Source organism: Micropterus salmoides, unplaced genomic scaffold, assembly GCF_014851395.1.
Source record: "Micropterus salmoides isolate LMB-PRFRI ecotype aquatic unplaced genomic scaffold, ASM1485139v1 Ms_hic_scaffold_17, whole genome shotgun sequence".
Lineage (NCBI taxonomy): Eukaryota > Metazoa > Chordata > Actinopteri > Centrarchiformes > Centrarchidae > Micropterus > Micropterus salmoides.
In genome coordinates, this window is record NW_024040817.1 from 20,853,015 (window position 1) to 20,924,369 (window position 71,355).

The 71,355-nt window shown below is 41.7% G+C and overlaps 3 protein-coding genes across 5 annotated transcripts in view; 1 reads left to right on the plus strand and 2 right to left on the minus strand.

Moving 5' to 3' along the window:
• Positions 1–3,196, minus strand: part of sp4 (sp4 transcription factor) — an 8,065-nt gene extending 4,869 nt beyond the window's left edge. Inside the window, exons 1-4 of one of the 2 annotated variants that reach the window (XM_038725182.1) lie at positions 2,409–3,196; positions 2,029–2,099; positions 795–1,145; positions 1–685 (exon numbers count right to left, since the gene is read on the minus strand). The exon at positions 1–685 is cut by the window's left edge and continues 522 nt beyond it. In XM_038725182.1, the coding sequence (XP_038581110.1) occupies positions 1–685; positions 795–1,145; positions 2,029–2,099; positions 2,409–2,415 (1,114 nt within the window). In that variant the 5' untranslated portion in view covers positions 2,416–3,196. Of the gene's footprint in view, positions 686–794; positions 1,146–1,735; positions 1,946–2,028; positions 2,100–2,408 lie in introns of those variants that run through there. The other variant, XM_038725183.1, reaches the window with a different exon arrangement.
• Positions 3,197–22,135: 18,939 nt separating this feature from the next.
• On the plus strand, positions 22,136–25,349 carry sp8a (sp8 transcription factor a). Its single transcript, XM_038725909.1, has 2 exons — positions 22,136–23,038; positions 23,742–25,349. Exons 1-2 carry the CDS (start codon positions 23,018–23,020, stop codon positions 24,954–24,956), a joined length of 1,236 nt encoding a protein of 411 aa, XP_038581837.1. The 5' UTR covers positions 22,136–23,017; the 3' UTR covers positions 24,957–25,349.
• Positions 25,350–26,247: 898 nt separating this feature from the next.
• On the minus strand, positions 26,248–47,375 carry itgb8 (integrin, beta 8). Of its 2 annotated transcripts, XM_038725011.1 has the most exons (16): positions 46,755–47,375; positions 45,687–45,772; positions 43,523–43,694; positions 43,265–43,371; positions 42,676–42,815; positions 42,202–42,367; positions 41,155–41,313; positions 39,405–39,500; positions 39,052–39,144; positions 37,339–37,479; positions 34,658–35,078; positions 34,279–34,501; positions 34,066–34,169; positions 31,144–31,260; positions 29,603–29,766; positions 26,248–27,987 (listed from the first exon to the last, which is right to left on the minus strand). In XM_038725011.1, exons 1-16 carry the CDS (start codon positions 46,846–46,848, stop codon positions 27,859–27,861), a joined length of 2,412 nt encoding a protein of 803 aa, XP_038580939.1. In that variant the 5' UTR covers positions 46,849–47,375; the 3' UTR covers positions 26,248–27,858. The 2 variants fall into 2 exon arrangements, with proteins under 2 accessions (XP_038580939.1, XP_038580940.1); XM_038725012.1 differs by lacking the exon at positions 45,687–45,772 and having other exon boundaries at positions 46,755–46,858.
• Between the last annotated feature and the right edge of the window lie 23,980 nt (positions 47,376–71,355).

The window sequence follows — 71,355 nt, forward strand, 5'->3', positions numbered from 1 at the left end:
TGGCCTGGTTCTGGATTTGAGAGTCTGCCTCACTGCTCTGCACTTGGGTGTCAGCTTGTCCACCCTCTGATCCAACAGAAACCATTTGTGTCCCATCAGACACGCTGTCACCTTCGGCTACAGCTACTGTCGAGCCAGTTGATGATGTAGCAGGAGCTGCCCCAGACATTGCTGTTGTCATCAGCTGGTTGCCATTGGCAACAGAGAATGTACCATCTGCTGATTGGATAAGCTGCACAGCCCCGCCCCCACCAACATTATTTATCACAGGCAGAGCCAGGGTCATGCCACTGAGGTTTATGGGTACAGTGGTCATAACAGGAGTCTGGGAGCCCTGCAGAGTCTGCAGCTGCAGTGGGAAAGACTGTGCAGGGCGGATCTGCAGCGGGACCGTCTGATTGGCTGTACTTGTGAGAATGGCCTGCTGGTTGGCTGGCTGGAGGATAGCCTGGGTCTGGCTTGGACTCTGGGTCTGGATGAGCTGGACCTGCTCCGGAAGAGCCCCGATAGAGGCTGTCTGAGCTGGGCTGATATGGATCTGCTGTCCATCTGCAGTCTGCAGGTGAGGGATGACCTGATACTGGACCCCACCCCCGGCACTGGGCAGGTTCTGAACCTGGATGATCTGGAACTGTTGCTGTTGCTGATTGGCTGCAACGCTGTTGGTCCCACCTACTGACTTCACCTGCCCAACAAAAAGAAGCAGTGATATAGTTATAGATATAAGAGGATAAACACAGAGACAACAAAAAAAAAAGTTTGCTCAAACCCACTGCGTCCCCAACCTCCTTCACCTTGCGTCCACCAGGTGAGCTGTCATGAGCCAAGGTGGTTGCCACTGTCACGGCAACAGGCTGATTGGTGTTCTCTTTGGCCATAGTAGGCGCTGTTGTAATGATCTGCCAGCCGTTCCCTGTGAACTGAGCAGGGACCAGTTCCAGCTGCTGGGGCACCAGGGTTTGACCTCCAGCTGTGTCCACCACTATCTGACCCTGGAGCTGACCTGCCTGCAGCTGGATCTGACCAGCCTGGACCTGGATCTGCTGGGCCCCCACGTGGGCCTGGACCCCCTCCGCTCCCCCCTGCCCGCCGATCTTACTGCAGGTGGCCGCTAGCAGAGCTAACGGAGAGGGCTGAGAGGAATCCTGGAGGAGACAGAATGGATGGGAGGGCCAGAGAGAGAAACGGTTAGACAGGAGTGATGAGGGAAGGAGGAGCAGCCAGTCAGGGTTAGAGACAGGCGGAAATCCATGTAGAGTGCTGACACTCACACAATATCAAACAAAGACGAGAAAGAGTAAACAAGCGAGGGCTGGGAGAGTTAACATGGTGCAGAAAAAAAGAATCACAAAAAAGCTGAGAGGAAGAGAGAGAGAGCTGTCAGTGGAAGTGGGCGGTATTACAGGAAGCGAGTGGGTGGGCGTGTGAGAACCACATTTCTCTTTTCTCAGAACACTGGAAGAAAATGCCGCCTTCTCTCTCTCTCCTCCCTTTCAAAGGAACTAGGTCGCAGGCACATTTTTAATGCCATACACCTCTCAACACTGCACAGAAACAGCCAAGATTCTGCAACAAATAGCATGGAATAACACAGCAACAACGCTTGTCATACACATTTAACAACAAAATATGCGCTCAAGAATAAACTGCCTAGCTGAAATCAAATCTCCAAGATATACACAACCTAATGAAAAGCGGCTAAAGACAGAAGTTCCACAGTTGTAGAGCCACATACCAACACTGCAGGTCTTTAAAATAAATCCATATGCAGAATTAGATAATTTTGACCCTAAATCAAAAAGACAATTCAAAAGAAGAGTGGCTGAATGTGTGACAGCCATATAAGCATATTCAAGAAGGACCGGGCTGGCTCTCAGCAAGGCTGCACAGAATCAGGAAGTGGAATTCACCAGAGAAACGCCCCCAGAGGTGTCTGACTGGCTGGGAGGTAGGGAGGGAGTACATTTTTGGCCTACAGGCAAAGCAAAAGTAATGAACTATAATAAACTCTTATTTCTCTCCTTTTACCTGTGATCCAGAACTTTTCCCCTTTTTAGACGCTTTCCCTCCTTCAGTTCCAGATGATTCCTTCTTGGAGTCTGTAAAAACAAAACAAACAACAAAAAAAAAAAAGAGTCAAGCGTGAGAATAATCCCCAGCTAGAATATCATCATCACATGAGGATTTCTGAATAGTGCAAGGTCCCAGGATAAGGCACAGCCATGTAGACACCAAGTGACCTGCCTAAAACCAGATCATAATGCAGATATAGCAAAACAAAGGTGATCAATAAAGGTAGAAGAGGAACCAGTAACCTCATCATCAATATCAAAGGGGGCTTGGAGCCTCCTATCTATCAGACAGAGGGAGAGAGAGGGGTGGAGACGGAGAGGGGGGAGGGTACCTACCACTCATAACGCATTAATATACCGAGAGGGAGAGGGTGTAGTTCACGTTAGAAGGCCGGCCGGGTACAGAGGCGGAGGACGGCCTATATGTTCGGCGCTGGGCCGTGGCGGATATGCCCGTTTGACGAAACCACCCACCGGCCAGGAAGGGCGGTGCCAAGCGCAGGCACAAAAAAGCAGCCACAAATAACGGAAATAAAGGACAACACGGTGACCGTCCCAGGCCCGTCGCCCCCCTCGCAGCCCCGTCGTATGTCTCTTTTACCGGGAAGCCAGTCCATAAACGAGCAAATTAGCGCTTGTCAGAAAGATATCCACAGAGAAGTTGGCAGTGTGTGACAGTAGAGGCCCACCCACTTCCATTTAAGCATCAGGACAACACCCTCTTCGCTGCTACTGCCTGTTCGCCGCCGTTTCCCTCGCCGCACGACGCGGGGACGCCTCGTCGCCGTCCGTCGTGCACCGAAAGCAAACCGTCACCAGTGTTTGTATTTAACGCGTATTCCCTTTTTTTCGTGCACAATTGATTTTTTAAGGGGGAGATACGGGGAGATAGCTGTGGCTTTTGTGGGCGGATGCGCTCCTCCCACATATTCAGATTGGACGACGGGGCTCGGCGTGCGAGGGTCGAGATGGGAGTTGTATTTTGGTGAGGCCTCGCCTTCTCGGACTGGATTGGGCATCCGGAACTACAACTCCCGTGATGATCCGTCAGGCGGGTTGGAGCGGCAGTAGTCAGTAGTCATGTTGGTGTGAGAGCAAGAGGGAAGGGCGGTGACTTCTGTTTTGTGGGGGGTTGGGCGAACGGGAAAGGGAGGTGTGTGCGTGTTTGTTAGTATGTGGATGTGTGCGTTTGGTTTCCACCCCCAGTGCACTCTGGTGTCACAGGGTGACAGTCCGGGGGGGGGGGGGGGGGGGGGCTTTCTGAAGAGAAAGCAGGGGAACTGAAGTGGCATTTACTTTGAATTACTATGGAAAGCAGTTTACATAAAGAATGTAACAATGGGGCCTCTATGCTAAAATACCTTTATTTATATGCCTCTAATATCTTTTCTCTCAGTCTCTGTTCCACTTTGAAGCTTAGAAGAAAACAGTTCTTTACTCAAATTGTCCATAAGTAGACTGAAAATGTTCTGCCAACTATTTTGATAATATATGCACAATTGAAGTTATGTATCAAGCAAAATTCCAAATGTTTGCTGTTTCATTCAGTATTATTTAATTGTAAATTATATTGACAATACTTCACAGATGAGTATTCTGCTCAGATTAGGTTTATATGAATAATCCAGCCTTTTTATCTACAGTACATTCAAGTTGATGTGTATAAAATATAAAAAGAAGTCTTCCCACAATAATATTTGGCTATTTACTGTAAGCTTTGCTGTTCAATAAGTGCGATGGAGAGGATTAAGGCCAAGTGTTGCATAATGGGTATTTAGCAGGAGAAGAGCAGCAGAGATCATATCTGATAAGTCATTTGTTGCAGGAGCAGCAATCACACAGAGAAGTTTCTTGTTTCTGTACCAGTCTAGAACAGAAGTCAGCCCGCCACCCACGCGCCAAAACCTCCTTCAATCTCCCAAAGGGAAATTATGTGTTCGATTCATCCCAGCCAACGGAGCTTCATGTTGACGTAGTAGCCTAGGCCGGTACCAGGCCTTTCTCCTGCCCGGTTTGTCCTCTCCTTCAGCAAACCCCTCCCTGTGCGAGGAGTGACTTTAGACAAGTCACAGCACTGGTTCACCGAGCAGAAAACATCATTAGCAGCCAGCCAACTGAGGATATGCCCCTGGCACACAAGGGAAATATTTAGGCTGTTGGTCAAAGCAATACTCTGTCTCACTAAGAAGCACCCAGCCACATAAACACTAAGTCAGGATGATACTGTTCAGTACTTATATTTAAGTTCCAAAGTCATGGTTTCAGAATCAGAAGGACCTTTTATATTCAAGTAGTATTTTACACGTAGAAATAGGGTAGAGTGGGGTAAGACGCCCCCCCAACCCCAAGCTCAATGTCTATTGACACATAAAATAATATTTTATAGTTTTTTTTGTATCTTGGAAATGGCCATGCTTAGGGTAACATAATATAAAGTAAAATAAATACATACAGTTGACAAATTAATTTGAATTTAATGAAATGTAAATTTTAGGAGAAAGGCATTTTTCCCAGCTAGTGGGGTAAGATTGCTGGAACTTCATTAAGAGAAAGTCTGAGGTAAAATATGTGCATGCCAGCTAGCTAATTAGAATAAATAATTTAGAAAATTGTGATGAAACGAAGGAAATTTTTAGTTCAGTGAAACTAGGGGCAGCCAGAAGAAATGTTGAGGAAATAAAAGTGTGAGATTTTGTGTTTTTTGTTAGAATTACCGGGGGGGGGCGTCTTACCCCAACATTACCCTACTACCTACATAGCACAGGGTGAGAGGATTTGCATGTATATAAATTGACAAAATATATTAAAAAAAAAATTTCAGCAATTTGAGGCTTTTTAATATCCACCATGGAAGTTAATACAAAAATGATAGGATATCAACACCTATGGATCCTTTTATGTGTAATCATGCTGAGACATTTCTTATTAAGATTTAAAAGTCATGAAGTGAGTTTAAAATCTGACGTTTCCTCACCAGAGGCCTAAAGACAAATAACTGTATGGAACATGGCTGCCACTCTGCTCTTGTGGTGTCTTTTTGGTTATGAAACTGCTAGTCCTCTAAGCATGTTTTCACAGTTAAACAACCCACCTGGGGTGGCCCAGAAACATACAAACATACATACATACACGCACACGCACACGCGCGTACACACACACACACACACACACACACACGCACGCATTGTTATTACGGCGGAAGCCAAGTGCCTTGTTCCCGCCCCATGGGCCACTCTGCAGGGCGTTGCTAGGCAACGGGGTCTGGTCTGAAGCAGGGTTGTTGTCTGTGTAAGAGAGCATGTATGGTGGTGGTGATGGGAGGGTATCATCAGTTATAGAGGACTATACTGCACATGAGAAAGCAGATTTTCAATATTCAGTGCTGTAAGAGTGTATGTTTGTAATGACAACAGCATTAATCCTCTAGAAAGTTACATTGAACCATTAGAGTATACTGATAACAAAAGTCCTTGAGGTGCTCTATAAATTTAAGATCAATTTAGCATCAGTTAAAGCTGAAATATCAACAGCCGATAAATGTATGGCTTCACAATGTGAAGAAAGTGGAAGTGGTTGTAATACTTCCAGCTGCTGCCACTAGAGAGCGCCATATACCAGATGGGGCTTGTACACTCATACCTGCACCTTTCACAGTGGAATTGTTCAAATATGCACGAGACACGAAATGTAAAGTTTTAAAGGGAAATTACTCGTTATGCAAATTGGACCTTTTATTATTTATTATTGGATTATTAACTAATGCCTTTAGCCTATGTAAGTAGAATTTTAATGTAGCTCATCAAGGTGGAGCTGATTTTAACTACTTGCATACAGTTTGTTAATTACATCTATAACAATGCATCATATTTACAAGATGGTTTTAGGTTTCATATGTATGGCTTTGTTTAAAGTTGTAAAGTAAATATGAAGTAGCTTTAAATGAAAGTTCTTAAGTAATGTACAAGTACCTAAAACTTGTACATAAGTACTTGAGTTAATATAGAATATATCTTTATTTATCTTCTTGTCCACCAGGTGTGGAAATTGCCTTTTCCCTACTGGCCTTTCTGCGTCTTTCAAAATAAAACAATATTTAAATAACTCTATTTAAGCAGCTTCTCTATGGATAACTGATCAAGGGCACAGCTACCCTCTTCCTTCTTTCATTCAAAATCTATATGCTACCTCTATGGTATGTGTGGTTTTTAATTATCCTGACGTTAGAATAGCTCCTACATGTTTATAAAGAAATAAACTTACAGTATAAATTTATTTGGATTTCAATTCACCCGTTTAGTTTTGGAAATACATTGATGACAAAACTATTATGAAAGCACAAAACAACAACTTCAACTTAGTGTAACAAGTGCAAACACATCTGCAGGCCAAGCTTGGAGACTGTGCGAGAACAAATGAAGCCAGAAATTGTGAGCATTTTAGTAGTTTTAAGCCCACAAGAAAAATTGCGTGACTAGATTTTAGCAAGGAGGTAGGGTTTATTTGCTATCTTTAAAGCTTTGCACACTCATTATTGGCATCTCTTACGTGCAAACCCCAGCTGTGAGCAGAGTAAAATTCTTTGGATTTGACTATGAAAGTAAAGTGTCATCCTGATGCGCTAAGTGCCCAGAATCAGCTGAAATACTTGGAGGAAAATATGAGAGCACGTTTTTAACTTAAGCTGATGTAAGTTTTTTTGCAGGTACTACAATCTTGACATAAAGATTGAGCAAAGCTGGAATTAGTTTTTTTACCTAGCCAATGGTTATTTTTTATTAATAAACGACAGATGTGTCCAGACATTAACATTGTACTTCAGACACAACGCCGTGACAGAGCATCACTTCAACCAGCTATGATGGGTTTGAAATGTAGCTTGGAGGCAATTGCATTGTTCACCTCACTTCCAGATGTGTCATGAAAACGAAAGACTGTGTGTGTGTGTGTGTCTGTCTGTGTGTGTGTCTGTGTGTGTGTGTGTGTGTGTGTGTGTGTGTGTGTGTGTGTGTGTGCGCACGCGTGCACGCACAGGAATGTCAGGTTGAAATATGGCATCTACGCATGAGTTTGCTGGCATGTGTGAGTCAGTGCGTGATTGCGTGCTGTTATGTTTTTTTGTATGTTATCCCCAAGCTTTTGGCGCACACACACACACACACACACACACACACGCACACACGCACGTAGGTGGGCATTTGTCACACGCGGACTAGGCGTCAGGATGTCTCTCTTTCCTGAAGGTTGTAAAGACAGAGAGATTTATGACTTCTACCATGAGTTAATGTTTTGGCAGATGCCTCTGTTGTTCATACCATCTGAGTGTGTGTGTGTGTGTGTAACAGACATGTTTCACGTAACAATCTTCAAGCTGTGATGATAGATATATAGACAGACAGACAGATAGATAGATAATCACTCTGTACTACTTTCATGCCAGTAAATGTGAATGAGAACATGTGATGTCACTGTGCTTCTATGGCTCATCATCGTAACTTCCTACTGATATTACACTACAGCAGATGCACACAAATACACGCACACAAACAATTTATGGATGATTGGGAAACAGTAACTGTAGATTTGAATTATTTCTCCACTTTCTGTCTATGCAGTATGAACACGGTTACCTAAGGAGATGTATCCTGGTGTGATAAGAGAGTTATTTTATTCCTGTAAACGTGACACATCACATTACACTGACCTGAACTTACATGAGGCTCCGTGAAAGTTGGCAGAGTCTCACTTTAATGATCGTTGAGTGATTGATGCTTTCTAGTGAATGGAATAAGTGCAAAACAACCGGTGTGTCTCAGTGGGCATGGTGCCAGTTTTAGGGTGTGGGCGGGTATGTGTCTAACCCACAATGAGAGACACCTTTTGTCAAGGTGATGAGTTTTATTCTCTTAAATTAGGGAGTGCTTTGGCTCATCCAAACTGTGCAACATAATACATCGAAAAGTGTTTTGTGACATCAGATGCCGCTTGTCACACCCTCCATAATGTGATGTCTCTGTTGGAAATGTCACAAGAATCTCATAAGGCATCTGGTCCAGAGTGTGTGTGTGTGTGTGTGCGTGTTTGCTGTGTGTTTGCATGTGTGTTTGCGTGTTGTGAGGTGCATGGCAGTCTAAACTCAGAGGAGTTTGTTGTGTACATATAGGAACTTCTAGCAAGATTTTAACATTATTCAAACACAAAAAATCCACAAGATTTCAGAGCGAGAATTGTTGAGTGAGACTTCAGTTTCTGGTTACAAACAACGCAGCCACTGTAGCCAGTTCGCGGCAGCCGGCTGAAGCCATCTTATGCAAAGATTCCAAAGCCGCTGGCACCTACCCAAAGTAAGTCTATAAAGCAACAGTAAATGACATCTACTTGTATTGACCCACAAAAAAATAAACGCACAGCAACTATATCAACTGCCATTTGTCAAACTTTATACCTACCTATAAATCATTGAGCTACATTTTAATTATTAAATATCATAGTTCATATCAATACATTTATTATGATTTTTATAATTGCTATTGATAAGTTAACATTGATAATATTAATTATGGGGGGGTCTAGGGTTCCTCCCCTGAAAAATTTGGGCTTTAAACACTTCATTTCCTGCATTCTGGTGAGTTTTTCTGCACCAATTTATTGAGGAAATGTCTTTATTTAGGCTATATAAAAGGAAACACAAAATTCAGGTGACAATTAAAATATAAAACTATTGTGTATGCTATTTATATTGCAGTAAGGCATTCTGTAATGCTGTCAGATATGTTTCTCATGTAGATCAACATTTCTCATCTAATTTTGTCCCTGCTGAGTCTACATACATGCAGGCATGACTGAAGTAAAGTCTTTAAATGTGCATGTGGCATCTTTTTACCTCAATGATAAATCAATTCACTTAGAAACTCCTGGACTTTAATATTTCCTGTGTTTCAGCCGGTTTTCTGCTAATGTTCAAAACTTTCTGCACATTAATAATCTCTCCCACAAAAGCTATTTGTGTTCTCTGTCATTTGCAGAATAATATTTTGAGACCAAAGTCATAATATTATGAGAATAAAATCGCAATCTAATGAGAATGAAGTCATAATTTTTTAAACAAAATCTACCTGCCCCTCTGCTGTGCATCAGCCAGGTTATTTCTCTGCTGATACAGAAGCAGACTACCCCCTTTAGATCGTCTGACAGACACAGAGCCCGTCTGGGACTGGACTCGATGAGACGAGCGCACTGCTCTTCATCAGCGATGGAAAACCGAAACTGAAAACATTGTGATCAGGCTGAAATCTCACTACACATCCACACAAAGGTTAACTTCAGCACCTCTGATAAAGTGCAGTTCACAGCCGCTTCAGTTAAAAGCACGGAGCAGAGAGACAGTCCAAACTGAGCAAAGGTGTCTCTGAGTAAGGGGGACAGAGACAGCAACGAGAGCGACAGGTGTCTGTGTTGCGGTCAGGTGTGTCATGTTATTCTCTCTCTACTTTGCGGGGGACTGTTAACCATTTGTGTAGCAAATAAAGTGATTAGACACTGATCAAAAACATCTATATTTATTATAGACAATCCAAACACATTCTCATCTCAATGCGTCATAACTGACATACAGTATGACAAAGCCTAAGGATTTTAAGGTTAGTTGTAGGGTTAGCCGGTCGACATGCATAAAGTCAGTGACTTAGGTTTAGGTACAAACATTTCTGATGGTTGTAGTAAGGTTAGGGGCTTCGGGGGGCTGTCAACACCTTTATCACGAATGTAGCTAGTTAGCTAACTAGCACTTCCGGTCTGTACGGGACGCCCCAGAGCATCTCATTAGCTGTGTCTCAATCATTAGCTGTGTCTCAATCATTAGCTGTGTCTCAATTCAGGGTCCTCGTCCTTTGAAGGCTGCATTTGCAGACCGAATACGTCACAGTCGATGCGACTAGGCTGTCTCATTTCGAAGGCTCCTTCAAATGCAGCCTTCTTTTCCTCCGTTTGGAGGATCCAACAGCTGGATCCTTCACAGCCCCAGGTATCTCTCATTGCGCACCGGTTGAATGTCCCACCGTAAATACTGACGTTTATAATAAAATAAAATAAAATAAAATGTTTTAAAAACATATTTTAAAACAAATAAAATAATGGCGCTTCCGGAAGCGTCACACACAGACGCTAAAGGTCAAAGTATCCCTCTGGACAAAGATAATCTGAAGGCATGTGTGACTTTCGTGTGTCTTTGTGAATGTGCAATATGTATATTCATTGGGGAGTGAGATAAGTAATGAGTGAATCAGAGCTTTATGCAGAGGAGGATTTTAATTAGAAATTACCACTTATACAAATGGTGACTTCATAACTAAATCTATTTCAGTTTGTCAGTGCTTACTGAATTTTAATAACGTTATATATATGAATATAAGAAAACAAATCAAAAGAGTTCTAAGGAGTGTAGAGTTTGAGGCGGATTTAAAAAAAAAAAATGAATACAACAAAATGCTGCACTTGGACAACAAGAAATCAAAATAGGAAAACACGGGCTTGTGCTCAGTTGCTTATCATTTCTGCATTTTGCTCCGACAAACGAACAAAATTGCCAAGGATTGCATATAGTCAACTGGCTTTAATCTTGAGAAGCAGTTGCTATTCATCAGTCACTGTAACTTACACTGTACATTTCCAGCTAAACTGAAGCTTATTGTTGACCCTTTTCTTTCAACTCTGCTCATCTGCTATTCACCAGTCTCGTGCAGAGCTGTGCATGTCTGCGGACTCGCCAACAACTGCATGCACATCGCGGTTCCTCGAAAGGGCTATTCAGAGTACTGTTTAAAACAATATAAAATACTTTGTGTGGGTCATCAATGGTGATACATTTCAACATTTGCAAAGTTCATGCACAACTCTGCAGCACTGTTTCTATCCCTCTTCTACCACACATGCGCACTGACACAAAGCTTCTTTCTTTTCACATTTTTATTTACAGCATTATATGTTGATATTTATATCATAATGGGCTCTATATTAACTTATTGGGAGAAAATATGTAGTTCAATGTGAAATGAGACGTTGAGCACCTCTATATCGCCAAAATGGTATGATCCTCGTTTCATAACCTTTGCGAAGATTGGGAGTCCAATCAGGCTCCTCCTATCGAATCATCGAATCTTCGACTATTCAGGGTCACCCCTAGATCACATTTTTACAGTACACTGATGGACAAGACAACCAACTTAGAGCTACCAAGTTAACATCCTTACAGGGGATAATAATATATGGCTTTTCAATATCACATGATTTGAAATTTATCAATAAGTACTTCATAAGTGTTTGTGCCATTTGAACTGAACCCTCACTAGTAAACATGTACTTCATGCATTTACTCCATGTGTCCCTTAAAGCTGCAGACCATTAAATCTGAAATAAATAGTTGATTAATCTGTACTCAAAATATTTGAGTTTTTAAATACTGGTTGTACTAAACAAGCAACTTAAGGTAACACGTTAGCTTACGGTCCACAACCAACAGTGTAATTCTTCTCATTGTAATTGTTTTTTGTACTAACGATGTACCAGTACAATACTACCGTTACATACATGTAGATGCAAGGGAGCAAGATGTGAAGTTACTGTAGGTATTTTTTAACTACTGGGTAGCTTTTCTGTTATTACAGGGTATAGTGTGACCTACTGAGTGACAATCTGGCGTTTGCGAGGAATTTAAACTTACACTGTAAGTATTTTTAACTACCAGGTACCTATTCTAATATGAGCATGGCCATCCTTGAAAAACGTACACACAAGTCACAAGTATGTGGCAGCTGGGACCGCCTTCCATGGAGCTGTCGTTAAAGGACACCTTAAAGATGTTTTGGCATTTGGTCTGCTTGGTATGCCATAACAACAATAAACAGCACTCTATGTAACAACAGTGTCAAGCCACATAAAGTTGTACCACCTCATTCGTATAAATATATATATACATAAACAAATGTACGCCATAGTTATTTAGGAACTAGTTAGCCTGTCCTCATTTTGTTGTTTGTATGTACCCTGCAGTGTGGGTATGTAGTATATGATGATTTTTACAATAATTAAAAGCAGTGTGAAGCAGAAGTGCTACATAATTTATTACCCCATCTTTCGTCAAACTTCAGTAACGGTGTAGTAGGCCAGCCCATAATAACAGAATAGGTATTAGGTACCTGTGAGTTTAAATAAATCTTTTTGAGTTCCCACATTGTTACCCCTTTATTCCCTAACTTAAAATCTTGTTCACTTGTACCAACATGTACAATATCTATTGGAACATACTGTACTGGTAAACTGTACAAAAGATTACACTATAAATTGGAAAGAAATATGCTATGCCTTGCAGGCTGTGATCTGAAGACTTATATGGGTTTGAGAAAATTTTAGCATTTTCTGACATTTTATGGACCAAACCATGAATCAATCAAGACATTTTGGGATATTCATTAATAATAAGAAATACAACTTAGTTGTAGCCCTGCCATCCATGCTTAAAACACTTCACATTTTGCAATCAAGGTACAAATATGACACTAAGACTCTGCACTGCAACAACTCTTTGGTTGCTGACGTATACATTTAGTTATGAGTTATCCAACAGATAATGTCTTTGAATTACATTCAGGTCAATCACATGTTGAGCTGCTGCTGTTCACTAGTGTGCGTGCAAACACTTCTCAAAGGACTTAAAATACTAACAAACAGTTTTTGGCTCTGTCTACAACTCATTGTTCCAACGGTGAGGTTGAGAGCTTACTGTAACTAATTACGTCCTGTGACTCAGAAGACACCTTCAAAGAGTCTGAATGACCAGAATGTTTATGTTGGCGACAACTGCAAGTATTTACTGTATCTCTCAGACTGCTGTGGGTGTGACTCCATTCGTCTGTGCCGCTGTGTGCATGTGCATTTTGCACATCTGTGTTCATACAGCAAGTCAGATACCTTCGCTCTTCTCCACACAAGCATGGATATATATGACATTGGAGACACTGCACATCCACCAAGATAGCAGAAAAGTCAACCTGCGGTCAGCCTCCAGAGGTATGACCCCAGAGGTTCAAAGTTCACAGAGCTCCTAATGACAGGAGTTGAGATGCTCTGAGATTTAACATCAATATGGGAGAGATGGGATCAAAACTTCGAACTGAGACTGAACCCTGAGTTGAACTGTGACCCTATAAATCAAACGTTAAGCTCGAGTTTTAAATGTCGTTGAATGATGGGTTCTATATATAATACTTATTTACACTTTGAAATGATTCAGATTGGAGTTTGTAAAAACAAATTCCCATCATTTAGCTGTATTCTGCCTGAATAAAAATATTCCTATATGATTTTTTTAATGTCAGGACACTGAAACCTTCCCTCTTTGTTTACGAGTGGCAAGTGTGCAAACAAGTTATTACGACATGCATTGAAAAGGAAATGTGCTCTCTGTTATCTCAGTTGTTCAGTCCAAATGCTGCTGAACTCAAAGATGCAGACTAAAGCTGAACTGAAAGACTATTAAAGAGGACGGGACCCATACTGCGCTTTCAGAAATTGAGCAAGCATGTGTTTAAACAGTCTCTTTGAAGCTAAATGTGAAATGATTAAGTCCGCTTAGAAGTCTATGCTACTCTTCAGTGTGTGTTTGTGCGAGCATGGCCCTCTTTGAAGATGGCACTCTTGTATGAGTTCAGGAAGACCTTTATAGCAGTGCTAAGTGGAGGGTGCAGCACACCATAAAGATCCAAGATAAGTGTGTAAATGTGTATGTGTCTAGTTCAGTGCAGGACCTGACATGACTTGCGGGCCTGGTAGAGCTGACGCCAACCCCTTGTTTCTGGCTGTCTGTGTATGTCCTGAATGACAGCCCGGAGGCAGTGCATGTCTGTGTGGTTAGGTGGGAAAAGAAGCGTTTCATGTTTGACGGGAACCATCAATAAAACAGCAACCATGAAATCACCCAAAACCACCTGAATCAGGTCTGAGAAAGTGTGTAGGAATGTGTGTGAGTGTGTGTGTGAGTGTGTGTGTGTGTGTGTGTGTGTGTGTGTGTGTGTGTTTGTGTGTGTGTGAAAGAGAGAGAGCGCGAGAGCAAGGGAGAGAACGAAGGAGAGGATGTGTATTGACCTGCGTTCTTTTCTCTAATCTCTTTCGCGCCTCAATCCACCCTACCCTGATTGATGACCACGTCAAGCAGGATTTGCGTGTGTGTGTGCAGAGATGGGGAGAGTGTAGATGTGTGGTTGTCACATGCAAAGTTGATATGTTCGATTCAAGCGTGCCTTATAAAGTGCACACATTTTCAGCCAAATCTGGGGGTGTTTAGCATCTCTTTGTGGAATAAATTAACAATTTGTTGCACGGCAATTAGCATGAAAAAGCAAGCAGCTTTTTTCCAGTCAATTTAACATCAAGCCATCTCTTAGTGCTTTTCTTAACCCCCTCTCTTCTTCTGCTCCCTCAGCCCCCGAATTTTATGGCATGCATTGTGGCGAGGTGAAGCGCAATGAGTGGGAGGAGGACTAGTTAACCAGGAACATAGCATGAATAGTGTTTATGTGTGTGTGTGCTTGCGTGCGTGCATGTGTGTGTGTGTGTGTTTGTGCATCTATCTGCATCTATCTGCATGCATATGCATGTGCATGGCTAGATGTTATTGCATAGGTTTGTGCTAAAAAGTACTTTGGTTCACATAGAATAAGTCATGGTAACCCTATTCACGTAGAGCACATAAAAAAGTAAGTACGCATAGTTAAGTAGAAAAGGCTACATTTCCTGTGGGAAATGTATGTGTGCTCTTTTCCACTGAAAAAGCACTCTTAAATCCTCTAGATGTCTGAAAATTTGGATTCTTTCAAGCTTATTTCAAGCTTGAAATAATGTCAGTGGGTTAAAATCTTTTAAACTGGGATTTTTTTCTTATACATGTTGTATAATATTAGATATAATACGACAAACTTTACTGATCCCACACAGGAAATTGAAGTGTCACAGCAGCACAAGTAGAAGAACAGATGTAACGTTACAAAATAATTACATGTATACATATTATATACTGTATATATGTATATTGGAGTCACAATTTAAGTTGAAGTACTTCAATACACTTGAGTTGAAGTGGTGTCAATGAAGTGTAAACACTGAAAGGATGTGAAGTGTCGCTGAAACTTCAGCTTAAGTAAAAGTCCTAAGATGACTTGGACTGTTTGAAACGCCAGTTGACGTGTAAACCATGAAAGTAGTTCAGATTTTAGTTCAAGTGGAAGCTCTGGAAGTTATTGTGTGTCCACTTAAAACAGCTTAAGGATCGGTTTACATATAAGCACAGAGAGCAGTTGATATGTGCTTAGAAATAGTTGAACTGTCAGCTGAAGAGTTAAAACCACAGCTACAGGGATTTCCAGGGGTCTACGTTCTCTGTTTACCTTCAGGTGGACTGAAAGACAAATGTTTTGGGATCATATCTGTTGCAACAAGGGGGGGAAACTTTACAAGGCTTACATGTCATCTTCACCTCTCTTGCCAGAAGCCAAATTTCAGATGGTGTGAGTAAAATGTTACCATGACTAATTATAAACAAAAATATGAGAATAAAACCCTGGCTGACAAATAGTTGAATTCCCCCTTAAAAATCCCACTCAAACACATAAACACACACTTTAATCCACGCACAGTTGGCCGCCATGGCTGGTTGTCCTCAGGGTAGGGAAGAGAGAAGAGACCCCACCAACAGGCCCTCTGGTGGGGATGGGGGAGTCTACTCAATCACTACTTGCCTCAGACAGACAGATGGACTGATGGCCAAGAGACACACACACACACACACACACACACACACATGCACACCTCAAAGATGACCTAGACCTCCCACACTGAGGTAGCAGTGATCAGATGCTTTAAGTCCATCCATCAAGACTGAAAGTGAAAAATGACGTCTGGAAGTGTATGATTATGCTCCTGGGCTTCTACACATCAATCAACAGACATGCACACACACATTCAACCACACATTAAACACAGAGAAGAAGCAGAACTTGAAAAATGAACACGAGTAAATTAATCTCCTTGTCTGGGAAATGTGTGTGTGTGTGTGTGTGTGTGTGTGTGTGTTAGTGAAGAGCAGAAAGAGGGATGAACAGTGTTATTGGTGAAGAGAACAGGGATCACGGTCAGAGCAAGATTTAATCAAGGAGAGAATGAGAGCAAGCTTGTGTATGTGAAAGTGAGTGGGGCGAGGTTCGTCTGAGCGCTCTTCACCGGTTGATGCTGACGAACGTCACAAGCTTCAGTCAAGGAAAAAGAAATCTTACAGAAGCTTAAAGAGATTAGAGAAATCAAAACATGTGTGACGTATGGAATCACCAGCCTTTCTCTTCTTATGTCTTCATCCCCCGCTCCTCATCTTCTTCTTCTCTCCCCCACATCACCCATCCTCCTTGGATTGTGTGTAATTCAGAGATGGTGATGTGTGTGTGTTGGATGTGTCTGAATTTGTGAGTCAGAGCCAGCTGTGGCAAATAGACCCTAATAACAGACTTTAAATGCCACATCCGCTCCTATTTATCATGTTAACTCCTAAGACAGGCGCAACGTGCTACACAAAAAAGTGCTTCTGGTTCCTCTGTTCATCTGTTTAGATTAGGAGAATACTTATAGATTCAAATAAGTTATTTTTCCAAATAAACAACGTAATGAATAGTTAACTTCTTATGTTAAATCATTTTAAACCATTCAGTATCATCATCATTTAATGTAATTTTTCTCACAGATCACTACCTTCTAAAATGTACCACAACGTGTTTAAAGCAATCAGTTGACAGTTTGGAAAATTCCCTTTCTTGCCAAGAGTTAGATGAAAAGATTGATACCACTCTCATATTTGTCTGTCAAATACAAGGCTACAGCCAGCGACTGGTTAGCTTAGCTTAGCATAAAAACGCAGGGGGAATAGCTAGCCTGGCTCTTTGTTTAATCTGTAAAAATGCCATCAACAAGGCATTGTTGATACCAGGGACCTCACTAGATATTTCTCTTTTTTGGACCATTATTTGGACCACTTACTGATGGTTGTCCGTGAAAATCTAAAGTATATTAGCACCAACAACTACGCCATGTTCACAGTCTGTTAAATCACCTTTCTTCCCCATTGTTATGCTTGGTTTGAACTTCAGCAGATCATCTTGACCATGTCTACATGCATAAATGCATTGAGTGGCTGCCACATGATTGGCTGATTAGATGTTAGCATGCAGTTGAAGTGGTGTGTGGCCGGTGAGTGTACGTGATTTGTAGTAAACGACCTGAAAAAAAGAATTAAAACCCTGACATGGCCTTTAAATGTGTGTTTGTTTTCATGTGGATCTGTTGCAATGAAAATGTTGGCTGTGTCAACCAGAGCAGATATTCATGAAGGCAAAATGCCAAGAAAGCAGGTAAGATAGGAAAGGTGAGTAGAAGAAGGAGGACAGAGATGTATTAAATTATAATGATGGCAGGTGAGAAATACAGCAATGAGACAGACATTTACCACCGTACATATATTTTTGTTGTTAGATGTGGTCAAATACAGAACTTTGGAAGAGTAAGATTTAAAGCTAGAGTCATGATCCATGTTCTCCCTTTCTGCTAGCATGTATTTCTCTGAATATAAAATATTCCTCATTTTGATGGAAACCTGATGGCAACTGCATGTTGAGTAAAAGAGGAGACAACACGCTGTCTAAGATGCAACAATGGAAAGTTGGCGGGGTGCAGCATGAGTGGATAAAAGCTATTGATCTGCAGTCAACACACACACGCCCCGTTTGAAACGTCTGAGATAAAGCCACCTCACAAATGTCAACAGCATTTGAAGAAATCAATGAAGGCTCCTCCCTCGGACGCATCTCATTAATATGTTGGCGCTCAGAACGGCTGCTCAGCATAAATCAGCAACTTTACTGTCAGTAGTTAACAGACAAGACGAAAGTTGATGGAGGAGTGGGGAAACTCGTAACGCAAGCAGCTTCGGTGAAAGAGGCCTGTTAAAAAGATGCCACTTTGCAGCAGTGTGAGGGAGGAAGAGAACGAATCAGAGCATTTCATCCACTCCAGTTACTAATCACAGTCTCATTCTCTCTCACCCTGCATAATTCATCCCCTCGCCTTTATAAATCTTTCTTCTCTCTCCACCTCTTCCTCTCTTTCTGAGAGCACAGACAGCAGATGTGTTGGCAGGTTAAATGACCTCTGTGATGTATGACTTAACAAACCCCAGGCATCCATCAACCCTGTGTGTGTGTGTGTGTGTGTAACAAAGAGGGAGATGCTACTCATAAAGTGCAATTTCAATTCACCTTCAGCCCAAACCTGGGCCTAACAAACACACGGCAGAGACCTCCCCTTTCCTCACCCATGAATCCATCCTCCACCTCTTTTCCCCCTCATTTCATGAACGAGTGTGTCTGCTGGTGTATGTAGATGTGTTGTATACATGAATGTGAATGAAGCACTTCAGTAGTGTAATTACACTGGCCAGGATTCCCTCACTCTGCTGCATAGATATACTGACGAGAGATGCCCTTGTGAGAGAGAAACACATAAAAATGAGGTAAACTTCTATAGAGTGGTGAAACAGCTCTCTTGGCCTAAAAATAAGTATTTGCATGCCACAACCAAAGAGACCAAAGAGTGTGTGTTTGCATGAGTAAAAAAGGGGTTCCAGTACTTATTGATCCTTTTTTGTAAGTGCAGATGAAAGGGGATCTTGTAAATCTCTTATTTGAAAGTTTTCATCACAGCAACCCGAACAAGTTTTCCCTGCTCTACTGCCACAGTCGTCCATCAGCCCTGTGCTGACAGACGGCGGACGTGCCCTCTCCACGCAGTAATTACAGGAAGCCAAGGAGGAGCTGCTCCAGGCACATCCTGGCACACGGCTCACCTGGATGACTTTTTTTTTAGTTTAAAGGGCATTAAAATACAAATTCAGGTGAGCCTGTCAGAGATACTAGATATCTGCGGCAAGAGATGGAGTAGTAAATAAAAAGATGGGTATTTACCATGAGATATCACAACCATCAAACAATCCTTTTGAAGAAAAAAACAACGCACACATACCAAAGGTACGAAAAACAACAACCAAACACTTTTTATACTTTTTATATTGTGCAATTTCTGAAGTTTTCGGTTCAGTTTATGATTCACAATATTGTCTTTGTTCTGTCGTGGACTTCTCACTGCCATTCCTAAAAAAGAAATCACATTCAATATAACAGAAACATACAGCGATAAAAACAGCTAGACAACAAGGCAACAAAAACATATTTTGACATTTGGATTAAATATACAGAAGGAAAGTGTTTGAGTTTCTGTGATTTTTTCATGGTGGAAAATTATGACTGAATTCAAACGGACTGCGGCTGCTGTCCTCCATCACAAGATAATACTTCAGGTGGAGTGTCATACTGAATAAAGTGAACATGATAACATTGTAGGTCACTCTTCACAGAAGATTCACCTAAAGGCCAAATTGTGGCTGTAAAATATAAATATGAGATATTTTCTGAAGAAAACAATTTAATTTCTGCCAGTGTCAGTTAGTTAAGGGATGTTTCAGTCAGATTCAGAGCACATGAAAACAGTTTTTTCAAATCTTTTGAAGTTTGAGCACTGTCAAACTAAAACTAAAGAGGAATATGGGGCCACATCATTTTTCACAAATGCCCCACAGAACTGCCCAGAATCTAGAATCTGGAACCCATTTGCTTTTTCTCTCTCTTTCTTTTATACAAATCAATTGACTAACTCCCTGGTTGTAATGAATATTTTCTGTGTCATGTTTAGCAGCTTGTCTTTTGACTCTCTGATTCTACTACTAATTGTCTCAGCAGGGCAGCTGACCAAGATGGCTGCCCTGCCCTCTGTATCACCGTGACTATGCTCCACCAACAAAAGAGAAGTTGAGGAAAACACCAAGGAGAAATAAAATACTCACCCATCCCTCTCCCCGAGAAGTGCCAGATCTTTATTTCACTCTTTTCTCTCTGCTCTTTCTGTCTCAGTGCCCACAAAGCGATTGGAAAGCACACGACAATCTTTTTTTGTTAACGTTCGACGGTGCGTGATAATGTGGTCATTATCATCGCTAAAGGAACAGGTTGGGGCTCAGACAGGGTTTCACTGGGGGCCTTTAAAGCACATACAAACACGCACACACTTTCAGTGTGGGAAAGAATGCATCTAAAAGAGGGACAGCTGTTTGGGTGGCTCATGAGGATGGCAAGATGGCCTACTGTAAACTCCACCTGTGCACAGGGCCATGCCTCAGGCTGTGGGGGAAGGCAGGAGCCAGCAGCGCGGGACCCTGTGGTTTTGTCCGGTCAACTGCGGGAATACATTCGTAATAGACAACATTTTAATGTGATTTTGTTGTAAGGAATTCTCATAACCAACACTTAAAAACCTTTTCAAAATATCCAAACTCAAACAATACAGATAGGGAAATAACCCAAGTGGACAGTGCTGCCCTACAAAAGCAGAGAGCGGTAACTACAGGAGCAGTAAAGTTGAGTGAAAGGAGTTTCATGTTTTCTGGCTGACAGTCATAAAAGTTGTGATGCCTTCATTTTATACCTTAGGCTGAATATTTTACCCAAAGAAATCACCATAACATATTACACTAAATGCAGGTACTGCACTCTGTCTTTGGTTAATATTGACAGAATGCAAGTGGAAAATGCAGCATATACAAAATAAACAAAATGTTCTTTCAGCTTGTTTCAGAAAAGAAACCTTGTTTTGATTATTTATTGTCCATAGCTTAAAATTAATCTCCTTTGAGCTGTCTCTTTCCCTTTCCCGTTTTATACTATAAATCAGTTTAATACACTAATTTACAACTTAATATATATTTAATTATGCAATTTAAATGTATGAATTCTTCTTAAAGAAAGTTAAAAGCTGACAGCATTTTCTGAACTAGTTAGCTTTAGCAGGAGTTTAACTGTTTTTTTTTTTCTCCATCATGACTTGATTTAGTTACTGCCTCATTGGCTATGTGGAATAACAAACTGAATTACAGAGAAAAAAAAGGCCTATTCTATTTACTTTTAGCTTTAGCCCATGGCTATCTCACCAACTTTCATTTGATATAGCTCTCTTGCTTTAGCTTTCTAGTTGGCCAGCTGTCTGTGGCACAAAGTGCAGTAAGTATGATGGCAACATTTACAGCCACAGATTAAGATGAACAAAATCATATCCCAACCCTTTTACCAAAATACAGACTACCTGCATATAGGTCCGGTTGGTCCCTAAGTGTCAAATTTACATTTACCTCATATGCCTTCTGGTGGCCACTAAAAATAATGTAGGCCTACCAACACAACCTACATTCCTACCCTTCTTTATACAATTATATCTCTTCTATCTCTTCTTTAAACATTTTACAAAATATGTGTGATAAATCTCTCTGATGGAGTGAACTGTTTGTCTTTGAATAGCATCACCAAAATTCATCTTGTGCACTATCAATCCCCTGGTGTAAACGAGGGGTTGGTGTGTGGTGTATGTGTGGCAGTGGGGGGGGGGGATTAACTTTTCTGTGTGTCCAGCTGACTTTATCCAGGCTGCTCATAGAACAAGAGAGATGAAGAAACAACCGAAGAAAGGGCAGGGAAGCAGTTAATACCAAACACGTGAAGAAAACTGATTAAATCCTGCCGTTAAATTAAATTTGAAAATCAAATGAAATGCTCCCTCTGTGGTTTTGCTCATATATGAGGAGTCTGAGGATCATTATGGTTTATTTCCAGAGTGTGCGTCATCATTTTGGTTAACCATCCATGGTTTAAGATTACTGATTCACCTGTTTACACGCAAGTGATAAACGTTTTCCCTCTGAGTCTGGGCTTGAATGTGTATTTTAATGATCTCTAACATTGAGAAAAACAGAGGACGAAGTGGGGTTTTTTTGAAAGCCAACATTTATTGTGTGTTAAAGGAGATGAAATTGCAGAGGTAGTGGTGGTGTCCTCCCCTCCCTCCCCGAGGGCTGACTGGATACGCCCCAGGGACAGGATGGGATGGACAGGTCCAACCTCTCATTCATCAGCCTCTCACTCTGCATGGCTTCACAATATCAGGCTGTATAGCTGAAACAAAGCTTTTCTTCAGGCCAGATTGCCTTAAACACCCCAGCCTAACCCTGACAATGTTTACCTTTACCTAAGAAATAGGCTACACTAAAACTAACGCGTGTAAACTGTCCACGATGTGGCTTTCTATCTGCAGAATGCTGCTGCGATTTAAGTTTTTCAGATGTTTTCTTTTTTTTTATTGGTTAAATTCTGCATAATTTCACACAAATTCTAATTTAATTGATTACCTCAGTGACCTGGATCTTTGGGGTCCTTGCAGTTTACCGACTTTGGTTCATTATGGAGCTTTGTGGTGTTTGAGCTGAATTAATGGTGATAAAACTGCTAGCATAAACTTGGCCTCAAAACAACTAACTGATCAAATTATCGGCCATTGATAAAACTGCTAACTTATTTATAAACCAAATGATGACACTGGCATGCTCAGCCAGAAGCCAATTCCCAATATTGGTGTGATAATGTCACCAGCTAGTGGTTAGTAGCCTTTGGCCAGTTGGACCAGCACTGTACAGGTCAAAAAGCTCCACTGAACGTAATGTCTATGTTGTCTCCTACTAGTTGCTATTTGGAGCGCGCCCCTCGCGAGAACTTGGTTTAAAAATTTACGGCGACCTCGAGGGAAAGCTGTTTGGAGACGGCCGTTTGAGCTGGTATCTGATTGGTCCTCGGGCTCTCAGCGGCACTTCAAAGACACGATGAAGCTACAACTACTAAAGCAGTCAGAGAGGAAACAGTTTCATCACGTTCAGTCACGGCGAGCAGAGAGACACACAGTCAGCCGGAGATATCACCGCACAGACCATGGCTGCTACACTGCTAGGGGTAAGTTTACATTTCTATACATTTGCTGAAGCTTATTACCAAGAAGCTGCTGTAATATTGGTTTAATAGGCTATGTTTTTTATAAGAGTATGTGGCCTATTCACGGAACACAGTTAAGTCCATACTTTAATTTGTCTTGTTTCATGTAGTGTCCCTGCAATAACCAATAATATTTTATGATAAAGGTTATAGGCTAATAATAAAGTGACAACATCCATGTCTGCCGCTTACTGTTTTGCCGATAGCAATTTTTACTCGTCAGTTTTCTGACCTCCGTTGTTTTCACTGATCATGACAAAGTTAGACACATAGCCTATGCTTGTTGTTAAAATGAAAGGAAGACGCACGGTTAAGCATTTTGTTTCAGAAACCTTCTCACGGTATAACGTAATTAATGTATTGATGGTAAAGTGTGGTGGTGTTCATTTTACTTGTAATTCATAACATGAGAAAGTTTACCTTCTGTAGTGTCGGAGCTGTTAGCTGACAAAACACTACACTTCTCCATCGATCCAAGTCGGGGAGAGGCGCACTGTCTGTAAAACTTTGTCACATTATTCATTTACATTGCTTGAATTTTATCTGGGAGGCCCAACGTTTTGCGCAGAACGCGTGAGCAACACGCTAAATTCACAGGCTGGACTCTCAACATGTTTAGCCATGACTCTGGAGTGACAGGGTTAAAAGTCTGTTTACCCCACAGGAGGAGCCCCGGCGAGGCAGCACACCGCTGGCCATGCTGGCCGCCACTTGCAGCAGAATCGGTGACCCCAGCCCCTCATGCTCCCCTGGTCTTTCCGATGGAGCCCCGGGACTTGGCAAGGGCTTTCACCCGTGGAGGAGAGGCGCCCCGGGCACCAACAACCTGGGTGCCTGTCTCACCTCGTTAGGGGGTCCCTCTGGAGCCTCCAGGTGTAACGGGTCCGGACTGACGGAGACCTCCAGCGCTTTCTCGGTGACCACTGCCAACTCCTCTTTTGGAAATGACTTTTCGATGTACCAGACCGCTGTTCCTTCAGACAACAGTGTTCCCGATCCCGCGCACGCACAGCGGTCTGTGTTTCTGACCAAATTCCCCTCCTCGGTGGAGGGCATAGCGGGAATATATCCGAGGATGCACCCGCATCCTTATGAGACATGGTTCAAGCCCGTTGGAGACGTCAGTAATGGATCCACTGCGTGGTGGGACATGGGAACCAGCTGGGTGGACACACAGAGCCCAGCCGGGTTATCCTCTCCTCTGAGCGGCTACAGCACTGACTACAGCTCCGCTTTCAGCCCCGGTACCTCTCAGCACCTGCTCCCCGGCACACAGCACCTGTTTGACGGCTTCAGGCAACCTGTCCCGGCTCCCTACACGGAAGCTACGACGACGGGGGCACCTGCGGGGACCCCCATCGTTTCTCTGCCCCCATCTTCCCGCTCCTCCCGGCGCTACACTGGCAGAGCCACGTGCGACTGTCCTAACTGCCGAGAGGCGGAGAGCCTTGGCCAGGGGGGCACGAGCCCTCGGCGTAGGGGCTTGCACAGCTGCCACATCCCAGGATGTGGCAAAGTTTACGGTAAGACCTCTCACCTGAAGGCTCACCTGCGCTGGCACACCGGGGAGAGGCCGTTTGTCTGCAATTGGCTCTTCTGCGGGAAACGCTTCACGCGCTCAGACGAGCTGCAGCGGCATTTGCGCACGCACACCGGGGAGAAGCGATTCGAGTGCCCCATTTGCCACAAACGGTTCATGCGCTCCGACCACCTTAGCAAGCACGCGAGGACGCACAACGCGGATGGCTCAGAGGATGGCGGGGAACCGGGGGTCGGTAAAGGGAGCAGCGACACGGACAATAGCCTCTCAGGTAGCCCGAGCCAGTCTCCCGGGCGCGAGACTGTCCAAACCACTGACGGACAGAGTGTGGTGGAATAATTTACAACACGAACAAAGCAGCACGTGGGCATTTAATTACACTGTAGGCCTACCAGCCTGAATGGAGTGTGTTTTTTCTTGGACACTTAAAAACTGAAATGGCACTTTATGATGAACTTCAGCTGTGAGTGAACACTGTGTCCTTACCTCATCTAGACCTATGCTAAAAAATAAAATAAATTCTTGCTTCCACAGTTTATCAGACTTGTTATTTGAAGACATGTTATATGCCCCTAATTTATTCAACCAACACTCAATTTTGTTTAGAATTAAACAATTAGGCCATTAGCCATTTTTATGCCATATCGTTTTAAATATTAAAATATGTTTGGTTGAGCATTGTTATGATTTATCTCTGCTTGTAAGTCATGCCTCCTATCAATAAAACAAGACCAATTTTGGACATAGGCCTGTTTCGTTCCTCTTTAGACCTGCTAGGCATATGATTTTGCCAAAGCATTATGATTTGTGACTAAGAGCATTACAAATAGCCTATAGCCTATATGCTAAAATTGAATATCAATCTTTACTATTCTAAACCAGGAAAAGTAGAATTACTGGAAATAATCACTATATGATCTGATGTCTTTATCAGACACCTTATGTTTATTCATTTAGTATTTTTTAAAATGGACTTATGATTGCATTCATTTATTGTTTTTGGGTGTAAGAATAGATCAGGCCTACATTAGAGCATACATTGTTAGTACATGTACCATTAAATAAAATAAATTAGCCCACAACTTGAAGGTATATCTCAACTGAGTTGGGGTATAACCTGCCTTTAGCAGGCTTGTGAAATGTATTTTTTTCAATCAATACACTGAAATGATTGAACTTTTGACAAAGACAGATGTCTGATAATAACAATAATAATAATAATAATAATGCCACTGTATTTTGGACACATTATGTAAGTGCCAATTGCTTGAAATATAACGTGATCAGTAGCACTCATCTGAGCTACCTTAGTGTGCATCTCCACCTAGTGTTCAGTTTGTAGAGTCACCCATTTCTTTTGTGCATTTTGTTGCATCACAAAATACAAAAAGTCGTTGCCAGGTCTATGCAAAACCTTACATTCAACTGTATTACAAATAGTGACTAGTTTGCAAATGAGACACTGGTGTTGCTTCATTTGAGACAGCCTTAATATTAAATTGAACTTTTAACATTGTTTCACCACACTAACGTGAAGGCCTAACAAATTTTCCCACATTTTCATTAAACATGTTTAATTCAAATACAACTGTAGAAGTGCTGGTACAGAAAAGCTGGAGAACTCAAGAAATGATTTTAAAAAATCTTGCACATTTTAATACAAACATTTTAATACAACTAGTCACATTAATTGACACCTAAACTACTCAGAAAAGTGCTGTTGTTAATCCGAACTCAGTGTCCGGTTAGATGAGATGATTATTACCTTATTGCTGAATTCTTCTCATGGTTAGAGATAGACACCTGTAACTCCTAGCACAATTAACATAAATAAAAAGAAAAAATATAATAAAATCACAATAAATAATTAGTGTTCCAGACTTACAGTAAAATCGAGCAGGTTTTTCTGTAAACAGTATTATGTTAAATACAATTTAAAAAGAGGAACAAGATTGAGCAAGAGTTTCACAAAATGTTATGGAACTGGCACTCTGGATCCAGAGGATCTAGTTAGTGCATGAGTGGTATATTTCCACCTCTGATGTCAGTACCTTCAGAGCTATTTGAAACTTCACCCACAAGTTGGCCTGGGAGTTTAAATGTGTCAGTCTCAATAGGAATGGCTCTGGAAATGATCAGCAGGTGCATGCAGACACAGTTCTGGTTCTGTCTCTGTTACAGGCCAGATGTTTGATGTTACAGTTGCCATTAATTGTCACTTTTTTAAAATATGAATTTTCAGTCCATTGTTATTCCAGTGTTGTGGATTTGTTACATTAGCTTCTAATGCACTTACTGTGTAGATGCCCTCTAATGCCCAACATGTAGCAAACAATAATTTCAAATCAACTATTACAGCTCTCCTGCCTCCAGAGATCCCACATTTGTCAGTAGTATAATGCAAAACAATTGTTCTAGTGCAAGTCTATGCAGATTATTAACAACTGGCAATCATATGAAACTATATACTCACTTATCATGATAGAAAAGTGGCATAAAATACAATAAATTTGCAATGCAGATGATCAGTTAACAACAACAAAATACAACAAAGAAACAACAAAATACAAGGTACACTCAAATCTAATCAAATAAAAAAAAGGTAAAAAGACATACAGAGTCATTGGCGTGCTTCATGTATTAAATTCCAAGTAATCAAAGCTGAGGTCAGTCATATGTTGACAGTATTATTGGAGAAAAATGTCATACCTCAAGCTGGCCACAGGGGGGAAGACTAAGACAGGGAGATCGTACATTTTGAGTCTTGGAGTGTCACACAATCACATAAACCTAAAACATGTAGTGTTTTTACTATAAAATCATAAATAGAAAGCCTAGATAGAGCATAAATGCATTTACCTGCAAGCACACACGCACGCACACACCCACACACACTCATAAGTTGGAGCAGTAATTGCCGCATGGCTAAAAAACGAGGAATGACCACAGTTTACCTTGTGGAAGAAGCAGCCTCCCTGCTGCTACAGAGGAAGAAGAAGTGGGGGACTTGTGCTCTCATCTTCATCTCCAGGATACTGGCCACATTAGTCACACAGTCTATAAGAGTTTGGTCAGTTTTACAAATGTGATCCCATGGAGGTTTCATAGTTTAGTTTCCCATTATCAGTCTTCACATACAGCTGGTTGAAGTTTAACAAAGAAGGCAGAGAAAAGCCTTTAGTTGATTCTCCTTCTATATGTCTCTACTGACTTCCTTCTGACCTTGACCTTTGAACTCTCCCTAGCACTGCCAGGGGTCACCGAGAGGCATCTTGGAAATCTGGATGTGCATCTCCACAGGGCGGTCCAGTGGGCGGTCGCGCCTGTAGGTAACTGTCTTCTCGTTGGTTGTAGGGATGTATGACAGGTCCTGAATGGTGACAGAAATAAGCAGTCAGTAGCCTTATAGCTACACACACACACACACAGACACATGTATGCATGCAATTCTATAGATGTGAGGACTCATGAGAGATAAAACTGCGACATCCTGACCTTTTAGTCCCATATGTGGGTCAAGCTCCAAAAAGACCCTACACTTCCCCTAACGGAACTCAACAGGGTGTTTTGGAAATACATGTTATATAGGGTGGATGGAAAAGGTTTCGATATATACTAACAAGTGGTCACGTAAGGATGGTTGTATAATTGCGGAGTTGGTAGTGTGAGGGCTAAAAATACTGACTATGTCAACAGTAAGTGACATCATTTAGGTCATTTTCTCAGTCTTTGCAAGCTCCTCCAGGGTGCAAGGCTGTTGTCCCTGTGACGAGTAAGTTTAGATTGACTTATTAGATCAATGGAGTACCCCTGTGAAATCAGCAGCTGCTTTTAGATGGATTTCATAAATGTTCAATCTTAAGAAGTGGAGAGTAACCATTTATTATATTATATAATCTCTGAGGAAGTATGCACAGATTTACAACACAGTTCCCAGATTATATAAATATGTAGATTTCTCTTGAATGTTACCATTGTTGGGGAGTAAATAGTTACATGTAATTTAATTACATAATTTAATTACAAAATAAATGTCACTATAATCTTTTACAGTTACTAGGAAAAAATGTTTAATTAAATTACAGTTACTAAAATATTCGTGATTACACTGGGGGACACATCTGAATATTTTCTGCAAGAAAACAAGTCTATATGTTGAATAATATTAATTTTGTTGCTTTACGTGTTTTTCATAGCTGTTTCGTAAAGTTCGAAGCTATTCTGATGCCTCTGATTGGTTCTCATGTTTGAGTTTGAAGCACAAACCATCTGCCAGGTAAATTGCCTCTCACGTTGTCTATTGAAAATGGTTAACAGTTAAAAACATTCACCAAAATTTAGAAAAGTAATCAAAAAGAAATTAAATGTAATAAGTTACTTTACTTTTACAAAGTTATTGAAATAGTTACATTACTATTACATTTTAAATAGGGTAACTTGTAGTTGGTAACCTAATAAATTTCCAAAGTAACGTTCCCAACACTGAATGTTACACATCAACAGGGAGTTGTGCCCCATGTAAGAATCCAAATGTTACCCAAACATATGTGTACACTTTTACACATCTTATAATCTGCTGTGTCATTAACATGATCTGTGGCGATAAATTAGGGGTTTCTAAGCACTTATAAGCAATCCGTACCAGTTTAGGCACTCAATTCTCCATATTGAAATTTCCATCATTTCCAAGTTTCTCAAAGGTGCTATACATCATCGTAAGGTCACAAATCTGGACACTGTAAATAGTGCGCTGGGAGTTGACAGGAAATGTAAAATACAGCTGTTACCTCTAACAGATGACTTAAATTTTTTACTCCTGGTTTCAGCGGACAGAACACATTTACAAAAATATCCTAAAGAATTAAGGGGTTCCTAATGCTTCGGAAGGCTCCTAGGACATGATAAACACACACAACCCCCTCCCCCAATTAAAACCCTGCTCTGCTGATGAAAGCCTCCAGTGTACCTGAGTTTTGAGTGCTAACCTTTCCAGTGCAGTGATAGTCTACGTTCTCAGCAGCGCCCCCTGGTGATCTGCTTCTCTTCTGTAGCAGCAGCCGGGACACAGCCACCACCACCAGCCCACACAGCACTGTCAGAGCACACACACTCAGGAATGTCCCTACCAGCCGACCGCTACTGGCACACTCTGTGGACACACACACAAACACACAACCAAGGTTTCAATTTCAAGTACTGTGACAGGCTGCTGTTCACTGCGACAGGCAAAAAGCTTAGAAAAGAGAGTACTGTAGTGTTGAATAAATAGGCCTATTACACACTAAAATATGCATCAAAAACACATTTAGTTGCAGAATCAGAGACAAAACACATGTTTGTACTTCTATAATTGTGAGGACCCTGGTCCTTAACTCTAACCCTAATCATTATGTCTAACCCCAGTCTTTATCCCATATCCACTTAAATCTTAATCCTTAAACAAGCCTTTAAAGAAGTAAGGACAGACTGAAACTGTCCTCAATTTCCAAAAATGTTCTCACTCACTAGGTCTAAAACTCATATGTGCCTCTCAAACATAGACGTACCAGTACAACAATGTCGAAATACTCACAAGTAAAACTCCTTTGTGCAAAGTCTCATTCAAGTATTCCAAATACATTGTTAAACATAAAAGTACACCTTGCAGAAAAAAGCCTTCTGTGAGTGATATAATATTATAGGCTATATTACATGATCAATGTTGTTAAAAAGGTTATATCAATTGTAAGGAGCATTTTGGTGTAGCTGGTCAAGGTGGGCCCAGTTTTAACAACTTTAGTTTCTACAAAATACAAATACCTCAAAATTGTGCTTAAGTACAGTACTTGAGTAAATGCACTTAATAACTTTCCACACAGACAAACATACACACCTACACAGCTCGGTCAGTGGCAGCTGTGCCAGTGGTGCTGTACTGAACAGTCAGCTGGCTGTGTATCTGCTGGGGAGCATGTGTGGATGACGGGCTCATCGCTCAGCACAAAGAGCCCAAAGACTGCTCTGACATTTTGTAACAGGGTTACCATGGAAACCTGGGTCCTGCTGCACCCGGGAGGAGTGGGCGTGAGCAGGAAGAGAGTGTCCCGTTGGGTGGAGGGGGATGTGGGGGTGAGGAGGGGGAGACGGGGGAGCCCGGTGGGGGTGTTGGGGTGCACAATGAGCAGTGCTGTTCCAAAAATTGGGGAGGCGGGGATGAACTGTAACACTTGGATGTGCAATTATGTGTGTGTGTGTGTAACCCAGGGCATGTGTTAACTAGTGGATTTTAAATGATGTATGTGTTTGTGTGAATGTGTGTGTGTGTGTGTGTGTGTATGTGTGTGTGTGTGTTTGTCTGTGCGTGGCTGTATAAATCGAGAAAGTGAACTGGGAACTGAGGGGAAATGTAAAATACAGCTGTAATACTGACAGCAGGCCTGCTGACTCAAATACACCGGGGTGTAGTAGTGCAGCAATGGTAGCAACGGAAGTGACCTCGAATGAAGGCGTGTGTGTGTGTGTGTGTGTTTGTGTATTGACATTATACCTGGTCTTGTGCTTATATGAAGCTGGGTCTGACCAGACTGTGAGCCTGTTTGAAACCGATAGCGACAGCTGTCACTACCGATGTACATACACTGAATCCACATATCCCCTTCTTGACCTGGAAATGGAGAGAGAGAGAGAGAGAGAGAGAGAGAGAGAGAGAAGTGAGTTGTTATTCAGTCCAGACATGTTGAGCTCCAAACCCTAGTGAAAATCCTCCGGGACTTCTAAAAACAACAGAATCAATGAGAGTAGCATTACAAGGGAGCTGCTGTGTTTTACAGCTCTTCACTTCCCACTTCAGAGTTGCACTAATCAACATTTTTATACTACTGTAATAATGGATGAATGAATCCATAAAATTATCCCCCCAACTTTGCCCTCAGTTATTCTTTGTCTCTTTAAGTTCATTGTTTTGGTGAACTTTGTGGAGTACTAAGTTGCTATCAAGTGCCAGATATGTTTTTCAGACGTTGTTGGAGACTGAAATGGAGCTAACAGGAGAATGAATATTGGAGTTTTATTACTTATAGGTTCAGTGTGTAAGTTTTAGTGGCATCTAGTGGTGAGGGTTACAAATTACAACCAGTGGCTCACGGTGCATTCATGTGCTCCTCGGATGGTCCCATTTCCCAAGTTGTGAAATCATTCATCCGACTTCAGTGTGTGTTCATGTACTCTTAAATCGGAATAGGAATCAACATGGACGCTGCTACAAAGATGTTTTGGATTAGCCTTATCAGAGCACATAAACAACACGCAGACATCTAGTTCACTTTACATGAACAGAAAATTAACCGCAAAATATGTATATGCAATACATGATTTTGCATGAATCAAAGTTCTGCATACTTCTTTATGTCCCATGTACACTTTATTTCTATTTTTGCAATAAAGGCTTAAGGAGGAAAAACATATTCTGATTATTGTAACACCACAAGAATGCACCATTAGTCACCGCTCAACCCTCCCTTTCCAAGTGCACAGGAGTAGCTACGGTGGCCGACGCGCTCTGTCAGCTCTTGTGCTAAATGATATGTGTGGGCCTCCATTTGTCCAAATTTGACTTCTCTTCTTACTTCTAATAAACCAGTCAACTCCTACTACTACTACTACTAACGTTACTTCTTCTTCTTCGTACATATTCAACATAGTGACAAAACATGCTCTGTAGAGACTTTTGTCCGTTTGGGCTACTGTAGAAATATGGTGATGTCCATGTAAGAGGACCCGCGGTGTATGTAGATAGAAATGGCTAATTCTAAGGTGATAAAAACATAACATTCATTATGTAAGGTCTTTATACACCACTGAAAATATAATTATGTATATTATATTGCATTTCTGTCAATAGATCCTCCTTTATGTCAAAACACAACTCCAAACCAATGCTAATGTTATTCTGTGTCTGCTGGATGTGCAAACCGGCAACTCTGCTTTTTGTAGTTTTTTTTTATTAGATAATGCAACACTTATCAGGTGACATACATAACAGACATAACAATACTTGGTGAAAATACACAAAAACAAAAATGAGAGTTTAAGGCAATTTGTGTATGGGCGTGTGTGTGTTTGTGTGTGTGTATGTTCAAGAGGTAGAAAAATGGAGGTGTGTGGGGGAAACTGAGTTGGGAAGTAGAGAGATTAAATGCTTTGAACTTAAGTAAAAAAAACAATAAAAAAAATAAATAAATAACAATAATAATAATAATAAAAAATTTAAAAAGGAGGGGGGGGTTAACTAGAAAAAGAAATTCAAAAACAACAGGGAGAAGAAAAAAAAAATGAAGGAGATAAATATAAATAATACTAAAATTTATTTGAGCACCTGGAAAAAAACCCAGACCCAGTCGGAGTGGACCGCGTTTCGACCAGAAGTACCCACTGTCCATGAGCAAAATTTATAAATGAACATCAGATTTGACTGGAATATAATGAAAGACTATTGGCTATGCTTGACCATTAAAACAGGTTTTTTGTGTGGGAGTATAATGAAGAGACACGCGATAAAGTTCGTTACAAATTTAATAACAAGCTGGATAAAGCCATCAAGTTCTTAAAATAACTCCAGCACAAAGAAAGCAACACAAAAATAAAATCGCGACAGTTTGGAAGATTATTAAAACATTTCCAGCCAACAAGAACTGCAGATCAGCTGCAGAACTCACGTCTATATCCAGAGCAACAGGATTTTTAACAACCTTTATTACCTGATGTAATCAGCTGTCCTGCTTGTTTTGGAGAGGAGGAGACCGACTTCGGCACTGTGTAAAAACTTCCTGACTGATGAAAACTTAAAACAACCCAGTATTTAGCGTAACTCCATTAGCTGTTTGCTGTAATCACACCACTGCAAGCTGTCTGCTATTTCCAAGCAATACATTTAATGCCGAGTACGATCTCAGGCGGACATCGTTAAACATGCTCGATTTAAAGCCAGTAGCCTTTACTCGCCCATTCTTGGACGCAGGCAGTTCCTCGATAGTTCCTTTGGTTGAAATGCAGCTTAGGAGAGTACTCTAGGGTGTGTAAGCACACCATGACATCACGAGTGGGTGTGGTCAGAGGTGCAACAAACTTTCGAGCAGAGAGGGCAGTAAAATGCTGCTTTACAACCTGGTGTTAACTTTAAGTTCTTGGTCAAATTGGAAATGAGAAGCTGAATCTTTGTCCCTATGTACCACATTTTAGTCCATTTATGCCTAACACTAATAGCTCTTAGCACTATTAATTGCTGCTCTTACTAGTTTTTGTTGTCACTTGTAGATCTCCTACTTTATTGATGTTTTTTGATGCGCTATTAATGCTTTATCCACTCTGCATAAAAGCATCTGCCTAATGAGGAAATGTAAATGTAAATGTATGTAAAATCAACTCTGTGTAAAATTGCAAGAGCAGATTCTATTGGTTAAACTGGCTGTACCTGATACACCATCAATGTATCCCACCAATGGGGCACAGGTGTTGTTACAGTGTCCTGCCTCTTTTTGTGTGAGACCGTGAGACAGGTGACAGTCCACACACTTCCTAAGGGAGAGAGAGAGAGAGAAAGTGCAAAAGTGTCAGCTTGAACTGCCAACACCTCTGTAAGAAATCCCATCATGCTTTGTGGTAGCGAACACAAACTGTCTAGTACCAGTATGATTGGCAGGTGCTTTGGCACGCAGGGCATCTCTCACAGAAGTCTCCAGATTGTCGGGGGTTGTCACACACACACTTGCCACATACACATCTTCCCCGCCCGCTGCAAAGCAAGCCATTGGCTGATTGGCAGGTTGCTGTGGAGACGGGACAAGCACAGCGATCACCTGTCCAGCCATCCTCACACACACACTCACCAGACACACACACACCCCGCCCTGAGAAGGACAGACAGAGACAGGAGGGAAACATTTTACAGAACTAAACAAAAACAATGTAGACTGTATGTTTTTGCGTCAAACGTGACATCTTGTGATGTCTATGAACTAAAACGTACATTATACTTTTACATTTTTGAAGTGTGCTCTTCTTACCTCCACACAGCAGTCCCTGTTCGTACGGACAGGAGAAGTCATCTATCTCGCAGTATTTCCCATAAACTGTCCCAAGCCTGCTCTGCTCACACTCACACCTCCCACACTCACACACTCCCCGACCACTGCAGTCCACATCAGACCCATCCGCTCTACATTTCCAGTTGGAATCTATGTTTGAGTCCTTCATTAGTTCGTGATCCGGCCTCTGCTCCTGCTTGGAGCTGTGTTGTGCTCCTGTGCATGGTGACTGGCTGTCATCATTGCAGCGTCTCATTGGTCCACAACTGCAGCGACATTTAGAGTGGATCCTAACAACTGTGGATTCGTTGTAACCCACAGGGCGAACCAACACTGTTACATCTTCGTCTTCACCATCGACAGGACAAGAGCGCAGACCAATGGTAATATTAAAGTAGACCTACAAAGTAAGGAAAAAAAACTTGTTAAAACAGCAGCTGAGTGATGTTTAAATCATTTTTAGTCATGCTAGCAGCGTGGTTCCTTGGATGGCAATGTAGGTCTCTCGATCAGTCCACCACTTTGGTCCAGACCGAAACATCTCAAGAACTAATGGAAGTATTCAGATCTTTTTCTTAAATAAAATTACTAATACCACACAGTGGAAATACTCCACTACAAGTAAAAGTTCTGCATGCAAAACCTTAGTTAAGTAAAAGTATTATCTGCAAAATTTACTTTAATATAAAAAGTAACTACTTATTCTGCAGTTCCATGGTTCCTGTCAATGTTTTACCCTTTGAAATATGATGTTTTTGGATTTATATTACTGCTGCATTAACGTGTATGTTGCATTTTACTGCTGTAGATGTTTAAGGTTGAGCTAATTTAACTACTTTATATACTGTTGGGTAATTTAATCTCCAGCAATGCATCAAATTCTATAAGATCATCAGTATCGCTGTCCTGTGAGAACCGCGTATCTCTAAAAGTCAGCTTTTTATAGCCCTGTTTTCAGTTTTGTGACAGATGTATTTTCTAGCTGATCCAAACAAATTTTTAAATAGTTTATTTACCCAACGAAGAGGGAGAATTTTCTCAATTTAGGCAAGGCAAGTTTATTTGTATAGCACATTTCAACAACAAAGTAATTCAAAGTGCTTAAATTTATAAAAGAACACTTAACCCTTCAGTTTATCAGAAACATTCAAATTATAATATATATATATATAAATATAAATTATAATCACCAAATTTAAAGACACACAGTTTTCAAGTCAACTTAATTACATTCCACCACTGTAGATGGATTACCATTTAGTACAGACTTTCATAGTGTCCAGAGGATAAATCCTAATTACTTAAACTACTGTCTTTGCCATCAGCCTTAGCTGTACTTTGTGTTGAGTGCTAATAGACGAATGTTAGCATGCTAAGATGATGAACACAATACAGATTAAACCTGGAAAGCATCAGCATGTTAGCTTTGTCATTGTGAGAATGTTAGCATGCTGTAGTTAACATTTAACTTAAAGCACCGCTGTACATCCTCACAGAGTCACTAGCTCTTGACTCTTAGTCTTGTAAAGATATATATATATATATATGTGTGTGTTTGACAACATTAAAGTAACTATAAGACAGTAAAATTCAAATTGTTGTAAAATACACAATAAAGCTTATTTTCGTTTTCCTCCCTGTTAGAAAGGGGGAATTGTGTAAGCTTATGCAAGGCAAGAGAGGTTAAAAAACATATCAACAAATGACTCTACTGTTGTTCTTTTGTTGTTGCTATACAGTTCCAGAGAGATGCAGAGTATTAAAATGAATTTCCCCCATGAAACTCCTGCTGTAAATATCCTTACATAATTATGGCAATCTCTGATAAGACTTAAATAGTTGGATAAGTAACCTGGAACTAGGATTCTAAGTGAGGCTTAAAGTGAATAATTAGTCTGTTGATGTGGTTGGAAAATTGTGCATGCCAAAGCTTTGAGACTACACGCAGGCCTTTCGCTTGATTTTTATCGCCATTCTGGTAAGTGTGGGTACTTTCCATAATTCACTTTAATCCACCCATGGATTAAAGGGCTGAACTTCAGTCTTTTTGAACAATGGAGTAACTATAGAGCAGTGATTGAGAATCTTGGTGTTTGACAAAGTTCAGAGCCCCAAAAGGTTACAGAGGAGAGGAGTCTCATCTGCAGTTGAGGGAGTGAACAGAAAGAAAATTTCCAAATGTACTGAAAATGATAATAATTACCAAAAGGGAATCTCTTTGGTTGTTATAGTTGAACATGAGTTTAGCCTTTTGTATAATCATTTCTGCCTGACAAGAGCTCTCTGCCATGGCGCAGACTTCTTAAGGTTTTTCTTTCTGTGTATAAATGGAACAGCGGTGGATGTCCAACGACCTATTTTTAAATTTAAATGTCCTATTTGTTTGCATAAGGGCTCTCATATTAGGCAAGGTAAGGATTTTTAGGACTAAAATGTCATAGAATCACATGGATATGTTTTCCTGTTAAACACAGCCTGTAATCCGCTCAACTCGGATTATTTACCAAATCTTTTCTGTCTCGTAAAGCTCTCAGTGATGTGTGTGAGTGCGTTTGTATGAGTCAAAGTAATCCAATACAACCATTTAATGTCCTGTTATATCAATATGAGTAACTTTTCTCACACTGTATCAACCAGGTGAGTGACGCTTGTGTGTTTACCGTCTGGTTGGGCTGCACCCCTGAGCAGCTCTGGTTCTTAGCAGTGGATCCATGAGGACAGAGAGGTGATACAGACACCCAGTACCTGCTGACTGCCTTGTCCTCCACCGACACTGACACTGCCACCTCCGACAACAACCTCTAAAACGAGTGAGGACGAAAGAAATGAAAAAGCAACATCAAGTTTACTATCTGGTATCGAGAAATTATTTAAAGCCAATGTATTATGCTGGATACAAAGGGGATGTAGGTTAAGATAAAAGAGAGTGGGATGATCAGAGACAGTTTAAAATTTTAATGAGAGTAATCTGTGTGAGTGAAAAGTAATGAGCGCGAAAGAGAGATAGAAAGGGGAGAAGTGGGATTAATTAAAGTTGTCACATATCCCCAGAAAGCCCTCATTGACATTCTCTCCTTCTTTATGAAATCCAGGGTGGGGGATTTGGGTGGGGTATGGGAACATGGAGGTGGGTACCAAAAATAGCTTCTTTGTATCCACCCATGATTAGGACACATGGTTTCCGAGGGGATCTGATAGCTATTATAATGCCAGCTTCTGTTCGCGCTCTGCTGCTTGTGGATGCGTGTGCGTGTGTATGTGTGTGCATGTGTGTGTCAGCACGTATGCGTGGCTGTGCACCCAGATCTGTGGATTCGGCAGATTCTCGAAGCAAACAATGGAGCGCTGTGCCTGAGGCAAGATTATAGCCCAGGCTGCTGCCAACTGAGCGGCCTTACCCCTTCATAACCTCTTGTTCTTATCTGTTTTTTTCTGTTTTATTAGGCCCTCAGCTACCAAACACATCTCCAATCATCTATTTTCCCAACTTCAGGATTTAAAGCCCCCCTCCATTGTATTTTGACATTTCTATGATATTTCATATTTTTCTGAGTCATTTCCTTACAATGCTGATTACCCACATAGTTTGCCAAATATTTTTTGACAAATAGCTTAATTTTGTGCTCAAAGTTGCAAAAACTGCTTAGTTGTTACGGGGTGGTGACGTATGACTATAATAATTCCATAAGTCATACGTCATTCTCCAAGCTTGCGCAGGCGCAATGATAGTTTCTATCATGGGTAAGTAATAGCTACTCCTGCCAGTAAAGTGTGCTAAACTTTACAGTGTAGTGATGTTAACACAGCATATCGTTCGTGAACACTCCAGCCGGTCAGTTTTTGGTTGTCATGGTAATGTATTACGTCTGACTATTAACCACACCCCCATTCTCTGTTTGAGAAAAAATGTTAACCAAAAACGGCAGTTTTAACTGGCTGGAGGGGGGCTTTAAGTTTGCATTACCAGTGTCTGTCCTTTTCCTGCACTCTGAAGATTAGAAAAAATAGAGAGTGTGTACTACTTATCAGTACATAATGTAATGTAGTATCACAGATTCTTAGGCCTTCTTTCTGCAAACTGGAATGTGCTATTAGTCAGCTTGCATGAATAAACAAGGCCAATGGAAAACAGAATACATGTTGCCTGAGCAGATCAGCGGACTAATGCCTCAACATTTCTGAGCTGATTCTGCATGGGCTCATGAAATTCAGCTCATGCTGTGCTGCTGCTCTCTTCTCTCTAACCTTTCACTTGTCCCCGTCCTTCTCTTTGTTGTCTAAAGGATGAAGAATACACAGAGGGACGACAAAGAGGTTTGAAAATGAGAAAGGAGTTATTCTTTAAAGTTGCTCTGTGTATAAGTGCTCTGTACCTTATATGCGTCCACCACCAGCTCTATAAGGTTTGGAGCCTGGAAGAGACCTAACTTTCCCAGGTAGGAGCCAGGCAGCGGGCGTACCAACTCCTGGTGAAGAAAAGGGAAGACAAGGGTGAATAAATATGTTGATTCTTGTAAACTGATTCCCCCCTACAAGTGTAACATGTCATTACTCTTTAATTAGCAAGTGCAGATCAGCTCTGGAGCTGTTAATACATAAGCTAGCAGGGATTTACTGTCTTGCATGTACCTGTGTGCAGGCCAGGTGATTACTCCCTACATTCAAAACTATTTGTTTACTCATTTTCATATGTTGGCATGTTGTGTGCTCTTGTGTGGGAGATTACCTCATACCACTGGTACTGCTGCTTCTCCACAGCAAAGATGGAGTAGATATGGTTTTCCAGCAGCTTGTCAGACAACAGACCCACACTGGGATGGTCCTGAAAAGGAGACAATCAACAGACTAAATACAAATAAATTTTTTTTCAGCAATGCATTTCTGTTCCCCCCCGATGTTCCATATAGAGTCTAGTTAGCTGCTCTTACTAGTCTCTATTGTCACTAATAGATCTCTTACATTAATGAAGCTTTTTAGACGCTTGTAAGTTGTTCCTCATATGTAAGTCGCTTTGGATAAAAGTGTCTGCCAAATGAGTAATTGTAAATGTTTAAGTCTATTGTTATACATCTTATCTGTTGTATGAATTTATTTATGATCTGAAAATTGTGCTGTGTACACAGTCCATATTAGCGTGTGATGATTTAAAGGAACAGTTGGACATTTTTGGATAGAGTTAAGAGTTAAATAAGAAGATCAGTAATACTCTGTACAGTAAATAGGACGCTACTGCCAGCAGCCGACTAGATTAGCTGATTGCTAAAGACTGGAAACAGGGGGAAACGGCTCTCCTGGCTCTCTCTAAATTTAACAAAATCTGCCCACCAGCACCTCTAATGGTGCTTTCAGACCAAAAGCGAAGCGAGTGTTTGGGGCGGTGAGTTTACATACAAAGTCAATGCAAAGATGCGTAGAGCCGCGACGCTAAGGCAACGCGAAGGAATTCGCATGACGCTGAGTCGCGTTTACTCGCGGGAGTAGCTTGGAGTTAACTGCTTTTATTAAATTAGCTTTTTACTTTAGGTTTTTGGATTTCAAAGTTGATTTATCTTCACTGGAGCTTCTCAGCAGCTAGTTTCCGTGCACATCCGGTTCCAGTGTTGTTGTTAGCGTCGTTAACTCTGTCGGATATAAAAACCAGACAATACTGGACATTACTTGGAGAAAAGAAAGGAGGTTGAACTACCTGGTGAGTTCAGAAAACATGTGTCTGTAACTTTATTCCAGCTATCATTATATTTTACTGTGACCAACTTTCCATAGCATAGCCCTGATCGATCCAAACTCCATTCAGAAAACAAACATTTTAGAAGTTGTTGTCCTGCTATCTAGCTGACAGACCTGACAAAACATGAATTCATGTGTTTAACAAATCTGCATCATGTTGTAGTTATTTCGGCATCAGTTTAATCCGTTTATTGCGATTTAATCACAGCAAAATGTTTACTTTGGGTTCATACATTTGTAGTAATGGCGAGTTGTATTTCTTCACATTATCGCGTTAAAATCGCCTTCTCGCGTTGTGTGTGAACACTTCCAGCGAATGTACTCACGCAAGGAAAGCGTTGCGAGGCGAAAATTCGCGGTTGGTCTGAAAGCACCATAACCTCACAAACTAGCCTTACATATCTTGTTTGTCCATAGATTTTACAGGGACTATTTTTTTGCAGGGAAGCCAAAACCTGAGATTGTCTTTTTCTTGAGTGTGGTGATGATCTTCTCATCAAAAACAAATAAGCGCATTTACCAAACCCCAGTCTATCTGTTCCTTTAAGTATGAATTTACCTATGATTTTGATGTGATGATTGGCAACTTGAGTACAGCATTTTCAGATTCAGTATCTACAGGCTTATTTCATCCGCAGCCCATGTAGTAATTTACACAGTCCACATTAATGTGAGACCGTGTGAACATTAACATGCATTGAATGCCATGTTAAAAGGTTCAGCCTGAGGAAGTTTCCTCCTCCACTCACCATCCTAGTGCTTGCTGTGTAGACATTGTTTTCCAAGTGACACAGGCCGTCGTGTGGCGTGACAATCCCTGCCAGCCGGCTGTCCAGGGCCAGGTGAGATGGCTGGTCGGTCATCAGGAGCAACAGACGCTTGGCCTGCGGTCGCCAACCCACCACTTTCTGAAAGAGAGACACAGAGGAATCAGGACATTGTTTAACATATGTAAATCATGTTTAATCTTGACCCTTAATGAAACCAAATAGCTGTTACAAATCTATAGAGAATTAAATCAGAGATAAGTGACAAAATGTTAACAAATGTGTATTCTATTTCTGGTGAGTAATTTTTTAGACACACTCATTTTTATTCCCTTATATCACTAGTTAGCTACATTTACACAGACTGATGTGGGAAATATGTGCATGCTTCACATTTTAAAGGTTTACACATGTGGCAAGAAGCTGCAAATTCAAACATTTTACTCATCTGAACTACATTAGTCCCCATAGTGATCAGCTCTTTCTGTCATACCCAATTAAAGGAAAAGCAGCAGATATTCTTCCCCCAGGCACAGTCTCCCTCTTTATGTCTGTGACTCGTCGACAGGGTGAGAGCAAAATGGGTCTATGTGTGTGTGTGTGCACGTGTGTATTTAAGGAAACCCAGTGAGTTTATTAGTATGCCTGACATAATGGAGAGTCTATTTCTAGAGTCATGACCACCATGGTGTTTCCCTGCAGACCAGTTTCTCAGCCCCCCCCTGCATGGTGTGATTCACGGCCCTCCTGCAGCCAAAGTATAAGCAACTTTGTGTGTGTGGGTGTGCCATACCCCAGCAGTGGTGTCATTACTTAGTGGGATACCAGTGGTAATATCCAATGCTGAGTCAGAGTGCCACCATTCTCCCAGAATAAAGAGCCTCTTTTACTGGCATGCTGACTTACTACCAAATTTGGGGTTATCCCTCATTTACAGGGACATATTCAAGAAACCCTAAAAAATCTTGTGTTTATCTCAAAATGTTTCACCCTTTCTCTTTGTTGCACCCAGCGTCTATATGTACACACCTGGCAGACAGCAGCTTGCAGCATAGCATCCAGTCCTCCCTCAGGTGTGTCCATGTTTCCCGAGATGCGCTGACGTTTGATCACACGTGTGAACTCACTCATGTTTCCCGTCATGCTTAGAACGTGGTGGAAGCCGTGGGCTGGACGACAGCGGATCTCATAATCACTGGCGAGAGACAGAGAGAGTCCAGAAAGGTTTTAATTGCAACATTCAGGAATGTAGATTTCCAAAACAACCACCAGAACAACTGAATGTCAAAAGCCCGTCTGTTGTTTCTGTCTCATCATCATAGCAATTCCCCCGAGTCACAAAAATTGGGAGCAACTAATGGGAGCAGCATGCTCGGCTGTATTTTTTAAATAATGAAAAGGGAAAGTTAGCTGATGAATATAACCTTTTTTATTCAATCAGTAGCAAGAATTAACCCTACTTTTCTTAGCAATCAATAAACCAACTGACAAATTCGGTCTTACCTGCAGGGGTTGTTGATCTTGGAGGGATGGACATTGATGTAAGGGGAGACAGGTTTGTCCACAAACGAGCCAAAACCCAGCCAAAGGTCTGAGGAGTGCTCTGACATACGAAGGGACAGAGCCACACCCACAGTCTTCAACTGGACCACAGAAAACATGCAGATACAGGTGGACACAGAATGAGAAATCCAAGTGCAGGTGAGAGACAGTACATGGGAAGAGAAAAAGAAAGAAAAGAGGGAAAAGTAGAAGGAGAAACAAAGAATGGAGAAAGAGTACAGTGTAAGATGGAAACATAATTTAAGTAAATGTGTCTAATATGTATACAGTTTATTCAATGCAAAACGTAAAAGATATTAGACATCTAATAAGGCCCAATGATATAAGACCAAACTGTTATTTGGGTTTCGAGGTGTTTTTTTCCATTCAAGACACAAACAGCAGGAGAACTCACGTAAAATAATGTTGTGATGATTCAGAATTTAGCTTAAACGTTGGAAATACACTGTTTCCTTCAGACAAATAAATGAAATGCTTCAACACTGAATTGCTGAGAGGAACACAGACAGCTGAGTGTATGGACACCTACATGATCAAGGTTTTCCTGCATAGATGCTGATACATCAACCAGGTAGTACAAATCCACAGGATAACGCTCCAGCTGCTTCACGGCTACTACAATGCTGGCCTCTGAACCTAGGCACACACATAATAAAATAATTTTAAACTTCACCTCAGTTGCTTTATCACTCACTAAGACAAAAAGATAACAAATCAGAGATCCATCATTTTATCCCTGACTTAAAACTGTATTTTGTGGACAAATCAAGAGGTACCCATCGTCTACCTGGTCTGAGGGTGATGCTGATGTCTTGTGGGGACACTTGGGTGCTGCTGAGGGTGGCATTGACCTCCACCTTGACCTCTGACTGCTCAATGAACTCCGGTTCACAGCCCCTCCTGAGCAGCTTTACAGGCCGGTCGCAGCGCTGGGTTGGGCCCGCGCCATCCAGAAAGTCCTAGATGTCACACAAGGTCAAGAAATGGTGACCTTCTTTTAATATATTTTCTTTGCAGCTTTACAAAATGTTGGAAACAACACACAAAAAAACCCTAAACAAGTCACAGGAACAAAAGCTGCCAGACAGTGGTAAGGATAACAAGCTGTCTCTTATGATGTTATCATAATAATCAGATTTCAGGAATGGAAGCAAGTGATACAAAAATATGGGTCAAGTTGAACATCACATTATCCTCTGTGACCCCACAAGGCAAAATGCCCTAATGCTGCCGTATACATGCCCATCATGATGATCTGTTGGGTTTTTTGCTGCTGTAATCTTTCCATTCGTATAATAATCATATCTCCTTCCCTGTGGTCTTCATTTACTCACCCACTCCTGCTTGAATGTTGCCCACTGCATCCATTCACGAATGTAGGAGCATACAGACAAACACTCCAGAGTACAGAGATTGTAATGCGTGTGTTTTCTCACCCTCTTTCTAATCTTTGTTCTCTGTAAAATGCAGTGTGATAAAGTTACAAACACTGTTCATTTGACATGAGGAAACACGGCAAATTGAAACCGGTTTCACAATTACTCACTGTGGTTTCATTTTTCATTTCTATGACGTTTGTATTGATTTGCGATGTAATTACACTGACATCAGAGCCATTACCATTTTATAGTACGCACTATAAGTTACTCAGCAGTTCAGTATATCAGGAAGAAGTGTCCTGTTTGCTCATCATTGTCCCGATCTACTCTCAAGGTATCTGATCATAGAGGAAAGGTAGGTTAAAATGAAAGTACCAGTTCTGATGGATGGAAAAAAAGATTAGATGGCCCAGTTGGCTTTTTTCTTATTTAGGATATGATTTAATCATCATTTCACTGAATGAGTCTTGTAATTAACCTCTCTGCTGTCTAATAGCCATTTGCCCCAACAATACGGCACAACATTGTCATGCCTTCCAGCTTTGTAGTGGATTAGTGACCTTTGGAACTTTAATCTGAGAGTAACACACTCACAAATACAGTGACTAGCACTAGGAAATAGTGTGTGACATATCCAAATATATGGAAATAGCGCAATCCACTGGGATTGCTACTACTTTTAAAACAAGAGTATGAGGCCATGGCTTCAACCTGAGAGCTATACTAAATTCAGTCATTCAGATGTCCCTGCGGCTATAATTTCTCCAACAACTCTGAATACTAGAAAGTTTCAAAGTGACTTTCCTTACAGAGTTTGCTCTATTGCCTGACACTGAGTGTCAATGTGAACACTGCACATTTAAAAGCACTGTGCCTGCTTCATTTTCAGTGCTTCAAGCATGACTCTGTAACTTTCTGTGTGTAGGAGGTTTGGGAGGTGGAGTTTGAATGTTTTCACACACCAGTGAGCCCAGCCCCACTTAATGATGTCACATAAGGTCAGGGTTCAGAGGGTGGGAAAGCACCTGAAGTCTGTAAACACACACATGTTGATGGTCTTGTCTAGCCGGTGTGTGTGTGTGTGCATGTGTGTGTGTGTGTGTGTGTATGTTGTGACTGGTGTGGTGCTGGCAGGCTTTACAACTTCTCAAGGCTGATCTGGGGTGGGCTCTTTACAAGACGGACTGACACCCAGAAAGCAAAGACAGATATAGACACACAAACACACAGGCACATGCACACTTTAAGAGAAATGCAGTGATATGTGTGAGCAAGTAGACTAAACACATGGATTGAAAGTGGCTCTGTCTCTGCTGCCGCATGAGAAAGCATGCATGGAAACATTCACACAAACACACACACATGCACACAGGTCATAGGGCAGGCTGCTAAGCTTGAAGATACACATTATATTCACATCTGTGGGTGGCATCAAAGCTTTGGTGCGTGTCATCTGAGGAATGCTGCTGAATGTCTGCCACGTACTCTTTCTGTCTCTCTCTCTCTCTCTCTCACACACACATACACACACACACACCAGACACAAGCACACACTTTTATATACATTCCTACCTCCTTGAAGCACCAGGCACACTGCGGCCCACGGCTGAGACACTCTGTACAAGAAGTGACACTGGGAGACCAACACACACTGTCACCTGAAGAAAGAGAGACGGGTTTTAAAGAGGTTCAAAGAGGCAGTGGAAGACAGAGGAGAAATGGGATGAGGAGGAGAACCTGTGATTAGCATATGAAAGAATGTGTGTGTCAACACATTAGCCATGCAGCCGAGCCCCTGTGGATATTTAGAGATATCATGCACACGTTTGATGATGGAAGCACTACTTAGCAGCTCATAAGAGGCTATTCAGTATATATCAGCCAGCCTTGTAGTGGGAAAACGTCTGGGAGTGTGGGAACAGGTGCTTGAGTTGTTGGAGTGGTGCAATGGATCATTTCCCACACACACACCCACACATCATAAGTTAATCAGTGAATGCTAAATGCAAGAAGAGTCACTGGGACACATCACTCATGCAAGATCCTTTAATGCAGAATTAACAGAAAAATGCAGTGGGGGGTGTGACAAAGTGCACAAATTTGACCTGGGGCATACTGTAGTGGGATTAATGATTCATTGAAGTGATTTATCTGCTGAGATCCAATTTTTCCAGAGCCATTTCAGTGAGCTACAGGGTTGAATGTAGGACAGAGAAAGTCTGCAGGTCCTGCATCACTAACAGCCCACTAACAAGCCCCTCCGACCCAATTAGCACTGCTGGCCTCTGGCAATCTCCTAAATAGGTGAAGCATTTAACTTCTAATTATAACTGATCAATACAAGTTGAAACAGGAGGCTATTTCAGAGGGCCTGATTGTGAGTTTAGAGGTTTCTCTTCAAAAACGGACAGTATTTCATACATTCTCCCTGAAGCAGATGCTAATGACAGAATGGAAGACCTATTTTAAAAAAAGATCTAATGGGGGTCATTCATTTAGGACAAGTCGACCACCCCTAGAGAACACAGATGGGCGGGACGGCAGCTGATGTTGCGCAGTGAAGTATTGACATGATACAAGATGTAAGCTAATTGCTGGGATAAGCTGTAGCCTAATTGGCCCTAATGAGGCTCCACTCACCGGCACCGGAGGCTTCTGCGCAGACAGCGACCACCAAGCAGCAAAGCAGGAGACACAGAGGGACGCTGCCGTATGTGCGGAGCCAGGAAGTCATATTATCCTATCCACACCGGGAGTACGACCTGAGCGAAGCTGCGAGGAGGCACAGGAGCAGAGGCTGCTACTGGAGATGAACCGGGGGAGACCGGGCACCGCTCGTCCGATGCCGCACGAACAATAGCCGGGAGTGCCGGACGGAGCCGCGGGGCATTGTCGTTCACCCAATAACCTTCTAATCCCGGAGAGGTATTCGCATCCACCCGGGTTAAATCAGCTTACAAGCGCGCTCCCCCGTGGACCACGAGAGGAGGTGAAGCAAATTTGTCGAGTGCGGCGACAGAGGCGCCAAGTTCCTCCATCTATTTCCATCCAGCCGCAGGTGTGCGACGTGTCCCCGCGTGCTTTCACCATAGACCTCGTCTCACAGCTGGTGATGGTCAAGTCTCATCCCGGGACAGAGCGGAGCTGAGTTATAGCCTACACACAGTATAGCGACCGACCAGCGCTGCGTTCAGCTGGTACGCACCAACATGAGCTGAGTGAACATCCCAGCCAGGAGAGTGGCCGTGTTTTAACCGCTGCACTCACTCAGGCAGCCATGGCAACGACGCTCAGTCCTCACTGTTTCAGGGAAGGGGGAGAGCGAGAGAGAGAGTTAAAGAGGGGAGGGAAGAGAGACAAATAAGGAGAGAGAGAGAGAGCGCAAGACAAAGTGCTTACTACAGAGTTGTGGTGGGGTGTATTCAAGTGAACCGTGGCCTTGAATTGAACACTGATGTTTATATTGCTTCTTCAGGGAGCCATTTAAACAGCACTGAGGGCTCCTGTGTATGTGGGGACCCAAGCTGCAGCGGATGGATGTTGGGAGTATTTTTGGGGAGGGGTGTCTATAAAACCAGAGCTCTTGCTGAGGGGTTCACAAGCTGGTGCTAAGGAGGAGGGGGGGGGGGTCCATTATGCACAGATTCCAATGACATGGAGTAACCTCGCCTTCCCGGCTGCTCTGCTGAGCAGGAGCCAAAGACTTACTAAACAACTCAACATTTTAAATTAGAGGAAAACAGAGCCACGAAGGACAAAAGACACAATGGTCGACCATCTTTGGCATGATCCTATGCTTGTCTCTGGTAGAGGTCTCAGATAAAGCAGACATGTTTTACTTGGCACACAGCCTAAACTGTGAGTGTGCCAACAGTCCCAACCAATGCACAGCAGTAAGCTCACACAGTGCACACACCCACTCACAGAAGTCCCTTATCTACTCTTTCTGACCCCATCTGTCGCTTAGGAGCCTGGAGCCGAGCCAGCTACTCCTTTCATTCATTCACATAATTTGTCAAACAGGGATTTGGGAGGGGGAACGCCAACACCTCCCCCATCCGTGCCCTCTCAGCAGTCACTCTCAATTATGGTAATGATGCAAACACACACCACACTCTTTTCTAAGTGTGTGAAACATCTCCAAAATCCAGATTCCAAGCCCTTCCACTCATAGACCCTTTCTTGGCTCGGGCGAGCAGGGAGAACTTTTTTGAGGGGGCGGGGTCTGAAGGACAAAATATGGATCTCTCCCCCACTGAGCAAACTTGATAATGGACTCCAGTGTAAACATTCCATCGGCCCTGTCAATACTGGTCAAGATCAGTGTCTTAATGACAGCTGTCATCGCTGTAAAGCTGATACAAAACACTCTTCTTCTCTATCATTCCTCCCCCACATTTTAACCTCCCTGCCCTCCCCCCTCTCCCCCTGTTGTGTTTGTGTTAGCAGTCGACTGGGCTTTCATCACGCTGGTCTAGTCTCATCACTCTCCAACCAAACACATACAAACACACACATACCATCATTGTTCCTGATGCCCACTTTTGATCCACCACTACCCCCTCTGACACCTGCCCAACTTTCTTTTCCCAAAACGCCCTTCAGAAGTCGACTCATCTCACCAATCTTCTCTCTCCCACCCTCTCCTTTCTGCTGCACATTCTTTTGGCTGATGAGTTGATGCCAGGACTAAGTAGGGGTCAAAGGTGATATAGGAGCCAAATGGGGATTCCCATGGACAGACCCAAACCAGCCACCACAAGTGCACTTGGAACGAAGACATTTGGAGAGATTTTAGATGAGTGAAATATTTCTTTTTTGTGTCTGAATGTCAGTGTTTGTTTCATTTACTGTAGGTGTTGCAAAATTGATTTATCATTTTCTCTCCTAAAAGAGTACATTTGGTCATGATAAACTATTAATACATCAATCTGAATTCCCCTCTCATACTATATGTCAAGATCTGGCATTTAGTGAACTGAATTTCCCCTTCTCAAAGTATTATCCCCATCCCACACGTACATGAGAACAGTTATATACACTCACGCACTGTATAGTGTTTGGGTGGTGTTCAGACTTAAAGTTCCACTTATGTCAAAACTGCACATCAGGAATGAGGCAATAGAAATTTAAATTTGGCTACTGCTACTATTAAGAATCTACCCGCAAACAGTTGCATTTCTCTTTATGACATCACGAAAGTCCAAAAATAGCACAGAGGAACCTTTCTATGTTCCTGTTTTATGTTTATGTGTATTTTGTGGTTCTACTGATTTAGTCACAGCGTCCCCTCCATGGAAACAACAACGAACTGAAAATTTTGAGGTGATAGCAAAACATGATTGTTTGCACAGACGTCATATTGTTTGGTCTCAGTCCTCGTGTTTCTGTTGTAACCACTTCACTATTTTGAATGTCACAAGAGGAACAATAGCGTTGTTGTGTAAACTAGACACAATTGCTTCTCTACAGGAATGCCCATTGAAGTGCAATTTTTTTAATCCTTTCTCTCCAAATAATGTAATAGTAAAATCTGTGTCATGCTGTATGTTTACAGATGTGGTCTAATATGTGTGTGGCTTTGAGAGCCAAGCTGATATTATGTCCTTGTGATTGTTTTTGACATTTTGAAGGTCGACAACAATTTTAAGGTCATTTTTTATGTCACCAGGCGATAAATAGCAATGTTATGTCATCCAAAGATGTGCAAAGCATTTCAAAGACCAAAACCATCGATTTTTTTGCCGGATTCTTAATTCTTTATGACTGCTGTGGCACTCAGCCCCAAGCCCATTTGTGACTGAAGATGTTAATCTTTTTTTTAAAAAAAGGGTCCCAAAAATATACTTACATTTAAAAAAATTCTAATATATATATATATTATTTTCCGCTGCAGACTTGGTGTGCAAGTGAGTATTTATGGTACCAGAATGATGTATATGGGGTTGGCTCAAAATAAACTACAGTGCCCATGTTTATTGTAATGAAAAATCACATGGCAGCCTGTGCAAAGATGTGGCCCACTGTTGTGTTTTTAATACTTTCTGGACAACAATGAAGATCTATGGCAAAGAGGAAAAAGATAGTGTCGAGCTTTGGGCTAGAGAGACAAAACTTGTTAACAGGATTAGTTAAAGTGCAGGTATGAAACACCTTATATTCAGCTGTGGGTGTTTTGCTTTGGTGGAGAGATAAGCAGTATTGATACCAACAGTGGAGATTCTCCGTATTCAATATAAAGGGAGATTTGTGCTGCTTATTTAAAAAACATGTTGTGTGGCTGTGCGTCTTTTTGTCTATTGGGATATAAATGTGCATCTGTTCCTCATGAATAATTTATTTGTTGACCTTCAGTGCAGAACAGTGAGTCGACAGAAAAACATAAATGAGGAAAGCAAATGTACAAAATACTGCAAGGAACTGCTTTAGCAATGGGATCTTGAAGACAAAAGGATGTATTTTGTAATTACATAAATGACGAAAGCACTAATTAACGCCATTTATTGACTTAAAACACATTTATGCACAGGTTTTAAATCACCTCAATATGTGACAGTCCTCTCTCGGTGTTAAATCCACTACAATGGCTTACTTAAAAACATCATTATTATAGCAGCAGTAGTGACAATGAGAGCAATGGAACAACAACAAATATTCCCCTACTGCATAGTGGCATCTCGAAATATCAACACAAAATGTCAGAGATAGTTTGATACAGTCGTACTAAAAAAATCCCCCACCTTCTCATACCATTGGTATTGCTTTCACAAGTGTTTTTCCATATTGAGACCACAATACCCATAAACCCTGTTGCTTCCTCCTCCATCTTTCACTTTCCCGAAGACTACAAACATTATACTTACTTTAAGTTCTGCCACTGGTGAACTTTTTTTTGTGTGTGTATGGGAATGTAATTTTAAAATGAATGAATTGAGATGTACATCTCAGAGTGAGAGAAAACAGGATCATATATTTCCTTTGCGGTTTTATGGTTGGAATAATAACATGCACTTGAATTTTAGAAAACATCCGGTGGCTGCCTCCTGGATATAACCAAGGAAACCCCGTGGTTCATACCATGTCAATGCTGACATTTATGTTGACCATCTGTGGCCTAGTGGTCAAACACATACACGCACTGACACACGCAGACACCAACGCTTTGCTCAACCACCAGGATGACTGTCAGCACATATCACCCTATTGTAAAGCACCCTCTGTGTCTAGACCACAGTGACCCATGTTTCTTTGTTTTTTTTTACTGCCTTTTAGTCCTGAGGTAGTTAGTAGTTAAAAAACTTGATCAGAAGACTGATACCACCCTTGTGTCTAAATATTAACTCAGTTAGCCTGGTGCTGTACAAAGATCAGAAAAACCACCTAAAAGCACCTCTAAAGCTCGCAAATGAACACGTTGTATCTCAGTGTAAAAACTACAAGCTGTTATGTGCCAGACTTTTTCTTGGTGCAGACCCGTTGCCAGGCCACCAGCAGAGACTGCAGGAAGTTACCGGTGCTTGGTACCTTGGAAATCTCTCATGAAGTCATCCTGTAGGCCCTAACAACTAGACTGGTCTATCCATTATGTGGGACTTCCCAAAGTGGTGGGGTACATCTAGACACAGTCTTTAGGTCACAAGAAGACGTAACTCACCACAAAGCATTCAATACTGTAAGATCTCTGCTGGTACACCATAAAGACAGGACACCGTTCGCATGTGACAGATATTGGTAACACTGCCTTGGGTGAAACGTTATAGTACCCGGACAAGAGACTGAATGAACACCGGAAACGGACAGCATCAGCTGTCAACAACATCGCTTAAAGCATCAACTGGGAAGGGGTCAAACGTCATTGACCAGAAGTCAGTGGACTGCCAAGGAGGATATTTACATCCAACATCAAACTCCTTCCTAAAACAGATCTAGGCGTTACGATCTACCTTTTATCTGATACTCAGTTATGATCGCCTGTTATCATATAATACTTTCAAACTTATGTTACATGATGGCAACTGAGCAAACTCATACAGACCTAGAGATGCAGACTCAGCTATTTAATGTTGCGCTTTAACACTGGATCCTACATTTCCCATACAGCAACTCACTTGTGTCTTTTATTAGACCCTTCACGTCTGGTGAATGTCCACTGACTTTTTCACACACATTGACTGAGTTTGTAATGAGTGAGTTTATTATTATTATTATATATTACATTTGTACTCTCCAACCCCAAGCTGATACAACCATGATAGCATCACTCTGGTTCATTTCTCAGATTTGAAAAAGCTTTTCCAGAGCCACAGAAGACATTATACAATTGTTTTCACGGGCTGAGCCTTCATGTGTAATATTTGAGTGCCACTTTGTGCCAATTTCATTGTTTTATAGCTTTATAGTTTGAAAACATGACTTGACTTTATTGCCTTTTCACTAAATGTTGTTATGAAACTTCTTTTGGTCAGCTTGAAGTGCAAACAAGACAAACATGAAGACATTCAACTAAAGGGCATCTGATAAGTAATGCCACCTGAATAAACAGAGCAAAATAAAATAGTAAAATCTCCCTTTAAACACTTTCATTCTGATTTCCTCCCAGTGAAAGCATGTAGCATGACCACCTGTTACTGTAGCCTTTGTGGCACATTTCACAAACACACACTCATTTGTCCTTGAAATGTGAAAGTGAAATCCAAGAAGAGAGTGACTGTAGAGGCTGGTTATCTATTCTCCTCGTTGTGCCCTTTTCCTCTCAACAGGGAGTCTTGGAGAGTCCCTGATTTTCTCACCCACATCCTGGGTGCCAGCTGCTGTGCACTTTGTAACTGTAATTTAATCAAGGCCAACAGAGCTGCTCTCCAGCTCAGTACCTCCCTCACCGTGAAAAAGAAAGAGAGAGTGAGAGAGAGGGTGGGATGAAGGCAGTGAGGGAGAGAGGTCACGGGTCTCAAGGACTTTCAGCCACAGTGTGTATATTCAGGGAAATAAGTCATTTTGGAATGACATACCATCCAGTGGTTCAGCAGTCCAGTCCACACTCACACACCCACACTCACCACTGGCTCCTTTGAAACTTCATGCAGGCTTCCCAGACACAACTGTGAGGCTGTGTGATGTGACACGACCCAGCACTCATGTTGAAATCAGCTCTAATTTCCAGGTATCAGTGAAGCAAAGTTCTTGTGCAGATGACTAACATCAATTCAACCATTGTGTCTATTTCCCGCTCCCGGCTGCTGAGTAACAGGTTCTGTCCCCTGAAGGCAACAAAATTACAGATTGGACTTGCAGAAATATGTGGTGTCAGTGTGTATTGGTGATTTCAAGACAAGCAAAATTCTGTAAAAAAAACTATAACAACATAATAATAATCGTGTCAAATTCACCTGGATGATTTGAATCCATCAAAGGCCCAGAAGAGGAGTTTTTTTAAGGTCAGTGGCTAAAGCTTCTACTCTTTATGGATGCCCCCACATTTCCTGTTAGGCAAAGATCAGGGCAAACAAGTCCTGCTCACCATGAGCAGTATTACATGGTTACGGAGTAGTTTGACCTACAAAAGAAACCTTGGGAAAGATGAGGAGAAAGTAGACAAAGGCTTTTGAGTGTTGTTGAAGCTATACCCCAAAATGTGCGACTATTTTGAAAGCGTTGTCACTGTCAGGGAAAATCCATCAAATTATCATGTGCATGCGTTACCTCCCAGAAAGTTTCCTCCTTCCTTCACAGCAAGTAATACCAGTTATTTCACATGATTTGCCAGCAGAGACCAAGGACAGTTAGTACTGTAAATAATGAGTATGGAGAAGATCTCTTACAGAGTTTCACATTTTTAACAAAGTAGAAACAATTTAGCTAGGTTCCTAACGTGCTGAGTATGAAAGGTCAGGTCAGATTATGTAGATTACAAAGTAGGAGTGCCTCAAAACAACAAGAACACAGCCTCGTCCAACTCCACGCTTTTTGAATGCAGAAATTATTTAACTTTTGGTTTTGTTAGATATTTAGAGTTCATATTAAACTGTACTAATCTCCTTATCATCAGACTGTACAGAAAGCAAAAGTATACAAAAATGCAATGCTGTAATTAAGTTAATGACATTACTTACCTGAAGTTCTTCAGGATTTCAGTGTTTACTAGTTTTTATTGTGGTAATCATTCATTTCAGTCATTTTAAATGCCATGATACATTGTGTGTTATTTTAACATCAGTAAGCTATTCTATTTATTTTGAGACCCGTTTGATGAAAGTACAAAAACAAAACAATGGGGCACAGCTTTGAACTTGGTCTGATTTACCAGTAAATCTCAGTGGAGGACAAACCCGGAGGAGGAAACTGTTGTTCCAGTGTAAATGAAGTGAAAGCTTTCTGTCACATAAATGTGTCAAAAGAGCAATTATAGTGGCCAACTGCTGTACTACAACAAAACATCTTGTGGCGGTGCAGTGCGGTGCAGCATTATCAATTGCATTGTCGCCTCACAGCAAGAAGGTCGTGGGTTCGAACCTTGGTCGTTCCAGGCCTTTCTGTGCGGACTTTGCATGTTCTCCCTGTGTCTGCGTGGGTTCTTTCCAGGTGCTCCGGCTTCCTCCCACCATCCAAAGACATGCAGTCTAGGTTAATTGGTGTCTCCAAGAAATTGTCCTTAGGTGTGAATGTGTGACTGGTTGTTTGTCTATGTGTGGCCCTGCAATGGACTGGCGACCTCTCCAGGGTGTACCCTGCCTTTCGCCCGATGTCTGCTGGGATTGGCTCAAGTCCCCCCGCGACCCTGTATGCAGGATAAGCGGTTGACGATGGATGGATGTACACCAACTGTTGACACAACACCTTGCAACCTTGTAACCATATTCAAACAAGGTTAATTATTGCCTGTTGTGTCGTGACTTGTTGAACCATAAAAGTTTAATACTTTGTAAAAAGTTAGAATCAGAGAATCTAGAAAAGACATGTCATCATCTCAGTGTATTGTCTCTACAGAAAAACATTACTGCAATTTACATGTGCAGTGTACTTGCTTTCATCCAGTTATCATGATACATCTGTGATTTTTGCAAGTGTAAGACATGTGTGACATGTGTTTGAAGGAGGAAAGGAGTGAAAAAAGGAATTGCTTTCAACATTTTTCTGTAAAGAGAAATAAAGAAATTTTTGATCTCAGAGTAACTGGACGCAAAGAGAGAATGTGGACTAGAGTTTGAGGGAAACACTATACAGCATTTATGTGAAATTAACAAATATAAGGATGCATGCTAAATGTTTGTATTTCTTTGAGTGCATATAATAGATGCTTTTACAGGCAGGTTAGAAAGGAGGATCTGATGACACAGGGTATTGGGTGTATAATGGTAACACTGGGAGTGGTGTGAATAGATTTGTGCTTCTTTCTGTATCCACTGTATGTAGTGTTCTACAGTTGGCCGACGCTTCCTTACTCACTCTGGGAAACAGCAGCTCCAGGAAGCTATTACATCACCTCTACAACTGCATGTGTGTGTGTCGATGCATAAATTTATTTGTATAAGTAGGGTTGATGGTGTGAGGTTCTGCGTGTGTGTACCTCCCACATCCTTTGCGTCATTCATGAACATGACATCTTTCAGCAGAACTCCTCTGTAGGTTGCATTTCAGCAGTTCTGATCTCATTCAAACCGGACCTGCAAATACTAAAGAAGCCAAAATCTGCTGTGAGAAAGGAAGAGAGGTGGGGGGGGAGAGGATTTTCTTTTAATAAAACAAACCTCTGTAAGTATCAGTATGAAACTCAGCCTTTGATGCTTCGCGGTGTACTTGAGGGAGTCAGCTTATGTGTGTCTATTGATACAGTCCCCCTCTTTCCTCCTTCTCTCTCATAAACAAGTGAATACAGAAACACACAGCTGCTGTAGTGGACTTTGGACTGACGTCCTTTGGGAAAGCAGGGAGTTTCCTTCCTGGGTGAACTAGTTTCTGTGTAATTCAGTGGGCCGCTCCTGTGGTCATGGTTAGGCCAGGAGAGAGGTGGAGAATGAAAACATCAAGCCTCATAGAATACAAATGTAATAGTTTTTCCATATTAGTTATTAGACTATACACCCATGAAAAAAGCTAGACAGCACAGATGTCACACTGTGTGTGAAAATAAAACACCCAGATTCAAGTTAGGGTAGGTAATGGACATACTAGCAAGACATATACTTTTGAAAGTATCCAAATGAAAAAATCCCACTCCCTCCCTTCAGGCCTCCCACCAGAGCCACTCCCCCAAAGCACATTTTCATGTGCAGTGAGTGCATGAGCAGAGTTCATAGACAGGTTGGCTGGTCTTATTACAGTCCTATCATAGTCAGATACTGTATCTTTTTCAATTTTTGTGTCAGAGCATTTGATTTATTGATTGCTGTTGGGATGTTAAGAGAGTTTCAACAAATATAACAAAAAATGCTTCTGAAAAAAATGTGCCTACCCCAGTTTTTTCAAGATTAAGATGGCACTGAAACTGAAACAACATCACATCACCCAAAATAAACTGTACTCGGTGGTGGAAGACATAGTCAGTTCTTTCATTTAAGTGAAAAGTAGCAATACAAAGTGAAAACTCTCTACGTAAAAGTCCTGCACTCAAACTCCGACTGAAGTGAAAGTACCAAAGTATTATCAACAAAATGTACTTAAAGTATCAAAAGTAAACGCACTCAAAAATGACTAAACTGGTTGTTAATACTGCTTTATTTTACTGTTGATGGTCATGGTGGAGATAGTTTTAACATCTTTAAATACAGGTAGGTTGCTTGGTCCAGAGTTTCCCAAATGAGATGGTGAGGGCTTTCCAAACGGTTTCCATCTGAGAAGTCATGAGATGATTAATGTTGTGGGAATGAACAACAACAAAGTTCTGCTTTACAAATTTGTTTTTTTTGTTAATTCAGCAACAATTCTGCCAGTCCTTTGTGCTTCGTGTTCTTTTTAAAAACATTTAATAGACTAAATAATTAATCAATTAAATCAATTAAGACAAATAATAGAAAGATTACTGAATGAAAATAATTGCTAGTTGCACCTTTAAAACACAAGGTGCAATTTAGCTTTCCGAGATGTATACAATTAATTCATTGATAAATTCTACAATTTAAATGTACAATAATTGATAAGTCAACCTCCCACTATATTGCAATCTTTTACATCTTTGCTCTGAAGCTGCTGTTTGTTAATGTTCTTAACTGACAGGCTCTGACTGTGTGACAGGGCCCTCTTGTGGTGCCACATTGCAAACAGATGTCATGACATTACGAGGGGAAAAGGGACAAAGATCTACACACAGACCTCACATCCTTTTCTTCTTTCTCAGACAAACAGGTAGAGGTGGAGGTGCATTTTGCCTTTAATGATAATGTGAAAACAATAGTTGCAACTGTGACTTTACAGATGCAGGGTCAGGGTCCAGGAATTTCATGGCTTGTAGAGATTCAGCAAACACGTGTTCTTAACTCAGCTAAAAGATGATTTCTGTCACCACGCGTGTGATCCATACATTACACACTAGAGAGCGCATGTTTCAAGGTCTCAGCTGTCTGTGGTGAAGCTGAATCAGGCTGGCTTGCACTCTGCTTACTAAGTCATTCGTCTGTCCGTCCATTAGAGGCCAAGAGGGACGTGGACCAGCTAGTGTTGAAGTGTACAACCTCCTTTCGGAGAATGGATAGAGATCCAATTTCCCTGTGACTGGAGGAAAAAAGAGGCCACTGACTCTGCGCTGGGACTCTCACCTACTCTTCCCAACGTACGTGTGTGTGTGTGGCCCTGCTTTGACGTGTTTAATAGTTAATAAGAGGCTTGTTTACTTGGAAGCGGTGCTGCCCACGCAGCAGAGGCCGCTCAAATGCTGAGAGGTACAATTTGGGAAATACAGGAAATAGATACTAAACATAGTTTGGATATTTTAACAGTGTCTAACACACACCCTGTTTGGGTTTCTGGAATAATTTAGAGAATATTCTTGTTAACAGATTTAGAATAAAAGACAATCTTGTATATTAGATTAAACTATGAAAGCAACACTGCACCAGTTCTCACCAGAACTGCTGCAGTTTTCTACAAGCAAACTTGACATCAAGAAAATGAATCCTCCTCAATTGGCCTCTTTATCAATATGTCTCCCACAGGGACCTACTCTTGAGAGACAGCACATTGCGGCTGTCTGCCTTACCATTCACTTTCATTACTCATCTCTCTCTCTCTCTCTCTCTCTCTCATACACACATACACACACTAACTCTAACCACTGACCCAAAAATCTGTCTCTTCCCAGTTGGGACGCCTAAGTCAAGCAAGCACACAACACACATTTAAGCACTCAGATACACATTTTGCTGTTTCCTCATTGTTTGGTTATTCTAAAATCTAAATTTTGTTTACATAAATCTCTTTCTCAATGGATCTTTGAATCCAGTCCATGCTTGTCCCGCCAACGAACACGAACACTTTCCGAAAACCTCTGCATCTCTCCAACCCTCTGTTTGTTTGTCAGCTGTCCTGGGACCTCTCTCTCTCTCTCTCTCTCCTGACTGTCGGTGCCTCATTCCAGATGTTTTGGATCTGGATCTTCATCCTCCAGGAGATACAGCCTCTCCCCTTTCTCTGTCCATTGTGCATGCTGTCCTTGTTGCTTCCTCCCTCTGTGGTGTGTATTATTGGGCTAAATAAATACAATTGACTTGACGTTGTTTTGTATGTTTTTGCATGTTCAGTGAATTTTCTCTACAAATCGCACAATGCACAATTTGAATGTGTTTTCTGTCTTTTAGGCAGCAGTAGGTTGACTGGATCTCTATTAATTTCATTATGCTATGGAAATCATCACATTTCATGTATATGTATCTGTATATATGTAACATGATTTTCACCTCATGCAGACGGGAAGAAAACAACAACTCCAAAATAAAATAAAATCTGATTTGTAGTAAAATATACATATTGTACTGTGTACCGTGAACAAATTAAAAATAAACAATTTTTGTATTGTGATGAGGGCAGATAAGCTCTGGCTTCAGCCTACAATTTTTCATGAGTAAAATCTATACTCATTTACTCATTATTGTGTAGCTGTTAAAGCAGTTTATTTATCCATTTCTTTTAACTTTTTATGAATTTCTCAAAACTCAGACACAAAAAAAAGATCAGTTCAATAGTAAAAGCACTAAAACATGGAAAGCCACCATGGGGTCATTTAAAGACAAGGCGAGGCCTAGCCTTGTGGCACCCTTTGTGTTTTGTAGAGATGAAAAATGCATGAATGGGTGTTTAAAATGTAAGAGTGACAATGTAACCATGACAGAACTATCACCTTTTGCTGACAGGTGAGTAAGGTCACATCAGGGGAGAGAATGGAAAACTGAGAGAGAAAGAAAATAGCTCATGAAATGTGAGGAACAAAAGCACACAGACAGACATGCAGGCGTAGAGTTTCACTTGTAGTTTAGTGTAGACAAACAACATATTCTGGAAAGTCACTAAAACCACTAAGTACAGTAACTTCATTTTAATTACAATATCTGTTTATAGTGTATGATAATGGATGGAGTGTTTATCTTTGGCAGAAAATAAAGCATCAATTATACACGTGCTAATGTTTTTGTTTCAGTTTTTATTGGGTCCTTGTTGAACTGTGCATCTTTGACTCAGCTGCATTAAAAGGTTTACAACCAACTGACAGTTGATACCTTCCTGCTGCTGCTGCTGCTGTTGATATTTCTCTCTGCAGTTGGACTGAAACCATGAGTTGTCTGTGCTGTTTAAATTTTTTGCAGAAACAGTTTCTTTGGTGGGGGCAATTTCATTTAAAGTTGTCTAGCTTGATAGGGTAAATTAAACTGTGTAATTTTATGACATGAATTTATCAGAATGTTTCATACAGTAATTGCTAGATATTCTCAGTTTTATTTGAGATTAGAGGTTGAAAGACTACTGTATTGTTTTCACACCTAAATGTGTGACAGATGCCTTCTAGGAAAGCAGAACATGAATAAAAGTGATACATGTATGGGACATTTTCACTTTTATTTACAATCCCCTCCAAGTATTGGAACGGTAAGGCAATTCCTTTGTTTTTGTTGTTCACTGAAGACATTTGGGTTTAAGATCAAAAGATGAGTATGAGACAAGAGTTCAGAATTTCAGCTTTTATTTCCTGGTATTCACATCTAGATGTGTTAAACAACTCAGGACATATCACCGTTTCGACCACAGCATTCTTAGGTGAGCAAAAGTAATGGAACAAATAATCTTAAAGTAAATAACATTTAATATTTGGTGGCATAACGCTTGCTTGCAATAACTGTCTCAAGCCTGCGACCCATCGACATCACCAAACTGTTGCATTCTTCATTTGTGATACTATTCCATTTTACCGCAGCTTCTTTCAGTTCTTGTTTGTTTCGGGGTGTTTCTTCCTTCAGTCTCCTCTTAAGGAGGTGAAATGCATGCTCTGTTGGGTTAAGGTCAGCTGATTGACTTGGCCAGTCTAAAACCTTCCACTTTTTCCCCCTGATGAAGTCCTTTGTTTTGTTGGCCTTGTGTGCTTTGGGTCATTTTCTGCTGCATGATAAACTTCCTCCTGATTAGTTTCAATGCATTTCTCCGTAAATTGGCAGACAAAATGTTTCTGTACACTTCTGAATTCATTCTGCTGCTACCATCATCAGTTCCATCATCAATAAATATTAATGAGCCTGTTCCAGAAGCAGCCATGCACGCCCAAGCCATGACATTACCTCCACCATGCTTCACAGATGAGCTTGTATGCTTTGGATCATAAGCAGTTCCTTTCTTTCTCCACACTTTGGCCTTTCCATCACTTTCGTAGAGATTAATCTTGGTCTCATCAGTCCATAAGATTGTGCTCCAGAACTTTTGTGGCTCATCTCTGTACTTCTTTGCAAATTTCATCTGGACTTCCGATTCTTCCTGCTGATGAGTGGTTTGCATCTTGTGGTGTGGCCTCTGTATTTCTGCTCTCCGAGTCTTCTTCGAACAGTGGATTGTGATACCTTCACCCCTGCACTGTGGAGGTCGTTGGTGATGTCACTTATTGATGTTTTGGGTGTTTTCTTCACAGTTCCCACGATATTTCCTTCTTTTCTCAGCTTGACAACGGGCTTTCTTTTCTCCCATAGACACCTCTCTGGTCTTCATGTTGGTTTATCCTCTTTAACAGGAAATGCAGTCTTTATAGGTTTGAACCAAGGATGTAAACTTAGACTAGTCATGCAGAGCTATTTAAAATTTGGACAATCAACCCAAAAGGCAACACCTGGGCAACAAGAAACATCTGTCATGTTCCAATAGTTTTGCTCACTTGAAAAATGGGTGGGTTCTAACAAAGGGTGGTATGTCCTGAGTTGTTTAACACAACTAGATGTGAATACCAGAAAATGAAAGCTGAAATTCTGAAATCTTGTCTCATACTCATCTTTTGATCTTAAACCCAAATGTTTTCAGTGAACAACAAAAACAAACGAATTTGCCTTACCGTTCCAATACTTTTGGAGGGGACTGTATGTGGGCTAAAGGGAAAACTTTATTTATTCTGATTCTGCAGAGCTGTCAAAAGACATTCTTGTGAAGGATTGAAGGAAATAAGCAAATCAGTACTGCATCACTAAAACGCTTTTAGAATAAATTTAACATTAAAAAATTATGCTTATGAGAGTGTGAGTACAGCCACTTAATGATTACTTGTAGGACTGAGCTATGATGTGGTTTAAATATGATAATTAAAAGAATACTTAGCTGATGTAGCATTGCTCTCCTATGACACTGTTGACTCACGATGAACAGCTTAAAACAAAAAGGATCAAAATCGCTGCAGCAGGACCAGAGATATTGTTCTATTTATTCCACGCATTCTTCTTCCATGTCAAAACCATCGACTGTATATAAAAACCCAGTGCCTGCATTGCCCACAATGCAACAGTTTGGTCGGAGATTCAGGTGTGCCATGCTAGTGGCGACCAATGTAACCTTGAGCGGGCCACAAGTTTGATCGCTTTTTTTAGATGTGTAAAATTGGTGGAGTTCCCCTTTAAGTCATAGCTGGTCAGATTCTAAGAGTTATGCTACTTTTAACGAATAACTAAAGCATTTTCTCTAAATACTTACTATAGGGGAACATCGAAATGCTATAAAAAGAATATCGACCACAGAAGAAAGCCCATAAAGTGCTGAGGCATCATCAGACACCACCTCTGACTTTTTAACACACATTTGACTGCTAACAAACACCTTTTATCACTGACTCATAACCTTAACTAGTGGAACAATACAGTGATGAAAGGCATCACATTGACTTCTGCTATAATGACCACATCCATACCTCGGGGTACTGGCAGCTGCTCAACTGTGTGTCTAAGTGTGTCTGTAGGGAGGTGTTATTAGATACAATACACACACAGGCTACACACACATAAAATATATGAAAGAATCATGACACAAAATGTGGATGTTTGGGCACAAAGGTTCTCCAGCAACAGAAAACAACAATCCCTATTTTGTTTTTGTTAAGGCCTTTGCACACCATGTAAAAATAAACCAGGCCATCACCCTTACACACAAACTTTGTCAGGTTCATTTTTATTCATTTTTTCCAATCCGTTAAAAGTAGTAGTAGTTAAAAGTGTTATTTCATAATGATACTTTGAATGCGTCAGATAGTACTGTTCAGGTGGACGATGATAACAAGGAGAAGGAGGTTGCAAGAAGAGGTGTGAGGCCAGGGGAGATTAAAGCCCATAGGCCTCAGTGAAGAGGTGTGTTTTAAGCTGGTTTTTAAAGGTTATTAGAGAGGAGGCAGAGTGGATGGCAAGAGGGAGCTTGTTCCAGAGTGATGGTGCAATGACACAGAAGGCTCTGTCACCAGATGTCCGGAGCCTGGAATTAGGGACAGCGAGCAGGTTCTTCTCAGAGGGCCGCAGGGACTGTGACTGAGTGTAGGGATGGAGTTGATCTGTGAGGTACTGAGGTGCAAGTCCATGGTGAGATTTGTACATCAGGAGGAGGATTTTATATTTGATCCGGGACTTAACTGGCAGCCAGTGAAGCTTCTTCAGTATGGGAGTGATGTGCAGTCCGTGTTTTGTGTGGGTGAGCATCCTAGCCGCAGAGTTCTGGACGTGCTGGAGTCTGTCTGTAGCCTTGCTGGGCAGACCAAACAGGATACTGTTACAGTAGTCAAGTCGGGAATTGAAGAAGGAGTGGATGAGGGTCTCAGCTACAGAGTTGGAGAGGCACTGTCGGAGTCTGGAGATGTTTTTAGTTTTAGTAGTGTGTTTGATGTCCTGTTGGAAGGAGAGGGTGGAGTCCATGATGACACCCAGGTTGTGAACTTGAGGAGATGCAGAGATTGAGCAGCCATCCACATCCAGTGTGATGTCACCAATCTTTTTGAGAAGTGACTGTGGGGAAAACACCATGAATTTTTGTTACTTTCCATCCAGTTCTTTATGTCCTTCAGGCAATTGATAAGCGGCACTGGTGGAAGGGGAGTAAGAGATTTAGTGCTGTAGAGCTGGATGTCATCAGCGTAGCAGTGGAAGTGTAGTCCATGTTTCCGGATGATCATCCCAAGAGGTAGCATGTAGATATTAAATAGTAGTGGGCCAGAAACCAGATTTAAATGGCTCGTAGAGGTTGTGATGTAGCATATGGTGGTTGAGTTGGGCAGCCACAGCTCTTTCCAATAACATGCATATGAAAGGTAAGTTGGAGATTGGGCGGTAGTGGTTTGGATCATCTTGGTCCAGGCCAGGTTTTGGGAAGTGTAGGGATCACCACAGCAGTTTTAAAGCTGGTGGGGACCACCCCAGAAGACAGCAAGGTGATGGTTGCGAGGTTGATGATGTTGAGCAGTGTGGGACCCAGAGTTGGAAGACATGACTTGACTGGCTGTTTGCTGGTCGTGGCCTTTGCTTTTGACACTAGCTCAAAAACTTGAGCTGTTTTGAGCGGGGAGAAAGAGGATAGGCAGTCTTTCGGTGTGAAGATAGTTGAAGAGTTTGTGTCCAGCAGCGGTAGTGTGGTTGGGTGGGAGTAGCTGGACAGCTGCAGTTGCTGGTGGATAGTTTCTACCTTTTCTGGAAGTATTCCAGGAACCTGGAGCATAGGCCAGCAGCATCAGATGGTTGAGGAGGGTCAGGTGGGCAGAGTAGGCTGTTGATAGTGGAAAAAAGCTATTTAGATTGATGTTGTTGGTTGCCAATGAGTGTAGAGTAATGGTTAGTTTTTGCCCTGGACAGAGCATTTTTGTAGCTTTTAACATGGTCGTTATAGGCTTCCTTGTGGACAGTGAGGCCAGATTTTTAGTAGTACCTCTCTCCCTGTGGCCTTCATGAGGCGGAGTTCAGCAGTGAACCAGGGAGCAGGACAGGAGGAGACAGATCGAGTGATCAGGAAGGGGCAACAGAGTCCAGACTACGTGACAGGGCCAGGTTGTAGTGATTAACCAAGTCATCAACTGTGCAGTTTGGGGGATAGTTGATAAGATGGCCTGCAAGGGTACAGGATAGTTTAGGCATGCACACGTGTTTGATGTTTCGATATGTAATGGTCCTTCTCACACACTTCTTGTATGTGTACACAGAAACAGAGAACAGGATGGAAAGGTGAACAGGTCAACAGTCTGTAGTTGGGTGGGGGTTGTACCAGGTCCAGTGTATGACCTTTAGCATGTGTGGGGCTGTTGACATGTTGTGTGAAATTAAAGCAGTCCAGTAGTGATAAAAATGATGCAGTGTAAACATCACTGGAATCAACATGATTAAAGTCACCAAGTAGGATGGTAGCTGGAGAGGTGGGGCAAATCAGAGCAAGGAGATCAGAAAGCTCAGGCAGGAAACTAGCAGATGCCTTAGGTGGGCGATAGACAAGGACCACTTAGCTGGGTAGCTGCAGAGACCCAGACAGAGCAAAGTGAATGCATTCAAATGAAAAGGCGTGTACTGGGAATTCTTTTATCAGGTTGGTCCAGGGTATACCCTGCCTTTCGCCCAATGTCAGCTGGGATAGGCTCCAGCCCCTCGCGACCCTGTACGCAGGATAAGCGGTTGACGATGGATGAATGGATGGATGGATGGATGGATGTGCTCATACCTAACTGACAAAATATGTAGTTTGCCCATGCCTCCCAAAACGACACATTTGAGTCCAGCAATGGGTGAACCGGACCTGAACTCCTTTTCGGATGTCACATGATGTTGTAATGTGGTTAACGTTGTGAAACGGTTGCAGTTTAGTAACAAAACTACTTGGTCATGTTTATGATAAGATTGTGGTTTGGGTTAAAGGAAATACGTTACATAAGTCATATGACTTACATTACATAAAAAATTCTAAATAACTCAACATTTACTTGGTTTAACATGGAACTCATCATTTGATAGCTGCGTAGCTTGCCAGCAACACCAGCCAGACTGTGGGAGGTAACTGGTGCTGTTGAAAATCACTAAGCTTGTCTATTAAATGTAAGACCATCAAGGCCAACTTTTGTATTGAAACTCAAAATTTTTGTTTGCTTGCTGATCTTGGTGTTAAGATAAGCTAACCTCCAGCTAGCTGTAGCTACATATTTAGTTTACAGACCTGAGAGTGCACGATCTTATCATCTAAGTCTTGGCAAGATATATAAGGTGGAGTTTTAAACTATGTAGAGAGTCAGGCTAGCTGTTTCCTTATTCCACTTTTGACAAACCACCTCTCCACTGTAACTCCATAGATATTTGCACACGAGACAAACTTCTCATCTAACTTTTGGCAAAATAGTGAATATGTGTCTTTTTGAACTTTTTCTTTCTTTTTCATTAACGTCTTCCTCTCTCAGTTTCTGTTTTTGTCTTGATCATGCATTACTTCATTTTTGTTTCGCTCTCCCGATGCTTTGGTCACTAACAGGAAACAAGGAAAGAAAAGTTCTTACGGTTTGGCAAAAACAAAAATCCCACATGTTTACCCATGTCACTGCAATTAAGAGGCTTTCCTCCTGTCTTTCTCCTTCTTTGACTCACAGTGTTGGTTGAGAGACTGGGAGTGAAGCCAGTCCATGTGTGGTGTGTTTTACTGTGTATGTGTGTGGTTTCTGTCCTGATTTCAAGGGTATTCCTACACCAGTCTCCTGGCACTGACCACAGCAACATGCCCAGCAGTCGGAAGAAATGTAGCTACATTTTCACGCTGAATGCTCAACACTTTGAGCCAGCACACACACACACGCACACACATGCACGTGCACACGCACACACACGCTTTGCTTGCATTACAAACTGGGAAATTATTCCTCTGCTTCATACTTCTTGAAGTTTGTGACAGATGATTAAAAGCTCATGTCACAAAATATGTCAAGGTGGAGGCATAAAAAGCTCTTTTTTTCCCAGCTTTTAGCTCGCTAACAGACACACAAGCACTAATTAGTCATACAAAGGGAAACATCATCTTTCCTTATAAGCATGTAGGTCATTTTTGTTAACCTTTCTCACTGCAAAGGCATTAATTAAGCAAGCCATCATCATGTTACCTTTGACTTTCCATAACCAAAACTGTCTGATAGTGTGCTTCGCAGGTTTGGTGTCCTGTCAAGCGCATATAGAGGGGATACCTGGCTATAGCTCAGAGTCAGGAGGTGAAAGGAGAGCAGGGTCGAAATTCCAGTATGTGCTACAAGTGTATATAGTTTAAAGAAGAAGACATTGAAAAAGAGTCAGAAGAAGAGGGAGGGAGACCTAGAGAGAGATGTGCCTCTTGAGCCCCAGAGAGTGAATTGATTTTAGAAATCTTTGTCAGAGTTCACACAGTAAGAATCTATTGATTGATTGTGTAATCTCTCTTCCCCTCCTCCTCCTCTCCCTCCTCTTCATCCTTTAGCTCCTCTCTCCTTTATTCCTCTGCTGTACCCATGATCTTGTGTTGCGCCCTAAAAAAGGGGAGATATTAATAAAGATGCTCGGAAACAAAGCTTTAGAAACGAACATCAGAATCAGAATCAGAAGTACTTTATTGATCCCCGAGGGGAAATTCTTGTGTTACAGTTGCACACATTACACATCAAGGCATAAGGAATAGAAATAATAATAGAAAGAAAGTAGTAGTAGTATATATAAATATAACAATATAAATATAACATATAAAGAAAAATATAAAGGGGTGTGGATATGTACAATATTTACAATATTAAAGAATTGCAATGGAGAACAGTATTTTTTTTATTTTTTTTATTTATTTATTACAGGGACAGTGCATATTCATAAACATTTCTGTCAATATGCCAGAATTAGCCTAAAGGCTATTTTTCATCTGCAGTCCCTAGACAGATGGTAAGAGTCACCCTAAAAAAGTATGGTGAATAAATAGCAGCAGAATTGCAGCATAGTATTGCACATTAATTATTAACAGATAATATTGCACAAAAACAGATAATAATATCCTGTTTATTAACTAACTAACTAACCTTGCTGATCCATCCAACCCCAGTAGAGTCATCAGAAAACTTCTGAAATGGCAGGACTCTGTGTGGTAGTTGAAGTCCGTGGTGTAGATGGTGAAGAGGAAGGGAGAGAGGACAGTCCCCTGCGGGGCCCAGTGTTACTGACCACGCTGTCTGACACACAGTGTTGCAGGCGCACATACTGTGTCAACAATCCAGGACACGAGGGGGAGCATCTACCTGCATCGCTGTCAGCTTCTCACCCAGCAGGGCCGGCTGGATGGTGTTGAAAGCACTGGAAAAGTAAAAAAACATGACCCCCACCATGCTCACCAGCTTGTCCAGGTGCATAGATGCGGTTGAGCAGGAAGATGATGGCGTCTTCAACTCCCACTCGGGGTTGGTAGGCGAACTGGAGGGGGTCCAGAAGAGGTCAGACCATGGGCTGCAGCTGTCCCAGAACCAGTCTCTCCAGGGTCTTCATAATGTGGGAGGTCAGTGCCACAGGTCTGTAGTCCTTGGAGCCACTGGGACGTGGATTCTTTGGTACAGGCAGGAGGCAAGATGTCTTCCACAGCACAGGGACCCTTTGGAGACTCCGGCTCAGGTTGAAGACATGGTGAAGGACTCCACATAGCTGGGGGGCACAGGCTTTGAGCACCCCGGAGCGGACGTCATCAGGACCTGCAGCCTTGTTAGAGTGGAGTCTCCTCAGCTGTCTTCTTAGGCCTCATCCACACTACTCCGTTTTAGTTTACAAACGGAGAATTAAAATGAATACGATCTCCGTCCACACCAGCGTTTCCCTGTGTTTTGGAGTTGATCTCCGTCTACATTAAAACGACCCAAAACGCACAGTTAGGACCCGTTCAGGTGCACTGGTGTCAGTGTAAACATGAGGCAGATGGTCTATTCTGTAGTTACAGAAGATTTGGCGAAAGAATAAATAAATACAGACTAAGCATCAGACCAGTTTTTTTTTTTTCAATAACGAGCTGGGACTGTTACTGAATGTAACACGGGAGTGTGGCGTCAGAAAACAGACTGGGAGTTGTTGCAAAGTAAACGGCGACATGCACAGTACAAGTGTAGGCAGATGAGTGTTATTTGCATGGTACAGAATATTTTAATAAAAATATGATGTCAAAAACCCGGTCAGCAGCATCGTGTTTCTGCTTTGCAAGACCCAATCAGAGAGCCGAGCGTGAACGGCTGCGTCATCGTTTCTAAAGTCCTCCATTTTGGCCCGTCTTCACTAAAACGCCCTCCGGAGTTTTGAAACGCAAAACGGAGTCGGCAGCGTTTCCAAACTTTCCGTTTTAGGTCTTCGTTTTCATAGTTGTAGTCTGGACGGGAGGTGCAAACAAAGCAAAAGGTTTTAATTCGAAAATGCAGTAGTATGGATGGGGCCTTAGCTGGTCAGTAGTGAGGCACACAGAGGTCACAGGTGGGGGAGGGGAGGAGTCAGGCTGGAGAATGCAGTTAGCCTGAGAGCCACAGGAGGGCGGGGGGGGTAGGGTTCTCCCAGGAGGCTGGGGGACAGTGAGGAGGAGGAGGGGGGAGTAGTGGGGTTGGAGGTGTTAGAGGGCAGACAGCAGCTGAGTTAGTGGGGGGGATGGGCAGGAGCCATTGAGTCAAATCTGTTAAAGAACATGCAACATGCAAACGCATTAGTAATTTATCATAGTAAAAATGAACCACACACATACACATTAGCACCCTTGTACTCTGTGTGACAATTACTAAAACCTCCTCATTGCATCCGACAAAGGACTTGTCTCTGTACTGGTTTATTCGATCTTAGTGCTGCTTTTGATACCATTGACCATCATATCCTATTACAGAGACTGGAACATTTTATTGGCATTAAAGGTCCTATTTATCAGATTGATTTCAGTTTGTACATGTTAACGATGAGTCCTCCATGCACGCCAAAGTTAGTCATCGAGTTCCACAAGGATCTGTGCTCGGACCAATCCTCTTCACTTTATATATGCTTCCTTTAGGCAATATTATCAGGAAACACTCCATAAACTTTCATTGTTATGCAGATGATACTCAGTTATATCTATCAATCAAGCCAGATGTAACTCATCAGTTAGCCAAACTTCAAATGTGCCTTCAGGATGTTAAAACCTGGATGACCTGTAATTTTCTAATGTTAAATTCAGATAAAACTGAAATTATTGTTCTGGGGCCTAAGCACCTCCGTGATGCATTATCTAAAGATATAGCTTCCCTTGATGGCATCGCCGTGGCGTCCAGCACCACCGTGAGGAATCTTGGAGTTATCTTTGATCAGGACATGTCGTTTAAGTCTCACAAAGCAAATTTCAAGGACCGCCTTTTTTCACCTACGTAATATTGCAAAAATCAGGAACATCCTGTCTAAAAGTGATACAGAAAAACTAGTCCATGCATTTGTTACTTCTAGGCTGGATTACTGCAATTCCTTATTATCAGGCTGCTCAAAAAAGTCCATTAAGACTGACAGGAACCAGGAAAAGAGATCATATTTCTCCTGTCTTAGCTTCTCTGCATTGGCTTCCAGTAAAATCCAGAATAGAATTTAAAATCATTCTTCTTACATACAAAGCTCTTAATGGTCAGGCACCATCTTATCTTAAAGAGCTCATAGTATCTTACTACCCCACCAGAGCACTGCGCTCCCAGAATGCATTGTTACTTGTGGTTCCTAGAGTCTCCAGAAGTAGAATGGGGGCCAGAGCGTTCAGCTATCAAGCTCCTCTCCTGTGGAACCAGGTTCCAGTTTGGGTTCAGGAGGCAGACACCATCTCCTCATTTAAGAGTAGGCTTAAGACATTCCTCTTTGATAAAGCTTATAGTTAGGGCTGGCTCAGGTTAGTCCTGAACCATCCCTTAGTTATGCTGCTATAGGCCTAGACTGCCGGGGGATTTCCCATGATGCACTGAGCTCCTCTCTCCTCTTCTTTCTCTCCCTGTCTATGCAACCTCATCCCCTTATTGCATGTTACTAACACAACTTCTCCCCTTTCCTGTAGTCTTGTGCTTTCTCGTCCCTCCTCTCTCCTCCTATCACTTCCTGCAGTTATTTCGGGCTCTGGAGCTGTGGAGTCTGGATCTGTGGTTGCGAGTCACCTGCTGCCCCCGTGTTCCTGCTCGACACCCTGTGCTACAATTATTGTTACTAGTCCTATTGTTATTATTGTAATTATAATCATTAACATTCCGATTATTATCATTAACACTACTGTAAATATCTGTACCATTTTTCATTCTATCTGTACCTCTGTGAGGATATTGTGTATGCTGCCTCACCCCCCCCCCCCCCCCCCCCCCCCCCCCCCCCCGTTTGGTTTCTGTAAATATCATCACAGAGTACGGTCTAGACCTGCTCTTTTATGAAAAGCGCTCAGAGATAACTGTTGTTGTGATTTGGCGCTATATAAATAAAACTGAATTGAATTGAATTGAATTGTGTGTGTCTTATTGAGTTAAACACGATCAAAATGCACACATTGTGTGTTGCACCTATGCTGGCCTCATGCGGCCGACCGCTGAAAGAGTTTAGCAAGCAGTCTACCAACTAATAATCTTAAAATCAAAATAATGCTTCCAAAACACTCAACATTCAGTCAGCAAGTTAACAAAGCACACAAAAAACTATTTAGCAGACATCTTCCAAAGTTCAAGAGCATAAATGATTTCGTACCTGAAAGGGGGAGATATCAATAAAGATGCTCGGACACGATGCTTCGTTTTTTCAGCTTCATTGAGAATGCGGCATTGTGGCCAAGAGCTCCCCCTTCCGGC

What these genes read in the sequence shown, in the direction of transcription:
- itgb8 (XM_038725011.1), bottom strand. Translation starts at nt 46,848, where the DNA reads ATGACTTCCTGGCTCCGCACATACGGCAGCGTCCCTCTGTGTCTCCTG. An exon ending in GGGTGCAGCCCAACCAGACG is followed by an intron (nt 35,079 to 37,338) that starts GTAAACACACAA and finishes CTTACTTTGTAG; the next exon opens with GTCTACTTTAATATTACCAT. An exon ending in TCATATAAGCACAAGACCAG is followed by an intron (nt 29,767 to 31,143) that starts GTATAATGTCAA and finishes GTGTGTCCACAG; the next exon opens with AGTGTGCCAGTAGCGGTCGG.
- sp8a (XM_038725909.1), top strand. Translation starts at nt 23,018, where the DNA reads ATGGCTGCTACACTGCTAGGG. An exon ending in TGGCTGCTACACTGCTAGGG is followed by an intron (nt 23,039 to 23,741) that starts GTAAGTTTACAT and finishes TTTACCCCACAG; the next exon opens with GAGGAGCCCCGGCGAGGCAG.